Source organism: Panthera pardus, unplaced genomic scaffold (assembly GCF_024362965.1).
Source record: "Panthera pardus isolate Hobbes unplaced genomic scaffold, ASM2436296v1 HiC_scaffold_3, whole genome shotgun sequence".
Classification (NCBI taxonomy): domain Eukaryota; kingdom Metazoa; phylum Chordata; class Mammalia; order Carnivora; family Felidae; genus Panthera; species Panthera pardus.
Genome location: NW_026526876.1, coordinates 7,482,066 through 7,554,154, shown reverse-complemented (window position 1 = coordinate 7,554,154; position 72,089 = coordinate 7,482,066).

Genomic DNA, 72,089 nt, shown 5'->3' with positions numbered 1-72,089 from the left:
CTACAAATGAAGTGTGTGATCTTCTCATTAGTTTCTTTCTTTCTTTTAATCATCCTAAAAGGAGTCTCATAAGTCATGCTTAGGATTTACTGGGGATGCATGATAATGAAGGCAGTCTCCCGATTTAGGAACACTCCTGGGATTTCTCCCATCTCTTACTGCAGGGCACAGATGCTGTGCCCTAGATCAGATCAAGGCGGAGGCTTGGATACCGGGGGCTGCCCTGTTGATGACTTCCAGCGGGAAGGCTGGACCCAGTAATGTGCTCGGGGAAATTTCCTAAGTGTTCACAGAGAACGTCAGGACACTGGGTTTCTACTGACATTTTACTTGATTGTTACTGAATATGTTCTCAGAAAGCCAAAGCTCTCCATTAAAAAAAGAGAGGGAAGTCTTTTATTATGTTTTGAATGTTTGTTTTGAGAGAGGGCATGCGTGAGTGGGGCGGGGGGGGGGGGGGAGGGGTGCAGAGAGAGAGAGAGCGGGTGAGAGAGAAAGAATCCCAAGCAGGCTCCACACTGCCAGCACGGAGTCTGATGTAGGACTCGAACCCACGAGCCGTGAGATCATGATCAAGATCATGATCTTGAGCCAAGATCAAGAGTTGGACGCTCAACCGACTGAGCCACCCGGGCGCCCCTGGAAATCTTTTATTAACATGTCACAAGAGTTGTTGTTTCACGGAAGAGATTATTTTTAAAAAGATGATATAAAATCCTCAGGGGCCAGGTGCTGTTCTAGAGGTTGGAGAATGGAGAAGTAAACCACAAAGACAGCGTCTGCATTGTCCAGAGGCAGGACCGGGAGAAAATAAATAGCCAAATGATGACACGATGTTCAGTCAGCAAGTGATAAGACCGGGGATGGGAAATAAAGCAAAAATAAAACGCTTGTGTATGATGGGACACGGTGCCTATTCTTGAGGGAGAGTCAGGAAGAAAATCTCTTTGAGGAAATGGAGTTTGTTCAGAGACCTGAAGTGATGGGGGAGGTCATGCAGACGTTTAGGGAGACAGTGCACCGGGAAAGGAGCCGGCAAGTGCCAAGGAGCGACAAGGATGCCAGTGTGGCCACATGTCAAGAGCAGGAGTGACACAAGATAAGAGAAGTAGCCGACGCTGAGCTCCAGTGGGCCTTGGGGGCCACAGTCAGGACCCTGGGTAAAGGGAAGCCACAGGGGGACTGGGGACGGGACGAGGGCGGCACAGTGGCCAATGCCTTCAGAGGACCGCTCTGGCTTCCGTGTGTGAAGTGTTGACCGTGGGGAGAAGAGAGAACAGCGGTAGGGACACCGATGAAGAAGAGACCACAGGTCTGTGCGGGACACTCGTACGGCCGGGACTAAGGCGTCAGCGGCGTGGGGTGTGTGGGATGGCCGGGCTCAGAATCTATTTTGGAAGCAGATCATCAGGCCTTCCTGTTGAACGAGAGGAAAGTAGGAGGGAAAGGAATGAGCAAAAGAGAATTCAGGGTATGTGTCCTGAGCAAATGGGCGAATGATGTTCCCATTTATTGAGGGGAAGGCACAGCAGGATCGGCAAAAGTGGGGTGAGAATAAGGACTGTGCTGTGGATATTTTACGTCTCAGAAGCCTAGCAGGTACGAAAGTGGAAGTATCGACTGGGCAGTTGTATATTCAAATCTGGAACTTGGGGTCACGGTCAGGACTGGAGATTTTTTAAGGCAGGTAAATTCAGGGTGTGTATCAGAATTAATAAGATGGGTTTTAATTTTTTAAAACTGTCTAGGGTATGAGGATAGGGAAGAGAGGAGGGCTGACGTGTTAGAGTGGGTGGGAGAGGAGAATACCGCAGATGGGACTATGGATGAATGGCCAGCGTTCTAGGAAGAAATACGTGGCCACGTGGGGTTCTGAAAGCCACACAAGAAAACATTTTAAAAAGGAAGGAAGGAACGCCTGGGCGGTTCAGTTGGTTAAGCATCTGACTCTTGATTTCTGCTGGGGTAGCGATCTCGCGGTTCGTGAGATCGAGCCCCGCGTTGGGCTCTGTGATGACAGTGGGGAGCCTGCTTGGGATTCTCTCTCTCCCTTTCTGTCTGCCCCTCCCCCGCTCATTCTCTCTCTCTCTCTCTCTCTCTCTCTTTCTCAAGATAAATAAATACTTAAAAAAAAAAAGGAGGGAATCAAAAAGAATGTTGTTTTTTAAAGAACACATCCACCAAGATGGCTATTATTTTAAAAAACAGAGCGTAAGAAGTGTCGGTGAGGATGCAGAGAAATTGGAACCCTCGTGCATCGCTGATGGGAATATAAAATGGCACAGCCACTGTGGAAAAGAGGATCATGGTTCCTCAAAAAATTAAAAATGGAACTACCATAGGATCCAGCAATCCTGCTTTTGGGTATAAAAGACTCCAGCAAATATTTATAGACCTATGCTCATGGCTGCATTACTCATAACGGCCAAAAGGTGGAAGTAACTCAAATGTCCATCCTCCCATGAACGGATTAACCAAGCGTGGCTGGTATTCAGCCACAAAAAGGAAGAGAACTCGGGCACAGGCTACAATATGGATGAAACTTGAGGACATTATGCGGAGGGAAATAAATCAGTCACAAAAGGGCAAATACTCTATGGCTCCACTTAAATCAGGTTCCTAGAGTCGTCAAATCCATGAAAAGCAGATGGGTGGTTTTTAGGAGAAGGAGGGAAGGAGAAATGGGGGGCTATTTTGTAATAGGTATAGAGTTTCATTTTTGGAGGATGAAAATCATTCTGGGGACGGAGGGTGGTGATGTTTGCACAAAGTGAACACACTTAATGCCGCTGAACTGCACTAAAAAAATGAACAATGCTAAAACTGCGCTAAAAAACCTTTACACTCAAAAATTTTGCCAAAATTATCAATTTTCTTCTATGTATATTTTTGCACAGTAGTTGATCTTTTTTAAAAAAATGTATTTTTTAATATTTATTTATTTTTGAGAGAGAGAGAAGGAGAGAGAGAGAGAGAGCAACAAGGGAGGGGCAGAGAGAGAGGGAGACACAGAATCCGAAGCAGGCTCCAGGCTCCGAGCTGTCAGCACAGAGCCCAAAGTGGGGCTCGAACCCACGAACCGCGAGATCATGACCTGAGCTGAAGTCGGATGCTTAACCGACTGACTGGGCCACCCAGGTGCCCCAGTAATTGTTCATTTTTAAAGGATGATTTATTTTTCAACAAATATGCTGGAACAATGGGATATAAATTTTTTAAAGATAAAATTAAATTCTTATCTCGCACAATAAAAAACACCCAACTAAAAATGGATTATAATTCTAAATTTAAGAGCTGAAACTACAAAAGCTTTAGAAGAAAACATAGCAAAAAAAAAAAAAAAAGAAGAAGAAGAAGAAAACATAGCAGAAAATCTTATGACTTTGGGTTAGAGAGATTTCTTAAGACATCAAAAGCACATAATCCATTAGATCAAAAAATTAATAAATTGGACTTCATCAAACATTAAAATGTCTCTGAGATGACACTGCGTACAAAGTTTAAAAAAATCACAGAATGAGAGAAAATACTGGCAAAATACATATCTGAAAAAGGATTTCTATCCAGAACGTAAAGAACGCCTATACTTCAATAATCAAACAACCCAATTAAAAATGGGCAAAAGAATTAAATAGACAATGCATCAAAGAAGATACATGGATGGTTCATAAACTCATAAAAATATGCTCAACACGATTCATCACTGGGGGAAATGCAAGTTAAAACTAAAATGAGATACAATTAACATCTACAAGAATAGTCAAAATCCCAAAGACTGACCACGCTAAGTGTTGAAACCCTAATGCACTGCTAGTGGGATTGTGTAAGGGTATGACCACTTAGAAAACATTTCGGCAGTTTGTTAAAAAGTTAAATTGAAGGGTGCCTGGGTGGCTCAATGAGTTGAGCGTCCACCTCTTGATTTCAGCTCAGGTCACGATCTCACCATTCACGAGATCGAAACCCATGTCAGGCTCTGCACTGACAACGTGGACCCATGGGTTTTCTCTCCCTCTCTCTCTCTCTCTCTCTCTCTCTTTCAAAATAAATAAATAAGCTTTAAAAAAAAATACAACTAGGCAAAATCTAACACACACATAACCCTATTTTATGAATCCAAGCCACCAAAGGCACACTATTATTTTATGTGTCGCTTACAAAAAGAAAAATGGAGTCAGTTACAACTTGAAGACACTGTTGACTGTAAGATACATCCTGGTATCAGGAATGTCAAAATGTGAAACACAAATGTGTGCCTTCCAGTTGAGGACCGTTAAAACTAAAGAATAAGCATTAGAACACTAGGATACAGCGATCCTGTGTCAGGCTGCATCCAGACATGTTTCCATGGCATTTCCCCCAACCATGTAGAGGAGGTATCTCCCCATCTGACCTGTAGTTCTTCCAGGAAAATCCAGCCCCTTGGTCCCCTGTTTCCTATCCTGCAAGGATCTTTTCCCTGATGGACTCAGTGTCAACTGGTTGGTTTCAAGTACTTTGACCTTGTAAAGGAGTGTTTCTCAAACGATCGGGTTGAGTCAGGTGGGTTGCTTGTGAAAAACACAGATGCCCTGTGGCCATGGGGTCCAAGTTCATTAGAATTCCCGGAAATGGTGCCAGGAATCTGCATTTTAACAAGCCCATCCGGGAAACTCGAATACATACCAAGGTTTAAGGACATCTACCTTGAAAGAAAACCATTGCCTACTTCAACGAAAAGACTCTCTTCCATAAAAAGGAAATTAGAAATATCACAGATGTGTCACCAGTGTAGGCCATGCACCATACCCTGAAGGACAGGGATAACAAAATAAGGCAAAAACTGGTGAGACGCTCACCAGACCCATTTCTCCCCTCTGTCAACAAGTCACATTACATTACAAATTTTTTTTCTTTCCCCTCCTTTTCAAAAAAAGATTGCATTTTTATTTTATCAGTTGCCAGTTTCCCCAACACATTTGTTGAATAATCTACCCCTGGCTTACCGATCTGAAATGCCAAGTTCCTCCTGAAAAACATTTTCACACGTTCTTGGATCTGTGACGGAGGTTTGTGTTTTGTTTCTTTTTATTCTCTGTGAAGCACAGACTTAGAAACCTATCTTTAAAATCAAACCAATCAATTACATTATTCAGATCTCTAGCCTCCCTGTCTTGTGCCTTTTGATCTGTCAAAGGTTTAAAGAAGTGTCATAACTTCCTTGCTACCTTTCTAATTCTGTCAATTTCCCTGTGAACATCCAATGTTTCGCTTGTGTATGGTTTCATGCCATCTCATTGCCCAGATAAAAGTTTGTGTCAGTTACATATTTACTGTGAACTGTAACGTTTATCAAAACAAACTGAGGCGTCTGGTTTTCAAGTCATAGGGAAAAAAAGGTGGTTTGTTTTCTGTTTCTTCTCAAAACCATTGCAAAGAACAAGGAGAAACTTTGAAAGGTAAATTCTACCTTTGATGAAACCAGATTTCTACGGCCCCAAACAATATCACTTCTATGGAACAGGAGTGTGAATGAATGACTGCCAACTGACTTAGCAATGAGAGAAAGGTCCATGCCCCCTATAGCAGGGGGTTGCGGGGGAAACTGAGGAGAAGTACGTCAGTATTGCCCGGCTGAGTGCTGGACAACCTCAGGAACTGGAGACAGCAATTACCAAAGAAGCCAGAGGTGAGGTAAGGCTGACAATCAGGTGATTATTTCAAAGTTTCTGGGAGAAGCAATTACATCCAGCATCCCCCACCCTACCCAGCACCACCCTACACAGATAAGGTAAGGGCCAAGGGCACTTTGCCATGCTGATTATTCTAAATAAAAGTTACTTACGAGGCAGCCCATGCAGGAAGGACACTCAGACCCTCCTCTGTCCCTGTGAAAGCAGGAAATAAGTCTCCCATGTGAAAGGTGTCCTTACTGTACCAGGAAGTAAAGAGACAACCTTATCACCAGAGGTGAGGAAATGCAGAGACGAAAAGACTGTATAAATAATGCTTGTTACTTTTTAATCATTTACTCCACCCAGTCCAAATTCTGTTTAGAATTCCTCACTAAAATGGAGCACCTGGGCGGCTCAGTTGGTTAAGCATCCGACTCTTGGTTTTGGCTCAGGTCATGATCTCATGGTTCGTGGGATCGAGCCCCGCGCTGGGCTGAGTGTGGAGCCTACTTGGGATTCTCTCTCTCTCTCTCTCTCTCTTTCTCTCTCTCTCTCTCGCCCTCTGCCCCTCCTCCTTTCTCAAGCATGCATGCCCTCTCTCTCTCAAATGAAATTTTTAACTACTTAACCATAAATTAAAAAATAAATAAGTAAAAGTAAAAATGTGAAAACCATCATGAAACGTCCAGCAGAGAGTCTGGAAAAAAAAGTTGGAAAGTCTTCAAGAAATAACAACAAAATGATAAAGAGATAGACAAGAGGCCACAAACAGATAGAGGGGGATTAAGAGGTACAAACTTCCAGTTAGAGAGTCAATATGTCACGGGGATGAAAGGCACAGCAGAGAGGAATATAGTCGATAATCTTGTAATAGGGTCGCATGATGATGACACTTCTCTTTGGTAGACCAGAAGTACAGAATCACCGAGTCAATATGCTGTGCACCTGAAAGTAATTTAACATTTTATGTTAATTATACTTCAATTAAAAAAAAAAAAAAAAGAAGTAGACAAGGAGAAAGTTTCCAAGTCCTAATTATACTACAGTTCCCAAAACCAAAAATCAAGAAAATGTACGGGAAGATATTATCAAGCGAACAATAAAATTAACCTCCCCGGAAGTGAGGGATTAGAGATTCCAGATTACTTCTGGCCAGATGTTCAGCACAACGGGTGATAAAATCTGCTCGCCAATTCACACAGTGGTGAAATTTCAGAGCACCGGGATAAAGAGAGGATCCTAAAAACACCCAAGGTGGGATGGGAAACAGGTTGCCCGCAAAGGATGAGCAATGAGAATGGTGTTGGACTTTCGCAAAGCAGGAGCCAGACGGTAATGAGGCGAAGACCCCAGATCCGACAGAAATCTATTCCAACCCAGAACGCTGGACTGGCAAGATTTTCAATCAAGTGTTAGGATGGCAATGCAAAAGTCTAAAAACACAAACAAAAACAAAAACCAAATGGCTATCATACATTTTCATCCGCACCCCCCCCCCTTTTTTTTTCCTTCTGGAAGGTAATTAAGGATCTGTCCCAACACAATTATCTAGTAATTCAAGAAAATGAAAGAGAATTCAGGAGAGGGGGCAGAGTGGATGAAGGGAGTTCCGGACGGCAATAAAGGTAAGTCCCAGGTGGTCAGATGACTCAAGCCTAGAGCTACTGAAGCAGGATGGGTAGCCCGAGTGGGGATGTCTCCTCAAAGAGGTTTGCAATGACAGGTTATCCGACAGATGTAACATGGAAATGATGTTGAGAGATGTTTTTGCGGAGCTTAGTAATTATGGAAAAAGCCACAGGTTCAAGAAAAACAAACAAACAACTAAGCAAATGAAAAATAACGAGGCGAGTGTGACTCCAGGAAAAACAAATGACGCACCAGAAAGAAAATACTCGTATCACTGGTTGGAAAGGTAACACTGTTCGCATAGTGGTAATAATAACAACCCCTGTAACAGACGTGGTTGGTTCTTCGCCTATTTCTACAGCTTCTTGAGTTTCTTATATCGAAACCTCGATTGTGTTCTAAAAATTCTTGCAGGGGCACCTGGGTGGCTGAGGCAGTTAAGCGTCGGACTCTGTACTTGGGCTCAGGTCATGATCTCAAGGTTTGTGGGTTCGAGCCCCGCATCAGGCTCTGCTCTGACAGCTCAGAGCCTGGAGCCTGCTTCGGATTCTGTGTCTCCCTCTCTCTCTCTGACCCTCCCCTGCTGTCCTCTGTCTCTCTTAGTCTCTGAAAAATAAATAAATGTTGGGATTCCTGGGTGGCTCAGTCGGTTGAGCGTCCAACTTCGGCTCAAGTCATGATCTCACGGTCCATGAGTTCGAGCCCCATGTTAGGCTCCGTGCTGACAGCTCAGAGCCTGGAGCCGGCTTTGGATCCGGCTTTGGATTCTGTGTCTCCCTTTCTCTCTGCCCCTCCCCTGCTCATGCTCTGTCTCTCAAAAATAAATTAATGTTGGGAAAAAAATAAATTAAAATAAATAAATAAATAAATGTTTGAAAAGTTTAATTAAAAATAAATAAAATAAAAATAAATACATATTTTTTTAAACCATCAAAAATAAATAAACTGATCAAATGAGGTCAGTTTGTGTCCACGAATTTTAACATTGAACTACAACTAAGAAACAGCTAAAAGAGTTGAATAACGTTGCCTTTAGAATATTGGATAAGAGGGAAGGAGTAAGGAACTGACACATTTGTTTTATCTTTTGAGAATTAAAAAAAAAAAAGTTAGACTACGCACATCCCTAACCTTTTTCATTAAAAAATTAAAGCTACTTTAAAAGTAAGGCAAAAAATCTTTGTCTCATATAATGTCTTTGACCTTGGATTTTTGTATTCTGCTAATATGATAACCTCCATGTTCCTCATTTTGCCTTTTATAAAATATTACAGTCATGGGGGACGCCTGGATGGCTCAGTCGGTTAAGTGTCCAACTCCTGGTTTCGGCTCAGGTCATGATCTCACGGTTAGTCATGAGATCGCACCCCACATCGGGCTCTGGGCTGATGGTGCTGAAGCCTGCTTGGGATTCTCTCTCCCTCGCTCTCTGCCCCTCCCCTGCTCACGCTCTCAAAATAAATCAACACACATTAAAAACAATAAAAAGTAAGAATAAAATATTACAGCCGTATCTTTTGCCCACGCTCTTATCTTAGCCCGTTCAGATTGTCTTATTTTAGGTTTGTAAAATGTAAACAGTATATACTCAGGTTTGAGGTTCCGGCCCCATCTGTCTGTCTCTTGGTAAAGAACCTTGTTCCATTTGCTTTAATTGAAAAGACCCCTATGGTTGGTCTTTCTTCTGCCATCTTTTCCTATGCTTTCCACCGTTTTGGGTTTCTTTGCATTCAGGCTCGATGAATGGATTTAGCATTTTGAGAGACATATTCCATTTTAGCTCTCCTGATTGTTATCTGTAAGGTTTTTCAAACCTGCTTGTCAAAAGGCGTTTTCTTAAGCGGTTCTTCCTTAATCATCTGAATCAGGACTGAAACATTAACTTAGCCAATTTTTATGTTTAAGACAGATCATCAATTTTTTTTTTTTTTTTTGCTGCTCCCTTTCTCTTTATCTCTTCTTTTCTTCCCCCTTATGATCCACATTTGCCTTCTTTTTACAACTTGTTTTTGAAATGTTACATTCTTTCAACTCAGCTGTACTCATACTCATGTAACCAACTGTGTTCCATAGACTGTCCGAGACAATAGATTGGAGAGAGGAACACCGTCTTTGACCTCCAGGCACTAGGGAAGCAGTTACAGTCCAGAGTAAGTGGTAAGAGGTGCACCTGTGTTACCAGAGGACCCAGTAGAGGCGTGAAATCTGGACTGGATTCTCCGGGAGGACTTCCTGGTGGTGATGCTTGAGTTAAATTTGAAAACATGATGTTGAGGACTCAGCCCAAAGAGTGGGGAGATCTCTTTCCAGGGCAGACAGAAGGAACAGCCTGTGCAGGAAGATGCTTTGGTTTGGTTTTGCTTAAAGTTTATTTATTTATTTTGAGAGAGAGAGAGAGAGAGAGAGAGAGAGAGAGAGAGAGAGAGAGAATTTCAGCACTGTCAGAGCACAGAGCCCATCTTGGGATTCCATCTCACGAACCACGAGATCATGATCGGAGCTGAAATCAAGAGTCAGACACTCAACCGACTGAGCCACCCAGGTGCCCCAGTGCCTTGGGTTTTGGGTGACTGCAAACAGCTCAGTGTTGCCAGAACATGGTGGCTGGTGTGGAAGCAAAGGTTCAGAGAGGTGCCGCAAGATATCTAGGTCAGAGGCAGCCTTGAAGGTCACTTTCAAAAGGGTGCGACTGAGGCATCTTAGGCAGGATGCAAACAGTTCGGGAGGGAGGGTAGGATTGAGGAGGGAAGGTGGCCCTTTTAGGAGGTTGTTCACAACAGAGGTGATGAACAAACACACAGAGAAAGAAATGGAACAGGGGAAAGAAAGACGGTCGGGAGACCCCAAGACGACCATGTCCTCAGAGGGAAAGCAAGGAGGCCATCTCTCCCAAACTCTCGGCTCCCACTTTTCTCCAAGCTTCACACAACCCTCCCTTGGAAACAGAATAAAAGACTTCCCAGTTTATTCCATGAAGAAACATCGCCTCCAAGGCCTCGCTGGCCCCCCTGCCATGGTTTTGAACGAGCTATCTTTTGAGAAGTAGAGAATCCAGGCAGAGGGTGAAACAAGGTAGAAGCAGCTTCAAGCCCAATTTAATGAGACCTGTAAGGTTACCCAGAGGCTGGGTCAGCCCTCTTTCCCCTGAAATTCTCACTCGTGCCACCCTTCATGTCCCCCACCCCCAACACCACCACCCCCAGAACAGAGAGAATGTAGGAGTCCGTTCCAGGTATGGATCTATGAATTCAACTCCAAAGTCCATTGCTAAAACTGCCGAGTTATAAATTAATACCCTGCCTCTCACTAAAGTATAATGGACACCCAGTGCTACATTAGTTTTGGCAACTCAGGGCATTAAACAAGGCTCACCAGGATGAGCGAAGTCACCACGTGTCACCACGGAATAGTTATTCCGCTATTTTGGACGGAAGTTCCTCACGCCGTACTTTTCATAGGCCTTTTGTCTTCTACACAGAGATACCGTAACAAGGGTTGGCCATGCTATACACATCACGAGCCAGAACTGTGACTTCGTGCGTCCCAGGGTTTTAGGAGCAGAGTGGTGGCTTTGGGGATGGTGGTCGAACAGTCAACGAGCTGACAGCATGAATCCTGCAGTTGAGTTTTGGAAGTTTCTATTGACGTCTTCAAGCTCACGGATTCTTTCCTCAGCTGTGTCCCGTTCATCAATGAGTCCGTCCAAGGCCGCCTTCCTTCCTCTCCGACCTGTGGGCTGTCCTTGTTTTGTTTTGTCTGCCTTTCAGTGTCTCTCTCAGTGTCGTGTTTTGCCGCACATCAGACATGACGATGGGTGAAAGGGACCTGGTACTGGTTCCTGAAGAGTTTTCTTCTCCTGAGTCAGCCCCACTGAGTTGTGATTCTCTGCATGCCTGTCTGCCTCATCCATTCTGGGGGCAACTGTTTGCTCTTTGATATCAATATTCTGATGGAGCTAAGAAAGACAGTTGATTTTTGGCTTGTCCATCTTTTCTCTTGTTGTGTGGACGGGAGAGATGACTTCTAAGATCCTTACGTGTTGGCCAGGAAGCCCAAAGACGTCCCTAGTTTTGGATTTTATTCATTAGGAGTTTGCAAGCAACATTAAGGAAGTTGGTTTTAGAATTTTGGAATGAGACTCCTTAACCGCTCGCTCTGATTGCCTGCCTGGTGAATGACAGGAAAGAACTAGGCTTTTGTCTTCAAATAAGGATGTATTCATTCACCCAGTCCTGTTCTTACAGACCTATAGAGCTTTAAATTTTTTTTTTTTTACATTTTATTTATTTTTGAGAGAGAGAGAGAGGGAGAGAGGGAGCACAAGTGGGGGAGGGGCCGAGAGAGAGGGAGACACAGAATCTGAAGCAGGCTCTGGGCTCTGAGCTGTCAGCACAGAGCCCGACAAGGGGCTCAAACCCACGAACCATGAGATCATGACCTGAGCTGAAGTCAGATGCTTAACCGACTGAGCCACCCAGGTGCCCCTAGACCTATAGAACTTTAAAGAACACTCCCTCTCCTTATACAGATAAGCCCATGGAAATTTTCTCAGGATCACACAGCCAGTGACAGATATGGGACTTGGGTCCAGTTCACGGTTCCCTCCACGGCCCCTTATGTCTCCCTGGTCTACGCTGCTGAAGACAGCGGGCGTCTGTTAACCCTCCTCCACAGAGATGATAACCCCGACAGCAAAGAACCTGGAGCAGGGGCATGGCGTGGCCTCTCTGGGGGAGGCGGGAGTATGGAGGAGATACCAGGATGATTCAGAGCCAGGAAGAAGCGTCCTGAGTGGAGGAAGATGGGTGCTGAAAAGTAAAAGGCACTTGGTGACGACAGCAATGTGACAGTCGCCTTACTCCATACCCCCTGGAGCTCAGCACCCTGCCCACATCCGGACATTGTCTGCACGCTGATGCCCTCTAGTGGTTTACAGGAAGAGATCCTTTCCCCAAACCCGCAAAGGGAAACTTCACAAGGTTGAGCCCCTGGGAGGGAAAGAAAATATCCTTCCTCCACCCGTCTCTTGGGTGCAGAGATTTGTCTCACCAGGTTTTTTTTTTCTCTCCAGATATACCCTTTAACTTCTTCTTATTAGACAATCCAAAGACATTTAGAAACATGAGTGGAGAGCTTCCCCCCATACATATATATCCCCATATATACATAATATATGTATATATATATGTATATGTATATGTATATATATACATATGTATATGTATATGTATATGTAATATATGTATATATATACATATGTATATGTAATATATGTATATATACATATATATGTATTACAATATATATTTTGTATTTATAATACAAATACAAAATTAAGCACAGAGCCTTGGAACAGTCCCGCTCATCAGCCTCATAGTGAATAATCTTCGCATGTACCCATCTGGTTGCGCACACACCCAGAGGAAATGAAGATATAAAGCAGAGCTATTTCTGTGTTTTGCTATTACCCTTGAAATCCTATATATACTGAAAATGGCCTGTCTCAGCAAAGCACCTTGGAAGGCTGTGCATTTCTTCTTGGACTGTCACCATTGTTTAAAATGTATCTGGAATGTTCCTTGGGATTGCCTTCAGATTAGGTGGCATATTCCTTGGAATACCTTTAAGGATAACACCTGTTATCATTGACGTGCATTTTTTTTTTCTTTTTTGGCAATAGCCAAATCCACACGGAGACAACCCTATAAATACTAAGATGCATAGTCCAGCTGGCCCCACACTGTTTTTGGTCAAGAGTGAAGAATCTTTTCGCTCTGTGTCTCTATTTCTCAAAATTAAATAAACATTAAAAAAATTATGAAAAAAATTTGGGGCACCTGGGTGGCTCAATCGGTTAAGCATCCCACTTCGGCTCAGGTCATGATCTCGCGGTTCGTGAGTTCCAGCCCCGCGTCAGGCTCTGTGCTGACAGCTTGGAGCCTGGAACCTGCTTCGGATTCTGTGGTCTCCCTCTCTCTCTGCCCCTCTCCCGCTTGCACTCTGTCTCTCTGTCTCTCAAAACTAAATAAACATTAAAAAAAAAAAAAGAATTATGAAACAAAGAGTAAAGAGTCTTAAACATTTATCAAACTGCTTTTTCCTTTCCTTGCTTCAACCCTACTCTGTGAAGAAATTACTCTGAAAAGAACGCCACCATCCAAGTGAAGGGAAGAAACATAAGACGAGGTGCGTGTAGGTGGTGGCCAGGAGAAGGTGCCTCACACCCTCTGGGTACATGAAGGACCACTGACCAGGGGCCCAGATCCCTTCTGTCAGGCCAGGCCTCCCACAGGCTGCTCCCAGCTCAGACATGGCTACAGCGGGGACAGGCGGAAAGACCCCTTCCTTGCAGGGACTCCTCTGAATGGCCGACCTGGGCACAAGTAGATTTCGCCGCCACTTTTTTAGACTACGTGGCGGTCTGGGATATTTCCACCAAACCTTCTCTTCTTGGGTCCTTTGTTGAGGATCGAACCTGCACCACAGTCTGAGCGTTCTTCCAGCTTCCCTGGGCCCCTCCCTATTTTTTCCCCCATAGGCATTTTTCCCGAAAAATGCAGTGAATCCCGTCTTAGTTTCCACGGTGACCACTCTGGAGCACAGGATCGTCCTCGTTGTCTCTAACATCCACATAACGACAATCACGTCTCCGGCCCCATTTGACTTCTGACGGCTGACAGCTTTTAAGCTTCACCCCTTCCGTCGACCTCTTGTACCCCACATCTGGGGAAAATGATGAGAAAGCCTTTGTGCTCCTTCTTTGGAGCCAGGAGGGGCCTCCGACTCCCCGGGGCCTGACCCTTGTGGGAACTGTCACCATGGCTTCATCACCTAACTGCCATGGAAACCCAGGCCAGCCTCCCTCCCTCTATCTGCCAAGTCCTTTTGGACCTGCTTGACAGGCTTGTCCTGCTCTCCCTGGAGCCTTCAATATGTAAGTACTAAGCCTATCATGCCTTCCTGGTGAGTATAAGGCATCATCGGTTTTGACATCCGAACCAAAGGGGATGCAGAGGGGGCCCATCCATCTCTGAAGGTGATCACAACCGTAACCACGTGTTGTCGGTTGCCAAATACTAGAATCGGCTACCTAGGTCCCTGACAAAGAACGAGTGTTGCTAAGCACCCCACATCCTGACTTGAGAGGGTCACCTGCTGCACGGCGAGCCCCTGCCTTCCACGCACGTTCAGCGATGTCCCCAAAGTCAACACCATCCACCACTCCCTACGCACAACCACACAGACTGAAAGGAAGTCTCTTAAGAGACAGAGGAGGTGGCATTTTGATCCTGAAAAGTGGATCTTGCTTTTTCTCCCCAAAGTTGAGAGTCCTCCAGGGAATCCATCATCAAGTGGAAAATGCCAGAAGCTCCTGTCGCTCCACGAGGTCGGGAACCTGGGCACCTGGTCTGAACGTGTATGAGCTAATGGGTCGGCCAAGCGCCTTCTGCTGGGGCAAGTCAGAGGTGACAGGAGAAGGAGGGTGTGGCTGAGCTGGGGGAGGTGGTACTTGTCACCATGTCGCATGGCCAAAGATGCACACGCTTCCTGAGAAGGCGTGAGAGTAGGCAGGATGCTACTTCGGCCGACAGGGCTGCTAGTGTGGTGGGGAGACCTGTGAACAAGACGTTCTGGGAAGACAGCCGGGAGTGGACACCGCGGGGGGCAGCGGAAGAGGAGGAAGACACGGCAGACTGAGACACAAATCCAGGGTGATGTGTATGTAGCGGGCTCTCTGAAACACCCACAAATATCCTCTGAGAAATAACCAGCATTCTTCGGGAAATGTGGCACACACAGAGAACCAATGGCCACTAGGTGTTAGAGAAGAAACAGCAGCCAACAGAAAGAAGAACTTTCGCACCTGGCAGCCAATAAGGAGACAGACATCACCCACTCCCGCCCTTGGCCCCCATCATCGGGTGCGGTGTGAACAGCCCTCTGTGTTCCAAGCCACCAGCTGCCAGTTGGGCGAGGGGGGACTGAAACGATTATGGAACTGGTGATTTAAAATTTAATGTTTATTTACTTTTTGAGAGACAGAGAGAGAGAGAGAGCTCATGGTGGAGGGGCAGAGAGAGAGGGAGACACAGAATCCGAAGCAGGCTCCAGGCTCTGAGCTGTCAGCACAGAGCCCGACGCGGGCCTCGAACTCACGAGCTCTGAGATCAAGACCTGAGCCAAAGTCAGGCGCCCCGAGGAACTGGCAATTTAAAATAACACCGAATGGAAGAGAAAGGAAGCAAGACCGATCTCATAACCAAAAGTGACCAAAGAATTTTGGAATTTACCTGTGATGTCCTCAAGGGGATCCTCTGTCCAGGGGGGATGGGAAAGCCGGTTATCACCCGAGTCAGAGCAGGAGCTAGAGAAAAGAAAAGGACTCTGTTTCTATTCCAGTGACTTGATATCCTTCTCTAAACACGGCTACATATAACTTTTAAAAATACCAACATCTTTAAAGGAAATAATTAAACACTACCTACAATTGGATGCCCGCCCTCCGTGCACCCGATTTATGGCTTTCACATACTAGGCAATGTTAATTTCAGCTACAGGTTATGGCTGTATTTCCGACCTTCTGGGATTTGCTCACATTGTTCTCTCCACCTTGGATATCCGTCCTCAAGCTCCAAGTCCTATCTTTCCTTTTAAAATCTCACGATGCTAGGAAAAACACAACCATCCTTTCTTCTGTCTTCTCGGAGTCTGGGGAAGAGAATGGCCCTTGGCTAAGGATTTAATCTAGCATTTTCAAGAAGTAATTACAGAGCCTCTGTTAGGTCTTTGTGTAAGCAGGAGAGCGGTTCTTAAGAGGCATAAAACTGGAAAATGGGCCCATTTCGTATTTCCAACAGGCCCTAGGGGTCCCAGTTTGAAAGGGCGGAGGCATCCTCACTGTTCAAAGGTAAATTATATGCGGTGTTAATTACGCATACAGAGGAGGCTTTGAGAACTGTGGGGATGTTAGAAAGGCATTTCTCTTCCACCTTATGGGTTTAGACTGTAATATCTCTGATAATTAACACTTGTCTTCAGGAAGTGTGCTATGTGTGCGTGCGGGAGGAGGAATTGGAAAGGAGGAATTGGAAAGAAACCCCATAGCTCTCCAACCGGCAATCAATAGACCGAGAAGGATTGTCTGCATTTGCCATGGGACGGAGCCCCCTTGGGGGCTGGAACCGGAGGGTCCACGTCGACCTTGGATGGCTCTGTTGGACTTGGGATGCCAAAGGCATCATCCCACATGGGAAGAGTCAGAGCTGGGAGCGTGTATTTCTGTTGGCCGGGAGGGAGGTGGTTTCTAGGTGGTCAGTCCCTGCAGGAAGACAGATAGGAGCTAAGACCCCCAAATGGGAGAGCACAGCCAGGAGCTAGGGGAGCCCATGAGGCCACCCCTGTGTGGGTTTAACACTATGAGTGCCTTTCCCCATACCGGGGCGAAAGTCCTATTAGAGGTTTAGAGATCTGTGCCCCTCCATCACTGTCCTCCCGTTGCTACAATCCTGCATGAAGGTTGATATGTGACTGATACGGCACACAGCTGAGATGCGCATTAGACACGGCTGTGGCGTGAAGGACAGAGGAACAGCCCCATGAAGGGAAGCGGGCTGGCCCCAGGGGCCGGTGGCCTTCCACGTGTGGCCTTGCGGCGGGAGAAGCATCGCGGCAGGAGCTGCTTCCTGGCCGAGCGCTCAGGGAACAGAGATGGGGCTGGGAGCCGTGGGAAGGAGAGCAGGGTGGTGTAGCCGCGCAGGCCGGCCGCCGAAACCCTCGTCGCTTCTCGCGCATAAGAGCGGCGAGCGACCTTTCCAAGTGGGAAGAGGCTGACATGTCAGCTCCTCTATTCACTCTTCAGGGCTGTCTTCTCAAATGCCACATCCTTCACCAAGCCTCCCCTGAGCTCATCCAAGCTGGCAAGATTCCCCCATGCCTCCAAATGCCGAGAGACCTTGATGTGGGCCCGTCTTGTGGCATTTACCAACTTCTGCTTTATTTTTTTTAATGTTTATTTATTTTGGGGGGAGAGGGACAGAGAGCGTGAGTGGGGGAGGGGCAGAGAAGGAGAGAGAGAGAGAGAGAGAGAGAGAGAGAGAGAGAGAGAGAGAATCCCAAGCAGGCTCCGTACTGTCAGCACAGAGCCCGATGCGGGGCTTGATCCCAGGAACCGTGAGATCGTGACCTGAGCCGAAATCAAGACTCAGACGCTTAACCTCCTGAGCCACCCAGGCGACCCACCAATTTCTGCTTTAAGTGAGAATCATTTGTAAGGTAACTTTTTGCCCAGACACCTTTGGCCTGCCCTCACCTCCTACATGCCCGCTGCACATCCCCCTGCCTGACACACCCCCTTCCTAAATAAACGAAGAACATACCAAAATATGTTTGAATTATGCTTCTATCTGAGCCAGGACTAAAACAGCGTCTTGAGAATTACAGGCGCCTGCCCGCCCAATAAACATTTGTTCAATATGCCTACCTCTCTGTCTCTCAACCTCAGCACTATTGACACTTTGGAATGGATAACTCTGTTGTGGGGGCTGTTCTGCTCACCGAGCATGCTCGATAGCATTTCTGGCCTCTGATTCCTAGCTGCCGATAGCACCCAGCTCTAGCTGTGGTAACCAAAAGCGTCTGCAGCCGCTTCCAGATGTCTTCAGGGAGCAAAATACCTCTCCGTTGGGGTCCACTGCCCTAGATGTTCGGTCCTCTTATCATTTCAGCATTCGTGCTACAAAAAACATTAATGGTTCATAATACGCATGTATGTATATATACACACGCATGAATGCACACATCGGGATCCATAAACATGAACTACTCAGAGTCGCAAAGCGCGACATAAATAAATCACGTGTGAAAAATGCATGTGAAAGGAATTTCCCAAGCTAGGAAACCAAAGACATCTCTTCCGATTTTTAAAAAGCAAAGTCTTTATTATCAAGTGAGAAAAAAATCAGCCAGAAATTGGAGATAACATTCAATGAGGTTTATTTGACCTTTGCAGAAATTCATGCGCTTAGATCTTCAAAAGATCACAGGCGTACTTATAAACACAGGAGGAGATAAACACCGTACATGGAATAGAAAATGACCAAAGGCAACAAGGTGTTTCCAGCTACAACGGTGAGAACGCAGGGGTCTAATGATCCCCCGCCCCCCACACCCAGGTAGTCATTGAAATGACCACTGTTCTGCAAGCAGAAAAGCAGATCAGGATGTCGTTCATTTTCCTGCCTGCAAGGAAAGTGTATTATGGGTCTCAAACGTCTAAGGATGGAGGAAACTTTCCCAGGGTTCCGGTGCATGGAACTCAGGCACAATCACTGGAAACTGTCTTAAGACTCAAATAAGACTCAAAAGTTTGTCTTAAGACTCAAATAAGCAGCTTAAAATGGGGTCTCCCTTCAAACAGAGCCGAGCATAAAGGAAGAGCCAACACATAACCCCGTTGATGTCAGCCATGATGGGAGCCAATGAAAGAAGGGTCTGGAATCGATAAGAAGAAGCCTAAGACAATTCATAAATCCAGGGAAGTTCTAGAAGCAAGTACAAGAATCTGGGTTGGCTTCTTCCCCTAGCAGGTGACAGGAGTGTGTTGGATTTAAAGGGACAGTGCTGTAAAAGCAACCACAGTAACAGCAGGCACCTTAATTGAATTTTCACCAGATACACCCAAGTGAGACTTTGATTTGAAAGGGAGTCAGGAGGCAGGTGTGGATCATCCATTTTACCCAGAAAAGTAATGGCAGTAGCTTTCTAGACACGGATGAGGTAATGGGTTCTGCTCCCTATTTCATACCCATAGTTGTTTCTGGAAATTTAGCCTAAAATGTGTTCTACCAGCCCTTCCAAATATTTCCAAAGTGAATTAATACAATTTAATAAACTCCTTACTGCTTAAAGTAGCTACAGAAGATAGTATGGTCTATAGCTACTAACACAGAAATCCTTGGATTTTTTTTTTTAATGTTTACTTATTTTTGAGAGAGAGACAGAGCATGAGCAGAGGAGGGGCAGAGAGAGAGGGACACACAGAATTGGAAGCAGGCTCCAGGCTCTGAGCCATCAGCACGGAGCCTGACAAGGGGCTCGAACTCACCAAACGTGAGATCATGACCTGCGCCAAAGTCGAACACTTAACCGACTGAGTCACCCAGGCGCCCCAGAAATCCTTGGATTTTAATTCAAGTTCTGTGTGTTTGTGCGTGTGTGTGTGTCTCCTGAAATAACACACGCCACACGAACACGAATTTGGAAAAAAACATTTTGTTATTTGGGCCAATCCGGCCAGCCCCCATTTGGAAACAGCGATGGCTAACTTTATTATCTTTTATTGCAGAATGTATACAGAAGGAGGTGAAAGCCTTAAAATAATTTGGGACAGTCTCACTTCAGTGCACAATCAGTATTGTGCAGTATATGACAATACAGTATTGTGGCAATACAGAGTGACTGAAACAAATATTGATTTCCATTTACCTCCATTTTATGCAAGTGAATTTTTAGTTATCACTGGCTGCTTTATGCTAGGGATGTGCACACATAGTATATTTATATACATACACACATATGTTATATACACACACATATACATATTCGCTAAGTGTATAGTTGAGTCTGAGGACGACAAAAAGTGTATTACAAAAGCTTCATCTCAAAAATCAACCTCCCACGGGGCGCCTGGGTGGCTCAGTCGGTTGGGCGTCCGACTTCAGCTCAGGTCATGATCTCACAGTTGGTGGGTTCGAGCCCCGCGTCAGACTCTGTGCGGACAGCTCAGAGCCTGGAGCCTGCTTAGGATTCTGTGTCTCCTTCTCTCTCTGCCCCTCCCCAACTTGTGCTCTATCTCAACAATAAATAAACATTTAAAAAAATTTTTTTAATACAACAATCCCAGGAATCAGAGAGACCCAGAATTAGACGAGTCCTTGCAGGGGATGAAGTCCATCTTCAAAGCATGCGTATATCTGATGATTCCCTATCATTAATGCTACCAAGGACCCATCAGATGCGAATGTAAATTACTCCCACAAGGAATTTTTCCAGTACGACATCTAGTACCCAATAAAACCAGCACAAGAAAAGAAGTGAATAAAACTCAGCAAAAACAACAAAGACTAAAATAGACTTATGTGGTTCCATATTTTTGTTATGAGACACAGACTTTAAACATGTTTCTTGGGGTGCCTGGGTGGCTCAGTCAGTTGAGCATCTGACTTTGGCTCAGGTCATGATCTCACTGCTCGTGAGTTCTAGCCCCACATCTGGCTCTGTGCTGACAGTTCAGAGGCCGGAGCCTACTTCAGATTCTGTGTCTCCCTCTCTCTCTGCCCCTCCTCTGCTCATCCTCTGTCTCTCTCTCTCTCTCTCTACATCAAATATAAAATAGAAACCAAACAAAAATAATAAACATGTTTCTTACATCCATGACAATAAAAGACACAAATTGAGAATTCTGACAAAGAATTCAAAATTATGAAGTGAAGGAACTAAGGTAAAATTCTAGAATGAATAAAAAGTGACATTAAGAATTGAACAGATGAACAGTAGATTGATTCATCTATGGGTAAGTAAATATAAGTTGCATAACGCAATATAACATAAAATATATGCAAAATTAGGTATAAAATACATATGAAATTAAAACACAGAAATTGCTTGTAAGATGAAAAGGGGATAAATTAAATCTAAGGTGCTTACATTTCCTTTGGACAAATAAAAGGTACTAATTAATATTAGACTTTGAATATTCAAAATATTGAATGTTGAATAGACACTAAATGAATAATCAAAGCTTGATTGATAATAATCCAAGCTTGATAATCTAAAAATAGAATAATAAGGAAAAATCTAAAAAAAAAGCAAAGAAAGAAGAGAAAAGGAATACAGTAGAGGTGGGACAAATTAAAAACAAATAGATGATTTAGGGGCACCTGGCTGGCTCACTTGGTTGAGCTTATGACTCTTGACCTCAGGGTTGTAAGTTCAAGCCTCATGCTGGGTATAGAGATTACTTAAAAATAAAATGTTTTTTAAAAAAAGAAAAGAAAACCAAACAGATGGTTTAAATATTGAAACAAATATATATTAGTGATCACAATAAATGCCACTAGACTAAACACTCCAGTTAAAATATAACAGTTGTCAGACTGGGCCAAAAGGATTCAAAAGATATTCTCCTTAAGAGATGTATTTTATTTTATTTAAAAAATTGTTTTCATGGTTACTTATTTATGTATTTTGAGAGTGGGAGGAAGGGCAGAGGGAGAGAAAGAGAATCCCAAGCAGGCTCTGTGCTGTCAGTGGGGAGCCTGACGTGGGGCTCGATCTCACAAACCATGAGATCATGACCTGAGCTGAAATCAGGAATCAGACGCTTAACTGACAAAGCCACCCAGGCGCCCCAAGATGTATTTTAAATGTAAGGATATAGAAAAGTTAAATATAAAAAAGGTAAGGGGCACTTGGATGGCTCGGTCAGTTAAGCGTCCAACTCTTTTTTTTTTTTTTTTTTTTTTTTTTTGTAAGTGTAGTTATTTTGAGAGAGAAAGAGTACGAGCAGTAGAGAGGGAGAGAGAAAGACAGTCCCATGCAGGCTCTACACTGTCAGCTCAAAGCCTGACTTGGGGTCTAAACTCACTAACTGCGAGATCATGACCTGAGCCAAAGTCAAGAGCCAGACGCCTAACCAATTGAGCCACCCAGGGGCCCCAAGTGTCCAACTCTTGACTGCAGCTCAGGTCATGAACTCATGGTTTGTGAGTTCAAGCCCCTCATTGGGGTCTGCACTCACAGCAGGGAGCCTACTTGGGATTCTCTCCCTCTCTCTCACTCTCTCCCTCATTGCCCCTCTCCCCGCCATATAGGTATGTGCCCTCTCTCTCTCTCTCTCTCTAACAAACTTTTAAAAAGGAGGAAAAGAGATAATATATGCTATCAACTAAATGCTTGGGTCCCCCCATCCTCCCAGCCGCCACCAAATTCATCTGTGCAAACCTAATCCCCAATGTGATGGTATTTGAAGGTGGGGCCCTTGGGAGGTGCTTAGGTCATGAGGGTGGGGACTTCATGAATGGGATTTGTGCTCTGATAACAGATCCCAGAAAGCTCCCTTACCCCTTCTGCTACGTGAGGACACAGCAGGGGGGTGAGGACACAGCAGGAGGGTGAGGACACAGCAGGAGGGTGGCCGTGAACTAGGAAGCAGGACTTCCCTGCACACCACACAGAATCTGCTAGTCCTTTGATCTAGGACTCCCCAGCTTTCAGGAGAGTGAGAAATGAATTTCTCAACAGATACATTTCTGTTGTTTATAAGCCACCAGTCTCTGGTAGTTTGATATTATAATAACCCGAACGGACTGAGATATTATGCAAAACCAAATTTTTAACAAACCTGGCATAACTTAATAGCAGACAAAACAGACTTAGGGCAAAATGTATTATGAAGATAAAAGGGAATACTTTATAGCGACAGAAAAGGTTCGATTCACCAAGTGGATATAACAATTGTAAATTTGTATTCACTTAATCACAGAGCCTCAAAATACATACTGATAAATTGATAAAACCAAAGGTAAATAGACAAATCCATGATCAGAGTGGAAAATTGTAACACCTCTCTCAATATGTGTTAGAAAAGCAGGTCAACAGGCACCTGGGTGGCTCAGTTGGTTGAGGTCTGACTTCGGCTCTGGTCATGATCCCACGGTTCGTGGGTTTGAGCCCCGCGTCGGGTTCTGTGCTGACAGCTCAGAGCCTGGAGCCTGCTTTGTATTCTGCGTCTCCCTCTCTCTCTGCCCCTCCCCTGCTCACTCGCGCTCTCTCTCTCTCTCTCAAAAATAAATAAGCATTAAAAAAAAAGAAAAGGTCAAAAATCAATAAAGTTACAGATGATTACAATTATGCAATTAGAAAACATGACCTCATAGAGATATAGATAATATTCCTCTCAATAACTGAGGACTATACTCTCTCTCTCTCTGTCTCTCAAAAATGAATAAATGTTAAAAATATTTATATCAAATGTCTAGAAAAAGTAAATCCACACAAGCAAAAAGTAGGTCAATGTTTGCCAGGGGGTTGAGAGGTTGGGGGAATGGGAAGTGACTGCTTAATGGGGACGGAGTTTCCTTTAGAGATAATGAAAATATTCTGGAACTAATAGTGATAGTCACACAACATCGTGAATGCACTGAGTATCACTACTGATCAATTTTATGCTATGTGGTCCCTCTCCCCACACAAACTAGTGGGAGATACATATTTTTTTGGCTTTTTAAAAAAGTTATTTATTTATTTTCAAAGAGAGAGAGAGAGAGACAGGCAGAGAGAGAAAAAGAGAGAATCCCAAGCAGGCAGGCTCCATGATGTCAGCCCAGAACCCAATGTGGAGTTCAAACTCACGAACCACAAGATCATGACCTGAGCCAAAGTCGGATGCTTAACTGACTAAGCCTCCCAGGTGCCCCTGGGAATATACATATTTTAAGAAATTTGAAATAAAGTAGGTTAAAAGCATAGCCAGTGTAATCTCAACAAAATAGAAGAAAGAAAAAAATAAATATAAAAACAGACATCGGTGAAATGGAAAAGAGTCTACAAAGGAGGATCAATAAAGCTACAAACCTGAGGCAGAGGAGGAAGACTAATAAAATTGATATGTGCTTAGTAAGACTGATCGGGGGGAAAGAAAGAAGGCAAAAGTATGTAATGAGAGGCATGAACTAGGACACATCACCAGAGATCATGCAGACATCAGAAAGGAAGTAAGAGAAAAGTTTGAACATCCTTATGCCAACACATTTGCAATTTTAGATGAAATGGATCCACAATCACTTCATCTGTCAAAAGTGACATAAAAGGAAACAGAAAACCCAAATAGCCTGACAACTCTTCAGAAAAATGAAACCACAAGTTAAGCCATTCCCACAAATACAGTTCCAGGAGCAAATAGCTTCAGTGACAAAGGGACAGTTTTACACGGGGATTAAAACAGAGCCTACTCCCCAGTTTGTTTTATGGGGTCAGATTTCTCAACACAAATACCTGACAAGGTCAATCTGAGAAAATACTCGTTTGTGTGCAGGGAAGCAAAACCCCTAAAAAAAAAAAAATGTCAGCAAGCTGAATCCAGCGATGTAGAGAAGGAATGATCTATTCATTATAATTAAGTGGAGTTTATTCCAGGAATGCATGGTTTAATTAAATATTCGAAAGTCAATGTAATATAGCACATCAACAGAATAAAGGAGAAAAACAACAGATGCAGGAAAGTCGTTGACAAATTTAAACATCTGTTCATTTAAAAAAAAGGCTTAGCAAGCTAGGAATGGGAAAAGGCTTGCTTAAGCCGATAAAGAGTGCACACACACACACACACACACACACACCCCTATAGCAAATTTGATCCTTAATGAATTAGTGAGAGTTTCCCTCTGCGATTAGAAATAAGACTTGGTATAAAATGAAAAAATGTTAGCATCTATGCATCTTACATTAGCATCAAAAGCATCAGATATCAAATACCAAGGAATCGATCTAACAAAAGTTGTGTAAGACCTCACTGTACAAAATGTAAATGGAAAGAGGCACCTGGGTGGCTCAGTCAGTTAAGCATCCGGATCTTGGTATCAGCTCAGATCATGAGATCAAGCCCCAGGTTGGGCTCCATGCTGAGTGAGGATGGGATTCTCTCTCTCTCTCTCTCTCTCTCTCTCTCTGTCCCTCCCTCCCTCTCTCTCTCTTAAAAGAAATAAATAAACGTAAAAAAAAACAATTGGGGCGCCTGGGTGGCACAGTTGGTTAAGTGTCCGACTTCAGCTCAGGTCATGATCTCACAGTCTGTGAGTTCGAGCCCCACGTCGGGCTCTGTGCTGACAGCTCAGGGCCTGGAGCATGTTTCAGATTCTGTGTCTCCTGTCTCTTCCTCTCCTCCGCTCATGCTCTGGCTCATTCTGTCTTTCAAAAATAAATAAATGTAAATACAAAACAATTTTTTTAAAAACAAAAAACCACAATCGTTTCAATACAAACAATAAAATTGTTAGGGGCTGGAGAGTAAAAGTAAAAAGTTGTCTTACTTACAGCAGTTTTGATAATAAAGGTACTTCCAACAGTTAAACATCTATTTTCATCGCAAACTAAAAAGAACAAATTTGTGGATAACAATGAACCAGATGTAGGAAAGCCCTCTGAGTTTGCATCTCAGTCCACAAGCCCAAGGTTCTCTCCTGAGCTCTGGTACTTTTGCCTTCGATCTTTGCAATTTTGCACACGGGACAGTTCAACCCCCTTTCCCAAGGGGTGGGCTGCACTCTCAGGCTGAGCACCCCCTCTCCCACCCCAAGGAAGGCGCAGGGGAGTGGTCTGTCGAGGCAGGATTCACGAGCTCACTCCAGCAACTAGAAGCTGCTTTCGTGGGCTTACTTTCTAGAAGGGAAACACAGGAGAATGTCAGATGGTGAAAAATGCTATGGAGGAGAAGGAAGTCCTAAGAAGTTACCCAACAGGGGAGGGGTCTCTACAGCCCCGGCAGCCAGTGGGCAGCCTGCACGGCAGAGGGGAGGCACACTTTGGGGGATCCCTGGGCTTCGTTCAAGTTGCCAGGTGGGCACTGACCTTAACAAGAAGCTCAGGGCCGAGGAACTTAAGAGGGCTACCCGTGATCACACCGGGGTCCACGGGCACCGACAGTGGGGCTCTGGGGAAGGGCCTAGGGAACACGCAGAGAGCAGGAGTCAGCAACACGGGGTACCGGTCCACACGGATGCAACCTGGGACGCCTGGGGACCGAAGCAAGGATTTGAGGAAGCCCCGATGATGATTCCCTTCAAGTTGCTACCAGATAACGCGAGCCGGGAAAACTACCCCAACCTCAGGGCTTGAGATCTCTCAGAATTTCCATTTCCTTCCGCCCCTCGGGAGACCTTGCCAAGGCTGCTCTGTTTTCTGTAAGAAAACAGGAGGGTGAGTGCCTCACAGCCTACCCCGGCCAATAATTCATTTGGAGACGAGCTGTTCATCTCTGTGATCTGGATTCCAGTGGGGCGCCCCTGTGTGCACCTGCTCAAAGGTGGGGTGCTCTTGCAGGCTGCCATCGACCGTGGCAAGGGATGCCAGGTGAGGGAGCCCCTCCACATCCGTGTTAACCAGTTTGGGGCCAACCAAAGGAAAAGGATGGGACTCCTCTCTCCTCCGTGTTTCCGGAAAAGCTGGAGGCTGGGTACGGGTTGTCGGGCAGAGGACGGGACTGTAGGTGCAAAACTCACCGGAGCAAAGATGCTGGACTCTGGTGACATTCCTCCCAGCCTCCCAAACGCCCTGCCACCAAGAGATTGTTTTTCTGGCCAGAGATGTGCATCTCCTTTCCCAACCCCGGCTGCTTTAAAAAATGTTATCGTTACTAGCACAACAAGATCCAAAAGGCAAATAAGAACTGGAAAGAAAATTCACCCCGGGATGGCACATCCTTTGTTTTCATTTTCTAGCTTCCTACCCACCCCATCCCTCTCCCCTCCCGCCCCCCGACCTCATCCGTAAGCATGGAGTGTCCCCAGTCATAATCATGGCAGGCAGAGTTTTTATTCGGCCATCTTTCACTTAATAGCTGATCATTGTTTTCCAAGTTATTGCAGTTTTTTTCTCATTATAATTTTAATGACCATAGCATATGGCACGGAGCTGATGCTCTAGAATCCACCTGACGACTCCTTAATGAAAGTGAGTCATCCTTCCCAGGTGCATCGCCAGAACCACATCTTTGCAAAGCCTTCCAGGGGCAGCCCAGACTCAGAGAATGTGCCCTCCTCGGAACTCATGAGCATTTTCTCTGGTTCTCAGCCTCCTGGTATGTGCCCCCTTGTATTAAATTTTTTTTTTTTTTTAACATTTCTGTGTGTAGACATGTTGTCTCTCTCTCTCTCTGGATTCTGATGGCCTTGAAAACCAAACTAAGTCATTTACACCTCCGTATCCCCCACACGTCCCCCTTCTCTCTGCCCCTTCCCCGCTCACACTCTGTCTATCTCTGTCTCTCAAAATTTAACATTTTTAAAAAAATTAAAAAGAGAAGCCTATTTAAACTAAAAACAAATTTTTTAATGTTTATTTATTTTCGAGAGCGAGAAAGAGAGTGTGAGCAGGGGAGGGGCAGAGAGAGAGGGAGACACAGAGTCCAAAGCAGGCTCCAGGCTCCTAGCTGTCAGCACAGAGCCCGACGCGGGGCTCGAACTCACAAACTGCGAGATCATGACCTGACCGGAAGTGAGATGCTTAGCCGACTGAGCCACCCAGGCGCCCCTGAAGCTTATTTAAAATTAAACATATGCCTAAAAACAATTAAAGGTACACCTAACTTAGGATCCAGGAATCCCACTCCTAGGTATGATGAACCCTTGAGGAATAAAACATATGTTCACAAAAAGCACCTGTACAAGAATGTTCCTATCAGCCTCATTCAGAATAACCCCCAAACTGGAAGACAAGACATATTTCCACTGACAGGAGAATGGCTGAACGATTTCTAGAAGTTCATATAATTCTACTCAGCAGGACAAAGGAGCGAGCTATGGGTTCACAGCACACCTCGGGTGGATCTCAAGGACACCACGCTGAGCGCAGGAAGACGGACACGGGCGAGGCCAGGAACAGCCCAGACTAACCCACGGTGATAGAAATGTTGCCACTCCGCGCACTGATAAGCGCTGGGCCCCAAACATGAGCTTGCCAAGCACATGAGTGCAAGCAGCTGCCATTCAGACCCTTTTAACTGGATTAGGACCCTCTTCCTTGGACCCTCGGGAAATGTCCCAATGTATCAACTGTAGGGAGCTATCCCAGCAAGAGTTCACTGACAGAGCAACCATGACTCTAGGTATTGCTGATGCCCTAGGCACCCAGGCAGCTAGAGCGGGGAGTGAAAGGCACCATAAAGACCCTGAGATGGCAAGTCGCTGCTGGATTCTCCCCTCTGTTCCCCTGTGGGGATGTGGCAGGTGTGGGGGGGGCACACGCACGCAGCACAGGGCAGAGCGTGGGCCACTGAGCCCACATGCCCGTCAGGGGACCCCAGGGCTTTGAGGGTAGGGGAAGAAGGGGATGTGGCTCTCCTCTTGGCCGACTTAATGCCCCACCCTGGTCCTGCCCTTCTTCGGCCAGGGTGTCTCCTTGCCGGGGTCGAGCCTGGGATCCGGGAACCCATCCCCAGCAGCCTTTTCCGGAGTGTGGGCTGTCCGTCAGTCGGGAAGGAGCAGGTCCCATCGCCTGAATTGAGACCACTGGGATGAAAAGGACTGGTTTAGAGATTTTGCCTGGAGCTGGATGTAAGCTTTTCCAGTCCTGGGAAGTGGGCAGACAAGGAGGCTGAACAATACTTTTTTCCTTCGTGCTTCGCCTGACGGAAACACTTTTGTTGCCGTTTTTTGTTTTTTTAATTTGAGAGAGAGAGAGAGAGCCAGGGAGAGGGGCGGGGGGGGGGGGGAGAGAGAGAGAGAGAGAGAGAGAGAGAGAGAGAATCTTAAGCAGGCTTCACGCCCAGAATGGAGCCCAGTGCAGGGCTTGATCCCTTGATCCTGGGATCGTGACCTGAGCCGAAATCAAGAGTCAGATGCTCAATGGACTGAGCCACCCAGGCGCCCCGGAATTCTGTTTGATGAGCCCTGGGTTTTAGAGACAAGCAAGATTATCTAATGAAGGACGTCTGAAATTCAAGTAGCTTTGCAGTGAGCCAGCCGAGGCCCAGGGCTTCCCCTCCGTCCACAGGGAGAATTTGCACACGATCCCAGCTTCCTCCCAAGGGTCCAGGTGCTACCCAGCTGGCATTTCCCAGCTCCTCTGCCAACGGTTGGCCCAGCTAAGCCCAGATTCGGTTCCCAAGTCCGTAATGTTTATTTGCTGCCTGCAAAATCACTCCCAAGCTTGCCCTGAAAAATGAAAGGGCAGAAATGAGCTGAGATCCCTTTCCTCATACCTGACCCTGTGCTGCATCTGGTGGGTCTCTACAGGACTCTGTCCTGCTCCGTAAGATGACAGGAGAATGCACAACCTATGGGAGCTGCTGACACTTTGCCCTTGAATCTCAGCACATATCAAGTGATATTTGCTGTTCACCACAAACCCACTGCAAATAGTTCTCCCACCAAGACCCCAAAGTGGGGAGTCTCTCAACCACAGAAAGAGGTCCAGACAATGGGTAACCAAAGTGAATGACAGCCATTCGTTAAATTTCTAACGATCAGGGGCACCTGGGTGGCTCAGTCGGTTAAGCGTCGACTCTGGATTTCGACTCACATCATGATCTCACCGTTCGTGGGTTTGAGCCCTGAGTCGGGCTCTGTGCTGCCAGCTCAGAGCCTGGAGCCTGCTTCGGATTCTGTGTCTCCCCCTTTCTCTCTCTCTGCCCCTCCCCTGCTTGCACTCTGTCTCTCCCTCTCAAACATAAATAATAAACATTAAAAAATGTTTTAATAAAAAAATAAATAAAAGAGGAGATAGTGAACATATGACTCTGGCTTCCGAAGGACCTCCTCAAACGAGTCAACATCTCCGACCAGCTTCCCTGTTGAGGTTGGTCCTGGCATCTGAGAATTGTGATTTACTAATCTAAACAGTCCAGCAGAATTTGGCTGCTCCCATCAATGGCATCAAGACAGGAATAAATACAGTAGTTAAAAAACCAAACAAACAAAAAAAACCAGGGATTGGACCAAAAGACAAAACTATCCAGGAAACAACTCAGTTTAGGTCTCAAACGCTGATGTCACTAATGGTAGAACATGTAATCTTACTGATTCAAGGTAATGCACTCACTCTGTTAAAATTTAATCTCATTTAGGTAAATTCTGTTATGCTTAGCGTTTTCCCTCGTCTTTCCAGACCTGAGACAGTGACTTCAGGGCCTGGGAATCGGGGGAGATAGGGGGACGTACCCCCCTGCATAAGCAGCGGCCGCGGAGGGGCGGCTGCAGCCGTATCTGCTGTTTCCAAGCCTGGGGCATCTGCCCTTGACCGTCCAGGACCCACTGCTGGAGCTGCTGTGTGGCCCTCACTCCATCCCACGGCTCTTTCAACCAGGCAGATCTCCCCACATCAAGCATGACTGAACCTCCTGCCTTCTCCCCCCAACCCCCTAAATGCCCCTGCTCTTTTCAGGGAAGGATTCAGCTCCTTTTCAAATTCCTCTTTTTAATCTATTGTTTATGGATAAACTTTGCCTTCTCTCTAGGCCTCACCTCTTGATCTTTTAACCAAGCTTCCTAGAATTCAAAACATCTGTTTTTGGGTGTTTTTTTTTTTTGTTTTTTTTTTTTTAAGGTAGCTTGTTCTCAGAATAAAGATCTATGGCATTCAAATTCTTATACTTCCTATGGATTTACCCCCCCCCCCCCACCAATTAATTAAAAGTATAAAAGCCTTAGGGGCGCCTGGGTGGCGCAGTCGGTTAAGCGTCCGACTTCAGCCAGGTCACGATCTCGCGGTCCGTGAGTTCGAGCCCGGCGTCAGGCTCTGGGCTGATGGCTCGGAGCCTGGAGCCTGTTTCGGATTCTGTGTCTCCCTCTCTCTCTGCCCCTCCCCCGTTCATGCTCTGTCTCTCTCTGTCCCAAAAATAAAAAAAAAATAAAAAAAAAAAAGTTGAAAAAAAAAAATTAAAAAAAAAAGTATAAAAGCCTTGAAACTCTACCACTGGGACCCGATGGGAAGTGTATATGAAAAGCCTCTTCTTCAGTGATGAAGGGAAAGGTAGAAGGCAAAAGAAATCAAACAAAACCACACACATTAGTATCAAAATATTACTAGGGGGCCGGGTGGCTCAGTCGGTTAAGCGTCCGACTTCGGCTCAGGTCATGATCTCGCGGTTCCTGGGTTCGAGCCCCGCGTCGGGCTCTGAGCGGACAGCTCGGAGCCTGAAGCCTGCTTCCGATTCTGTGTCTCCCTCTCTGTCTACCCTTCCTCTGCTCATGCTCTGTCTCTCTGTCTCTCTCAAAAATAGCTAAACATTAAAAAAAATTTTTTTTTAAATAATGAATTAACATTTAAAAAGTTGCAAAAAATATATCAAAATATTACTCACTGCAAACCAGATTACCTCTGCTCACACCTTCTGCTGATAGCCCAGAGCTGGTCGGAGGCATGGCCCAGAGCCTGCCCACCCCCACCCCCGGCATCCCCACATACTTTGTGGGTGCCCCACCTCAAGGAGCCAGGGACCAGAGGAGAGTCAGAGTTTCTCAGGTGGAGTGTGGAATGCACATGAGTAGGGGAGGGGGTGGGGAGGAGCCTGCCATGTCCCTTTCTGAGCTGGGAGCATGGGCTAGGGATAATACCGATGAGGGGAATACAAAAGTCCCCGTTATCAAGGTAGGATCAGAAGACAGGAACAAAGGGATATGACATATTCCAAAACTTAGAGGCTACTCTGCTGTGCTTGGCTAAAAGCAGACCCATTCCCTTCTGCATCTGGCACGAGCTTGGGGCATAGAGCGTGCCAGACTGAAAACAGATTATCGGATGAGGGGTTTTCTTGGGACTCTGATGTCTTCTTCATTTGAACTTCTCCGCCCAACTTCCCCTTGTTGAATGGAAGAGAGTTTGCTGCACACAGTGCTTTAGTCCGGCTTCCCCAGAGAACCAGAATCGAAATCAACAGGATATGTAGATATAACAAATCTTCATAAATAATTCTTTATTTTATATAGATATAGGTATAGATAGATATGGATATATCTATAGATATGTAGATAGATATGTATCTGATTTGTCTGTATAAAATAAGGAATTATTTATGAAGTTTTTTTATATCCAGGGGCACCTGGGTGGCTCGCTCAGTTGGTTAAGTTTCCGACTTTGGCTCAGGCCATGATCTCACGGCTCATGAGTTCAAGCCCCGCATCGGGCTCTGTGCCGACATGTCAGAGCCTGGATCTTGCTTCGGATTCTGTGTCTCCCCCTCTCTCTGCCCCTTCCCAGCTCATGCTCTGTTTCTCTCTCTCTCTCAAAAATAAACATTAAAAAGAAAAGATTTATTATATCAGGGCACCTAGGCAGCTCAGTTGGTGAAGTGTCCAACTTCAGCTCAGGTCATGATCTCGTGCTTGTGGGTTCAAGCCCCACGTCGGGATCTTTGCTGACAGCTCAGAGCCTGGAGCCTACTTTGGATTCTGTGCCTCCCTCTCTTTCTGCCCCTCCCTGGCTAGTGCTCTGTCTCTGTCTCTCTCTCTCTCAAAAATAAACATTAAAAAAATTTTTTTAAGATTTATTATATCTATATATCCTGTTGATTTTGATTCTGTTCTATATAAAATAAGAAATTATGTATTAAGATATTTTATGAGCGATTATAATCATCACTCACACAGTTATGGAAGCCAAGTCCAAAATCGGCTGAGTCAGTGTGCCAGTTCAAGTCCAAAGGCTATCAAGCTCCTGCAGAACCAGGAAGATCAGAGGTCCCCGCTCAAAGGTGTCAGGGAAGAGAATTCTCCCATACTTGCAAGCAGGTGGGACATTGTGTCCTATTCAGGCCTTCAACTGATTGGACGAGGCCCACCCACACCAAGGAGAGCAATCTGCTTTACTCAGCGTACTGATTTAAATGCTCTTCTCATCCCAAAACATCCTCCCAGAAACTTCCAGAATAATACCTGGGCAGCATCACCGGTCCTTTCTCCCCACTAATGCTGTCCGCCCATCACCCGCAGCCCCCTGTGATTCTCCACTACCTCTAACCTTCAGGCTGACGCTTTGTCTCTAAGTCGGGGAAATGGCTGCGTGTGCACAGGCATGGTGCCATTCTGTGCCTCTCTCTGCCAGCTTCCCTAGTGCCCAGAGAGCCGCCCGTCTGCCTCAGGCCCACGCTTCCCTCCATCTCCCTTCCATGGCAAAGTCTTCCGGAAACAAGCACACACGCTGCCCAGCCTGACCGGGAAGGCCCCCCGGGGAAGGAGAATCTCCGGGCCCAGGTTTGAAGGCCAAGGTCCTGACTCCGGGTCCAGTGTCCATTCTGCCACGTGGCCTCCAAGGTTTGAATCCAGCACCGTTCCCCGGGCCCCAGCCGTCCGCTGGCCCCACTGCCAGGGGCCCGGCAGGAGCTGCTGAGCTCACAGCCCCGGAACAAGGAACTGGTGGTTATGCTGAGAGCGATGACCAGAGCTCAGAAACATTAGCGCTGATAAAATTAGATTTGACCTGGGAGATCGTTCCAAACACCAACTCGAGCGCCTTTGATGTTCTGAACCCCATCAAACTGCACACAGTTCTCTCTCCCTGGCTGTAAAGTCAGTCTCTTCATCAGAGAAATCAAAGAGGCCTGTTTTTGTTGTTGTCGTCAGAATCTTTAAAGCTCTTTCCCCGGAGGTGCTGCACCAGGCTGGCGGCTGAGGCTTCCGCTGGTTGAGGACAGCACCGCAGCCCTCGAGGCTGGGAGCTTAGCCGACTTCCCACTCTGAACGGTGCCGCCCAGAGCCAGAGAACGTTAAATGATAGCTGCTTCTTAGAGATGGAGCGACTGAGGGCCAGAGAGGTCCCCAGACCTGCCCGGGAACCCTAAGCTTTTAGTTCAGCCTCGGGTGCCTTTTCTTATTGCAAGAGGTGAGGGAAGCAGGCAAGGGAGGTCGGGCAGGAGGAGGGCAGGAAGGCAGTGAGCAGGAGCAAGGAGAAAGTTCCCTGAGAACCGGGACTCATCTGTCCTGTTTACTGCCTCAGCCACCCCCCCCCCCACCCCCGTGGTGGTTCTGTGTTTGACGTATAATAGATGCTCAGTAAACATTTGGGGAAGAGGGATGAGAGGAGGAAGAGAAGGAAGGAAGGGAGGGAGGGAGAGAGGGAGGGAGGAAAGGAGGGAGAGAAAGAAGGAAGGAAGGAGAGGAGGGAGGGAGGGAGGGAAGGAGGGAGGGAAGGAAGGGAGGAAGGAAGGGAGGGAGGGAGGAAGGAAGGAAGGAAGGGAGGGAGGGAGGAAGGGAGGGAGGGAGGAAAGGAGGGAAAGAAGGAAGGAAGGAAAGAAGGAAGGAAAGGAGGGAAGGAGGAAGGAAGGGAAGGAGTAAAGGAGGGAAAGAAGGAAGGAAGGAAAGAAGGAAGGAAGGAGGAGAGAGGGAGGGAGGGAGGGAAGGAAGGAAGGGAGGAAAGGAGGGAGGGAGGAAGGGAGGGAAAGAAGAAAGGAAGGAAAAAAGGAAGGGAGGAAAAAAGGAAGGGAGGAAAAAAGGATGGAAGGAAAAAAGGAAGGAAGGAAAAAAGGATGGAAGGAAGGGAGGGAGGGAGTGAGGAAGGAAGGGAGGGAGGGAGGAAGGAAGGAAGGAGGAGAGAGGGAGGGAAGGAAGGAAGGAAGGAAGGAAGGAAGGAAGGAAGGAAGAGAGGGAGGGATGGAGGGAAGGAAGGAAAGAAGGAAGGGAGGGAGGGAGTGAGGAAGGGAGGGAGGGGGGGAGGGAGGAAGGGAGGGAGGGAGGGAGTGAGGAAGGAAGGGAGGGAGGGAGGGAAGGAGGAAGGGAGGAGGAGAGAGGGAGGGAGGGAAGGAGGGAAGGAAGGAAGGAAGGAAGGAAGGAAGGAAGGAAGGAAGGAAGGGAGGAGGAGAGAGGGAGGGAGGGAAGGAAGGAAGGAGGACAGAGGGAGGGAGGGAAGGAAGGAAGAGAGGTAGGGATGGAGGGAAGGAAGGAAGGAAAGAAGGAAGGGAGGGAGGGAGTGAGGGAGGGAGGGAGGGAGGAAGGGAGGGAGGGAGTGAGGAAGGGAGGGAGGGAGGGAGGGAGGGAGTGAGGAAGGGAGGGAGGGAGGGAGGAAGGGAGGGAAGAAAGGAAGGAAGGAAGGGAGGAAGGGAGGGAGGGAGGGAGTGAGGAAGGAAGGGAGGGAGGGAGGGAAGGAGGAAGGGAGGAGGAGAGAGGGAGGGAGGGAAGGAAGGAAGGAAGGGAGGAGGAGAGAGGGAGGGAGGGAAGGAAGGAAGGAGGACAGAGGGAGGGAGGGAAGGAAGGAAGGAAGGAAGAGAGGTAGGGATGGAGGGAAGGAAGGAAGGAAAGAAGGAAGGGAGGGAGGGAGTGAGGGAGGGAGGGAGGGAGGAAGGGAGGGAGGGAGTGAGGAAGGGAGGGAGGGAGGGAGGGAGTGAGGAAGGGAGGGAGGGAGGGAGGGAGGAAGGGAGGGAAGAAAGAAAGGAAGGAAGGAAGGAAGGAAGGAAGGAAGGGAGGAAGGAAGGAAGAGAGGGAGGGATGGAGGGAAGGAAGGAAGGAAGGAAAGAAGGATGGGAGGGAGGGAGTGAGGAAGGAAGGGAGGGAGGAAGGGAGGGAGGGAGTGAGGAAGGGAGGGAGGGAGGAAGGGAGGGAGGGAGGAAGGGAGGGAGGGTGGGAGGGAGGGAAGGAGGAAGGCAGAAGGACAGAGGGAGGGAGGGAGGGAAGGAAGGAAGGAAGGAAGGAAGGAAGGAAGGAAGGAAGGAAGGAAGGAAAGGAGGGAGGGAGGGCAAGAAACGAGATGTGACGTGAGGGCGACCTTGCTCTGAGGTCATGGGTTTTTACCATCACTTCCTGACGCTTCTGCTGTTTTCTTCGCACTTCTGTGTTCTACGAGGGTTGAGGGGTTCGGTTGACTGGTTTTTGTTTTCGTTTGGGGGCTTTTGTTCTGTCTTGCTCTGTCCAAGTTAAAGAGACTGGGGTTGCCAGGGCTCCGGCTTCTGGATGAATGGAGTCTGCTGATGGCCACGGCGTCATTCTCATCGAGTGTTCCCCGAGCTCTCGCCTAATGAGAACTAGGGTCAGAACCGGACCACAGAAGTGTGACCGTCACAGTCCACAGGGGTCCACGTCAACGCTCCTCCCTGTTGCTTTCCGGGACTCTTCGGGCCCCCGAGGGAGATCTTCCCCGGGGTATCAGATTGTCCCCTCTGGATCCAGATCGTCCATGAGCGAATTAGACCGAAAGACCCAAGCCGGTATCATTCATTCACTCATTCCCGTGCTCATGCGTCTGTTCATGCACTCAGTCGTCCAAAGAGTATTTATTTGTGCCACACGCTTGGCTAGGCAGCTCCAAAATGAATGGGACTCAGTCCCTGACCTCCAGGACTCGCCACGAACACAGGAAACAAGCATGTCTACCCCTAACGTCTCCTTCTTCTTGCTCTGGAATAAATGGAGCAGGGGCCCCCCGTCCGCCCGGGTCATGACTCATCTCCAGCATCCTGCACAGCGCCTAGCAGAGAGGACACGCTCAGAAAACATTTTCCGAATGAAGAAATGAGCAAAAGCCCAGGAGAGAGGAAGTGTGCATAAAGAAAGGAGATGTGGGGAAATCGTAAGGAAATAGTAAGATTTATCTGTGATCCTTGGGAACACTGTCCGTATTTTTAGCCTCCTACTCAACATAGCGACAGTCGTTAGAAACAAAGGACAGGAAGGAGCAGGGATGGTGTCTGGAAGGTAAGAATGGGGGGAGGGGATTGAAAGCTTCAGAGGGGGGCAGAGAATCCTTGCAATATACCCCCAGTTGTGACATACAAATGATTGCCTCTCTTGGGGCACCAGGGTGGCTCAGTTGGTTAAGTGCCTGACTTCGGCTCAGGTCATGATCTCACAGTTCATGAGTTCGGGCCCCGCGTCGGGCTCTGTGCTGACAGCTCAGGAGCCTGGAGCCTGCTGCGGATTCTGTCTCTGTCTCTCTCTGCCCCGCGCCCATTCTCTCTCTCTCAAATATAAATAAATATAAAACGAGGAGGAAGATAATGGGTGTCACTTCGTGGAGGTCCTTCCCATAAAGCGGTAATCACTGAACAGCAGGAAAATAACTCCCTAAGAGGCCTCCGTGCTGTCACTAGCTCAAGAGTCCTCTACAGCTGACCAAGTCAAGATGGCCCCAGCAGATGGTGTTAACGAGCCTGCAATGACTCAAGCTCTATCTGCGGTCTGCTGTCTGCCAGAAGCTCCCTCTTGGCCACAGGTCACCGATCTCTCCCCAGCGAAGGGCTGTGGTGTTCAACCGGACTATGTCACCTCGTCTGGTAGGCTTTCCAAGATGGCAATGGTTCCAACACAGGGAGGGCCGCTTCTGACCAGGGCTGTGTGGGCACAGCCCAGACTCGCTGTTCTCCCAAAGGGAAGAGCCCAGACTTGCACTTTGAGATTCTGAGTCCCAGGGGAGTCTCCCAACTGCTCACAGCACTCCTTTCCTGGCCTCGGAAAGGAAGTCACAAGACCTAAAGGTTGACCGTTCTCTTGGCTTTCTGGCAAGTAGACCCTCACAGCTCCAACTGGGCTGGCCGGGGTTTCAAAAGTTGTAGTGCATATCCACGAGTTTCAACCCCTCCACATACGTGCTAACCCGGGAACCGAACACACGTATCATCACAACCTGTCAACACACCTAGGTGTTTGGGGAAGGATTTCTAAAATTTGGTTTCTTCGTTTTAAAAAAGTAGTTGTGTTTCCTAACATGGAGGCCTCCGTGCTTAAAACCAAAGATGCAAAGACATCTATAGCTTTTAGCCTTGGGCAGAGTTGATTTAGGACTTAAGTGTCAGAAACGTGATTGGTACTGAGGTGTGGTCTCTCGGCCAGGTAGGGCATCATCAGGTTTCAAAGAAACTCTATGAAGTTGAACATAGATGTATTCCATCCAGGGTTTTCTAAACACACAATTCCTCTGCGTCAGGGGATGTGGGGTTACAAAGAAGGAAAAGAAGATGGGGTGAGCATTGTATTCCTGGGATGGGTAGGGGGTGGACTTGAGATTGGTCCAATTCAGCCCCACTTTAACTAAGAACCTAGGACTTTGCTTCTAAACCATCATTGTTTCTTTATTTGTCTAAACCACCATCATCTCCATCTCGAAGAGGATCCAAGAGTCCCCGGACATTCGAGTAGGAAAGTCCACATGGCAAGGTGCAAGAGGGCTGCCCGGAGTATCGAAACGCGGCTGGACATCCCTTGTAATCAACAGGCAATGTTCTGGCAGCTATCTGCGAGAATTACTCACTGGATGGCAAAGAGATGGAAATTCTCACAGCTTCTTGGCATACGGCATGTTCAGTTCTCACTTGAATGGGAAGGGAAGAACTTCAGGTGGTGAATCAGCTCTCACATGCCACCCTGGTGCCGGGGACAGATGGCAGTCCCTTGGGCACAGGAGGGCTAGCCCCTTCTTAGCGGCTCAGCTCCTATCTGTTTGGTCTGAGTCCCTGGTATCTCTATCTGGTCTGGAAGTAGGGAAAACTGTTGTGTCCATCCTTCTCTCTTTTTTTAAGTTTATTTTTATTTTGAGAGAGAGAAAGAGAATCCCGAGCAGGCTCCACTCTGTCAGCGTGGAGCCTGACACGGGGCTTGAACTCACGAACCGTGAGATCATGCTCTGAGCTAAAACCAAGAGTGAGACGCTTAACCAACTGGGCCACTCAGCTCTGCATATTCTTCTAAATCTATTGGTCTTATATCCTGAATCCTGGCTTTAGAAATCCAAAAGACAAGGGGCGCCTGGGTGGTCCAGTCGGTTAAGCATCCAACTCTTGGTTTCGGCTCAAGTCATGATCTCACGGTTCGTGAGATCGAGCCCCAAGGCGGGCTGTGCACTGAGAGTGTGGAGCCTGCTTGGGATTCTCTGTCTCCCTCTCTCTGCTCCTCCCCTGCTCATGCGCTCTCTCTCTCTCTCTCTCTCTCTCTCTCTCTATCAAAAATAAAGATTAAAAAAAAAGAAAGAAATCCAAAAGTCAAAAATTTGGTTCCGTTGTTCCGTTTCTGCTTTGACAACCCTTCCGTAAGGTACAGGGTACCTCCGTTCCAGTCATCTGGGCTGGAAGGAAATGCTTCTGTGTGTGTCTGTAATGGTCTTCCTAACATTTCCCCTCCTAATTAGGTACAAATACTGCCAGTTACGGGCACAGATTGTCAACTTCAGGCCTCCCCCACAGGGCACAGCCTCGTAAGCTTAAAGAATGGAGAGCTGCTCTGTGTTCCTCCCATGTTTTCCATCCCTGTGCAATGGAGTAGGAATTCGCTCCTCTATGGACACATGAACAGGAGGCATGGGTACCATCCCTCACGTTTGGCAACGGAGGACAGTGGGTATGTTAGAGGTACCATGGGGTTTACTGGGAAATCAAGAAGGGCACCAACCCAAAGTAGACCAGATCTCCTATTTTCATTCCATTGATCTAAGTTCTGCCACCATCTCAAACCCCCCTTGTTCCAAATGGAAGGAAACCAACCTGACCCAAACCAAAACAGGAGTTTAACTAGACAGACTATCATGCTGTGTGCTGTTAAAGATTTCTCTGGAGTAGACTAAGAAACACACGTGCTGATGGGGCTCACGGGGGAATTGTTCAACCACAACTCAAAGGCCTCCTAATCAATTAATCAACTGATCGACTCGAATGCCTTTAATAGAGTACCTACTATCTGTCAGGTGGGCGTGGTGTTTAAGTGCCCTCGGCTGTGCGCGAATCCAGAGATGAGCCTTTGGAAAGCGACATCGGGGTTGGAAGAACATGCAACAGTCAGCAGAAAAGACAGCCACCCGTGCAGTGTGGTGTTAGGGTAACATCACTGCGTCTACTAAATACCTCCTGTGAGTCAGACGCTGTGTGGCCTGCTGTACACGCATCACCTAATTTAATCAGAGAGTAGGAATTATTCTCAATTGGCAAATGATAAGACTGGAGTTGAAGAGGTTAAGGATTTTTTTTTTCAAGGTTAAATAGTAAGTAAGAGGAGAAGCCACTCAAAACCAAGTCCCCGGGGACCTTCAGGTGTTAGCCCATTGAAGCATGCGGATGGCTGTACATCAAGAACGAGAATTCTCTCCGTTTTAGAAACAGAAAACTAAAGCACAGAATTCAGGCGACGAGCCCACGATCAGACACCGCTCCGCTGGGCAGCTGGCATTTGAACCCCACCAGCAGGCCCGGATTTGAATAGTCCCCATTTTTTAGCGCATGGGGTAGTGTGTCTGTCCATTTTATCACGCGCTAAGGCCATAAATTTAGACAACACTGACTACCAGTAAGTGGTACTTGCAAAGTCCTTCCTTGGGGCGTGATTAACGCCTTATCTATCATTCAATCTCCTAGATCCACTCCAGACCCTGGCAACTGTAGTCGGTGTGCCCTAATCATGGTGATGCACCGTGATTGGTTGGTGCCCATGACAAGCAATATGGTGGAATATAAGAATCAGTCGAATCAAGACTAGAAGATGGGTTCTTAACCACAACAAAAGCCCTGGACAAGTCATCCACATTTGCTGTATGTCACCTTCCTCATCTGTAACACTGTTACGTTTGCCTCCTCCCGCTTGACTTACTTGTGGTTTAGGGAACCAAATAAAAGTCTTTCCGAAGGGCAGAGAACTAGGTAGACACTTTTGCCTAAAATACAGTGTCTAGGGCAAAAGATTTAAGCTATCAGTTCAGTAAAAGAATATCCAAAAACAAAAACAAAACCCCCCAAAACAAACAAAAAAAACCCACATCTTTTTAGGTTTCTTGATTTCATTATGAGGGAAATGCAAATGGAAGCCACTCTGAGACACTACCACACATCCTACAGAATTGCTAACATGAAAAAAAAAAAAAGAAAATACCAAGTCTCAGTGAGGGTGGGCAGATAATGGAATTTTCACACACTGTTAGTAGGCATGTGAAACAGTTCAACCACGTTGGAAATTCTTTGGCATTATCTCCATCTGCATATCCTATGACTGAGTAATTCTACGCTTTTGCATGTGGTAGGGTCCCCTCCCTAAGGAATAAAAAAAAAAAATACCCTCAAGGCAACCTGGCTATCCATGTACTAACAACATCCTTCACGACCTTGTAACATGAGACCACTTAATCAGACTGCATGTTTGTGTGTTACCATATATGGGAGAGAGAGAGAAGTAGAACATGTGTAAAAAAAACGACACCATGTGGTGTTCGGGGCTCAGTTCTTTGGGTACAAACCCAACTGAGCGGTGCCGGCATGGATAAAGCTGCCTCTTGGGAAGAAAAGCTTCAGTGTCACGACTCTCTGTGCGAGAATCCTGCTACAATGCATACACACGTTCATGAAAAGACACATAGTAGAATGTTCAGAGCAGCTCCATTCATAAGAGCCAGTATCAGGAAATGCACCAGATGCCCAGAAGCCACCAAATGGGTAAGCAGTGGAGTATCACACAGCGGAGACAATAAACAGTCGTAACAATGTAGATGTATCTTGCAAACTTAATGCTGAATGAAAACCAGACGGAAATAAAAAAAGAAGATACAATATGCAATTTTATTTCTATAAAAGTCAAAAGCAGATGTAGGGCCAAGGGCAGGCTGTCCCCAGATGTGCCACTTTGGCATATTCATTATTTAAGTTACTTTCTTTTTTTAAATGTTTTTATTTTGGGGAGAGAGAGAGAGCAGGGAAGGTGCAGAGAGAAGGGGACACAGGATCCAAAGCAGGCTCTGTGCTGACAACAGAGAGCCCCAAAGTGGGGCTCGAACTCACAAACCGTGTGATCACGACCTGAGCCGAAGTCGGATGCTTAACCGACTGTGCCATCCAGGCGTCCCTAAAATGTTACTTGAGAAACAGCCAGTGCTGGGACACTTGAACCCTCCTCTGTCCTCTGAAAGCAGGCAATAAATCTCCCATGTGGAAAGCACCCTACAGGAGGTAAAGAGAGGCGGGAACTTTAATGTTTATTTATTTTTGAAAGACAGAGTGCCAGCAGGGGAGGGGCAGAGAGAGGGCAAGACACAGAGCCCGAAGTGGGTCTCAAACTCATGAACCGTGAGATCATGACCTGAGCCAAAGTCGGATGCTGAACAACTGAGCCACCCAGGCGCCCCAAGTGGTAGGACCTTTAAAGCCTGGAAAGCTATAGAAACAAACCTTGTTACTTTCCTTCTCCTTTACTGCCTCAGCCCCAATTCCGCTTAGAATTCCTTACTAATTAAAGTCCCAAAGCACCTGTTTTCTTTATCTTGTCAACTTCCTCACAAATGCAATGTCTCTTTGTCCAAAACGTATAAAACGCTGCCAGCCTTGGTCATTCCTTTTCAAGACTGGGACTCTGTGTGCACACACATAATGAAGATTTGGCTTTCCTCCTGTTAGCCCGTTTCATGTAAATTTAATTCTTCATCCAGCTGGACGATCTTGAAGGTAGGACTCCAAAAAAATAAAAAAATAAAAAATAAAACCAAAAAAACCAAAACTAAACTAAAACCCCCAAATTCTCCATAAAGCAATATGCTGGGTTTTTTTTTTTTTTTTAATTTTTAACGTTTATTTATTTTTTGAGAGACAGAGCATGAACTGGGGAGGGGATGTGGTGGGGGGGAGTCACAGATTCCAAAGCAGGCTCCAGGCTCTGAGCCATCAGCACAGAGCCCGATGCAGGGCTTGAACTCATGAACCACGAAATCATGACCTGAGCTGAAGTTGGACACTCAACCGACTGGGCCACCCAGGCACCCCGATATGCTAGTATTTTTATTGCCCAGTGGAAGTGTGCCGACTGGAAAATCTCTGTTTACTTAAAACTTCTCTTGAGGCTGGTATCTCTAATAGATAGAGTGCTCCTGCACTGTAAGTAAGAAAACAAGAAAACAGACTGCAAGACAGTGGCAGAGGATAAAGACTCACAACTGACAGAATAAGTGGAAACGGCCATAAACATGAAAGGATACACAGCCTCACCAGTCATGAAATAAATGCAAACTAAACACTGACATTCTTTGGTTATTGGATTTTCAAATATTAAAGATACTGAAAACATCCAATGTTGGGGCACCTGGCTCAGTCACTTAAGCATCCGACTCTGGATTTTGCTCAGGTCATGATCTCAGGGGTCGTGGGTTCAAGCCCCGCCTCTGGCTCTGCATAGTCAGAGTGGAGCCTGCTTGGGATTCTCTCTCCCTCTCTCTGCCTCTCTCTGTCTCTCTCAAAATAAATAAATAAGCTTAAAAAAAAAAAAAAAGGAAAAGAAACTATCCAATATTGTCCAAACAGGCAATTTTGTACATTGTTGGTAAGAATGGGACTGGAGTATTCCTCTTGAAGAAAACAGATGTTAAGATTTAAAATATACATTTTTCAACATTTAAAACAGATGAGGGGGCACCTGGGTGGTTCAGTCAGCTAAGCGTCTAACTTTGGCTCAGGTCATGATCTCGCTGTTTGTGAGTTCGAGCCCCGCGTTGCGCTCTGTGCTAACAGCCTGGAGCCTGCTTCAGATTCGGTGTCTCCTTCTCTCTCTGTTCCTCCCTCTCCCCTTGCACACACACACTCTCTCTCTCTCTCTCAAAAATAAATAAAGATTAAAGAAGAATTTTAAAAAACATGAGCTTTTAACCCTATAGTTCCTATAAAAATACTCAGCAAAGTGTGAAAAGACACAGGTTTGTATATAATAGAAAAATGGAAAGAAACATAAACACAAAGCAATTGGAAACATTTAAAAATAAATAACACTGTTGCCATATCATGTTGCTAAATGCAACAAGGATATGGGAGAATGTACAGATGCTATTATATATACATATATGTATAGTTTTTAGATACAGGTTTTAGATTTTTACAGTGTGTATAAACTGGTACAATCAGGAAAGGCAATGAAGAATTTCTAATACTCCAGGAATAGACCCCAAATGCTAAAAACATTATGTCTAAGTGATGGGAATCTGGAAGTTTAAAATTTTTTTCTTCATCGTGTACTGTCCAAAATTGTCTGCAATGAGTATCTACCCCTTTTCAAATCAGAAAAAAACAGGCGGAATTTAAAATAAAAAGTATATACAATTTAAACTACAGCATATGATAAAAACCATGTCTAAAATATGGACAGCTTAAAGCTTCAAAGGATAAACACCCCAAAGTTAATGGCGTTTAAATGGATGGCAGGATGAGAGGTTTTTCCTCCCTTCTGCTCATTTGCAATCAACAGCTGAGTGATGTGTCGATCATTGGTTGGAATGACAGTGAGTTTATCATTATTGTAATTGATGCGCTCATTAGTACCTGAGTTCTCCCTCCTCTGGTTTCCTACGTGCTTGTTATTTCCACACAGCGATATTAATTACGGGGATATAACACTAAGATGAATGGTTAGGAGGGATTCCAAAGGGATCATGGAGACACATGCTAACAGAATAAAAAAGGGGTCTTCGGAGTTCATTCTGTCCTGCCTCGCGGCTTAAGACGAGCAGATTTCTGGACCATTCAGCACATAAGGCGATCAGTGCTGCTCCTAAAGATGCCCACGGAAATGCCCAGTTTGTGCCCTGACATTCCAACAGCCGCCTGCCAATAATTCACTCTCGCAAACCAACCGGTCAAGTAACCCACCCCGTGGTGCTTTCTTCTCCTTCATAAACAAAACTGACCAATGGTCGTGGGTGAGTGTTTTTGTCCGGAACAAAATCTAAAATTTCAGAGTTTACCTTTGGAAGGAAATACCTAAATGTCGGGGGGGGGGGGTGCAGCTGGTGAATGGCCCCAGTGCTGAGGCCCCTCATCTTTCCAGGAACCCCTGATTCATTAGATATTAATGAATGAATTCTAATTCATTAGAATTATCCCACTGTCACCAATCCTGCCATGCTGCTTCCTAAGAATACATGGGTCCCTTTATAACGGCCTGGGCAGAAATAGATGCCTTTGCTTTCGTCCCTTGCACAGAATTTTCCAGAAGACTTTTCAAAACACTAATATAGCCGTATAAGTGAAGATAAGAGCACAGGCCACAAGGATATACCGACATGTCAACCACGGTTACAGGCACAAAGTTGGACGACACGTTATTATCGACTATTACTTTCTCTCCCTGTTTTTATTTTTCATTTATTTTTAATTTCTTAAAGGTTTCATTTATTTACTCTTTAAGTTTTTAATGTTTATATATTTTTGAGAGAGAGAGCGTGTGCAAGCATGTGAGCTGGGGAGGGGCAGAGAGAGAGAGGGAGACACAGCACAGAGCCTGATGTGGGGCTCGAACTCACAAACCGTGAGATCGTGACCTGAGCCAAAGTCGGATGCTTAACCAAATGAGCCACCCAGGCGCCCCTATTTATCTATTTTGAGAGAGAGAGAGAGAGAGAGAGAGAGGGAGAGAGAGAGAGAGAGAACCCCAAACAGGCTCCACACCATCAGGGCAGAGCCAGACTCGGGGCTCGAACTCACGAACCACGAGATCATGACCTGAGCCGAAACCAAGAATTGGAGGCTTAACTGACTGAGCCACCCAGGCACCCTTTCTCTACGTTTTTAAAAATAAGGCATATACATTTTTCCTGTGCAGCGAGCCTTTTGCTACGTGTGTACAATTCTCTCGTCTCAGGAACATTTTCTTCTACTATATCCTTGATGATCCATTTTAATTAAAGTGTATCATTCTGCACATCGAGAACAATATCTGTCTGCTGATTTTACATTCTCTGCTCTCATCTATTCTTTTTTGCTAATTGGAATGTTTCCCCATTGTCCTCTATATCTTTGGGGAACTTTTCCAATGTGTTCTCTGTGTCACTTATATGATTTTTTTTTTCCTGCAGGATCAGTGCTATTTTTTCCCCCCAACTGCTGTGGAAATATTAGCTTTATTGCTACAGTCTTTCGTCTCGTTTTTATCTTACCCTGCCGTCTCTTTATTTAGTTCATTCTCTGTTTAAATTTTTTTTTCAATGTGCATTTATTTTTGACAGAAAGACAGAGCACGAGCAGGGGAGGGGCAGAGAGAGAGGGAGACACAGAATCCGAAGCAGGCTCCAGGCTCTGAGCTGTCAGCACAGAGCCCGATGCGGGGCTCGAGCCCGTGGACTGTGAGATCATGACCTGAGCCAAAGCTGGACACTCAACTGACTGAGCCACCCAGGCACCCAGCTCAATCTCTCTTTAAAGATATTTTTATTATGTGTCAGAGAATCACTACTCCTTGTTCTCTCTCGAAAATGCTAGGTCACTTCCTAATACTCTGTGCTTTCTTCTCAAACATAGACTTTTCAGATACAGGTTCTTCCTCATCTTTGGCTTGATATACCTCCCTCAGGTTCACGTTCTCACAGATGCGTACTTGAAGACCCCTCAGTGCCTTGGTGCTGCATTCTGTCCACTGGGAGGATGACCCAATCCCTGCTCAGATCTGTGGCTCCAGAATGAGTGAACAGGTGCAGTTCCCCATCCCACCCTCTCTTGGATACAATGAGCCAGTGGGGAGCAGAGTGGGTTGTTTGAAGCTGACAAAGGACATGGACGAGGGCTCTGGGCCTTGAGCCCTGGGTGATGAGAAGTGTCCAGAGAGTGGAATGGGGGTGCATTTGACCCAAATGTGACCTTTGCAAATTCAGCTCTGGGCTAGCATTAGCCGTTCCCCTTCCTTCGAGATCCCAGAATCTCCCATAAACGTGAGGCAGGATGGGACCCCTGGGTGGCTCAGTCCGTTGAGCATCCAACTTCGGTTCAGGTCATGTTCTCACGGTTCGTGGGTTCGAGCCCCGCGTCGGGCTGTGTGCTGACAGCCCAGAGCCTGCTTCAGATTCTGTGTCTCCCTCCTCCGCATGTGCTCTGTCCCTCTCCCTCTTTCAAAAGTAAACATTAAAAAAATAAATTAAAAATAAAACGTACGCAGTTGCATTTTTGTTATTTAACAAAGTTTAAGAGGTTTGTTTATTGTGTCCGTATTCAGACACAACAATGCTCTGAGGGCACTGGGCCGTTATTAGGCAACATTTCCCAGACTTCACAGACACCAGTAAACATTCTGAGGGAGTCTCTTATTGGACGAGCATTTCCTGGAAGACACTTTGAGAAACAGTGTTTCTCAGGCCAGTTACAGGCGAGATACAATGTGTCAACACCAGCAGCCGCCCTAGAAGAACCTAGAAGTGTCTGAGGAGTGGCTAAGCCAGGACCAGCTGTGCATGGCAAACACCACGTGGGGCTGGAGTGTTCCCTGCCGTCCATGGCGGTGGATAAGGATTAAGGGAAGGAACGCATCCAAAGCCAAAACTCAATAGCGGGGAAACTCGCCCAGATGCAAGGCCCCAAGTCTGTCTTCCTTTCCACGCCAATCTGCCAGCACGAATCTGGCCAAGAAGCAAAGTGTATTTACCGTTCTGTCTGAGGAAGTCACAGCACAACGATGTTCTCTTGATCTGATACGGCTCATAGTTTCTCACAAAATTCAGAGTATTCGACTTGAAAGGAATAAGGAATTGACCGACGTCAATACCTTTGATCTCAGGGCGCCTGTGTGGCTCAGTCGGTTAAGCGGCCGATGCTTGATTTTGGCTCAGGTCATGATCTCACGGTTCGTGAGTTCTAGCCCCAAGCCGGGCTCTGCGCCAATGGTAAAAATCTTGCTTGGGATTCTCTTTCTCCCTCCCTTCCCCGCCCCCCCCCCCCGGCTTGTTTTCTCTCTCTCTCTCTCTCAAAATAAATAAAAACTTAAAAAAATTGAAATATCTTTGACCTACAAATGGGGAAACAGCCTAAAGGGCAAAGCAGGTTGTTATAGGTCATCCCAAAAGGGCAGTGCTGAGTCTAGGACCCTCATGCCCAGTGCCCTTTCCATGAAACCATGATGCCTAGCATTTAACTAAAAAATACAAGTGTGGAAATTTAAGGCCAAATAGCTAAATAAGAGTACTTTATTCTAAGTGTGTGACTCAGCATTCTAAACACAAAATTTAAGCTTTTTTCATCTTCCAACTTGGGCAGAAAAAAAATAAATTATTAGTTTGTTCATTCATTCATTCATTCATTCATTCACTCATTCATCTACTGGGCATCTACAACCTACCAGGAACTGTATGTAGAGGCTTGGAGTATAATGGTGAAACAATGTGACACCATCCCAAGCTTGCGTTTCGATGGAGGAGACAGACGTTATGAAAATAATGACGGAAACAAATACCAGGGTTGGGGTGCCTGGGTGGTTCAGTCAGTTAAGAGTCCGACTTCGGCTCAGGCCACAATGGCACAGTTTGTGGGTTCGAGCCCCGCATCGGGCTCTGTGCTGATGGCTCAGAGCCTGGAGCCTGCTTCGGATTCCGTGTCTCCCCCTCTCTCTGCCCCTCCCCCGCTCACACTCTGTTTCTATCAAAAATACGTAAACATCAAAAAAAAAATTTTTTTTAAAGAAACAAATATCAGGTTGTTTCTGACAAGACTCATAGACAGCTGAAGAGTAATAATAAGATAAGCAAAATTAATACTTAACCATAAACACAAAGAATCAAGCGGTCGGTCTAAAAACAGGAAATATTTTTTTGACCCCCAAATCCCATTGGCTGGAAAGCTAGAGGAAGAAATCCAAACACAGACATCGATCGCCATCCTCCTTCCTTTGAAAAGAGCTCTGGGGTAGACCCAACCCACAGCTATGGCTCCAGATTAACCTTCTATTTGGTAAACCGGCCGTTGGGGGCGGGAGGAGGGATCTCTCTTCCTTTAGCAACACAACTTTGTAGGGGAGCAACAAAAAACATTTATCATCGTGAACCTGAGTTGGATCATACCACCGAGCCAGTGGGCATGGTTACAAACACTCTCGAGAAGTATTGCCCAACGGTCTACACCATGCCCACAGATTACACACCATAGTGAGCCATGTGTGGGGAGGAGAACTCCGGGCAAGAGAACAGAAGCCCTTGCTCGGCAGGGCTGGGAAATGGAGTTCATGCCATACCTAACAGAAGGTCTTTCTCGTCCAAGTCAAAGTGATGGCAGGGCTGCTGGAGGGCGCTCTCGGGATTTCACCACACTGCCAAATACAGAACCAACGGGGCCAGGCAGCTTATCCCCAAGGGCTCCCCGACTCTGCCCCGAGTGACACTGGCCAAACCCTTGGACCACGGAGAGTCCCGGTGCTTTCTTTTTTAAAAGTCCCATGAAAGGGGCGCCTGGGTGGCTCAGTTGGTTGAGTGACGGACTCTTAATCTCAGCTCAGGTCTTGATCTCAGGGTTGTGAGTTCAAGCCCTGCGTTGGGCTCTGTGTTGGGCTCTACGCTGGGTGTGAAATCCACTAACTAGCTAAAAAAACACACAAACAAACAAACAAACAAATAAATAAATATAAGAAAATAAAGGTCCCATTTGAAAACTAAAGGAGAGTGTGAATTTTAAGCCTGGCTCATAGTAGGAGTTCAATACATATGAATCCTTCCTTTCTACCTGCTTTCTGCTTCCTAAGTTAGGTTCCTTCCTACGTTTGTCACTAAGCACCAGACCCTAAGTTATCTGGGTCTCTGGTGTCATCATCTGTGAAATGAAAGAGGAGGGCGGGAAGTGATGGCTGGGGGTTCCTTGTAATTCAACCTGTTTCGGATCCTATCATCGTAACAGGTGCACCTCTCGGAGAAGGAACAGGAAACGCTGGGATCTCTGTCACCTGGGCCCCTAGGGGTGAGTTCTAGGAGGCTCCCGGGCATCAGCCACGACCTCCGCAAAGGCAGGAAAAATAAACGAGGAGGAAATTGCCAACAATCCCCACACAGCTGGAGGTGCTCCACCGGAAATCAGCATTTCATCAGTAGCTTCATTTACAGCAGAAAAGTTGCTATTTGCAATAACGTCGGGACCTGCCGGCTGGATTCAGTGGCTCCCCGGCGACGTGAGCCATCACCAAACTACCAATTTTCACTTCGCAAGTCAGAATGACCCCTCCGGGGTGCCCTGTGCCGGAGGGGAGAAGGGGTGGGTGTCTGCTGGGACAAGTTTGGGCACAGAGCGCACAGGGGCATCGGAGTTCCTGCTGCTTGCAACCTCTTCCCAACACAAACACGTAGCGTTTCTCCTTCTGGAAGCCTCTCAGGAGCCCACCCATCGTTGCTAGAGTCAGAAAGAGGAGAGGAAGGCGGGCGAGGAAAAAAAAAAAAAAAAGAAAAAACAGGAAGACGCGACTGTTGGAGCACAGAACATCAGGTGGTCCCAGGAGTCCCGGTGTTGTGCCGAGATCCGTCACGAGCCAGCTGTGTGGACCTAGCAGTCGCTTCCTCCCTCTGGGGATCCAGCATTCACAAGTGTTCAAGGGTCAAGGTCGGACGGAGTGGCCTTGACCCGGCTTGCGTCTCTAACGTTCTGGTTCTGTTATTCTCCGCCGGGAAGGGTGGAGAAAAGGAGGAGGTGGCAAGCAGGGGGGATGGGGGCGAGGAAACAGGACGCAGACTGCCACAGGAAAGAGGGGAACGACACAGACTGGCAGAAGAGTATCCCTCCCAGAGCTTGAAGGGATCTCAGCAGCGACCCTGATGACAATCAGGATCATGAGCGACCGAGGTTCAAGGGCAGCACCCTGCAGATCAATCAGGATGGCTCCCACTCAATGCCCCACTCTCCAGGACCCAGGAGACCCCCCACCCTGTGAGTTCCGAGTTCTGGGGAACCCAAGGGGAGGACGGGAGGCACTCGGGCTGTGAGTCTGGCCATCTGGCATTGAGGTGCCCAGGGCAGTGCAAGGGACCCCCGTGCCCCCATCAAGGTTGTCCTGAAGAGGTAGGTCCTGAGCATTGACCCCCATGGGCTCTGAGGATGCACCCCCCAGCACCGGCACCCCTAGTCACTCTGTACCATCGAGGGACTGACTCCCAGCTACTTCTGTAAGCCTGGAGGGCCATGGGCTAAAGCCTTCACAGGGGCCAAGGGCAGGCCACCCCAAGATGCACCACCTTGGCATGAAAATTATTTTGAGTTAAAAAGCAGGGGCACCTGGGTGGCTCAGTTAGTTAAGCGTCCACCTCTTAGACGCTTTGGGCTCAGATCATGATCTCATGGTTCGTGAGATCGAGACCCACATCGGGCTCTGTGCCAACAGTGCGGAGCCTGTTTGGGATTCTCTCTCCCCCTCTCTCTGCTCCTCCCCTGCTCACGCTCTTGCTCTCAAAAATAAAATAAACAAACAATTAAAAAAAAAAAAGCAACCAAATCCCTGAAGATTCAGGAAAACCTCTTTACTTCCCCCATAACTACCTAAAAGAATTTAGATAGAAGACCAGCTTCAGGAGGGGAGCTATCCTGATAGAGAGCTAGTGTAGGGATAGGAAGGAGGTAAGGTAGGAAGGGAGGAGTCTGGCCTGTTGGTTTCTATGCCCCATTTTTTCTCAGTGGCTCAGCAAACATTTACTTACCAAACATTTAACTCTTTTCATCTCCTGTGAATTGCACTCCTTCCCTGAGAAGTCCCAGACGCCCACCCCGCTCTCCTTAGATCAGAATGACGGACATACTTCATTCTGCCCGACTCGACTCTCTTTGGAATCTCCACATCTGTTTGGATCCCATATACGTACAGAATTAAATCTCATTGCCTCCTGTCACCCTGTGTCATGTGACTTTGATTCTTACTCCAGCGAGAAGGACTTAAAGGGTAGAGGAAATGCTTTCTCCCCCTTCACCTTCTTGTCCACTTGTGACTTTCCTGGCTACCCTGTTCTGTTATTCTCACCTGCCTTTGTTTTAAGCTCTTCTAACAGCTACTGTTATTAGCTCAGTGCCTGCCTCTCCTGGCCCCCAGCACGTGTGCTGGTTTCTGACTCTCTCTCCACGTCCTTTTTTCTTTAAAATGGACCTGGCTCGCCTTTTTTGCCAAAAGTTAGAACTCTTTGGGTCTAACTTGGACAACCAGCTTCATCACTTCCTTGTACCTGGCACGGGACACCCCACCCGTAGCAGACGATGAGGAATCCACTCCAGTCATCCCTTAAGGACTTATCTGCTATATTCACATTATGTTTACGAGATCGAGAATGGTGGGGGTAGAGGAGGGATGAGGTAATTGTGAGGGAGGAAAAATAATTCTCCCTCTATTTCTTCTAGTTCTTGGCTGAGATCCCCCCCCATTAATAAAAGACAAATTAACAGGAGAAAAACAAACAGAAGTTTAATAACATGTAAAGCTCCTGTATGCATGGGAAAGATCTGGAAAAACCGAGTAGCTCCTGGAAATGGCCCAAGCCAATCTTTAAATATCAGCTAAAGACAAAAAATATCCAATGGTAGGGAGCCAACTATGAGAAGCTATCAGGAAAAGCCCCATAAACAAGGGAAAGGCTGTTGTGCAGATGTAAGTCTTTGCCTACTGCATTGGTAAGAGTTTCTAGAGACTTAGTCATCCTTCTATTTCTGGAACAGAAAGGGAGACACCATTACAGATGGAAATTTCCCTTATAAACGTAGAAGTCTCTTACAAGGGCAACTTCTACTTGGTTTTCAAGAGCTCTTCCTGTGTTTGCTGTTTCGTAAAAGTGACAAAAGTTGCTTTTATACTTTTTTAAGATTTTATTGTTTTTTAAGTCATCTCTACATCCAGCGTGGGGCTCGAACTTACAACTCTGAGATCAAGAGTCCCATGTGCCACCAACTGAGCCAGACAGGCCCTCCGGCGATAATACTTTTATACCTAAAATAATATTTATGCCAAAGAGACATATTTTGGGGCCCCTGGGTGGCTCAGTCGGTTAAGTGCCTGCCTTCTGCTCAGGTCATGATCTCAGTTTGTGGGTTCGAGCCTCGCGTCCGGCTCTGTGCTGACAGCTCAGAGCCTGGAGCCTGCTTCAGATTCTGTGTCTCCCTGTCTTTCTCTGCCCCTCCCCTGCTCACTCGTGTATGTGTGTGTGTGTGTGTGTGTGTGTGAGTGTGTGTGTGTATATACACTCTGTCAAAAATAAATAAACATTAAAAAAATTTTTAAAAAAGAGACATATTATAGGGTGGCAATTCTGCTCCCTTTAATCAATTCAAAGACAATTTCTAGCAGTGCCTGGCCGGCTCAGTCGGTAAAGCGTGTGATTCTTGATCTCGGGGTTGGAAATTGCAACTTCATGTTTGGTGTAGAGATTATATTATTTAAAAATAAAATCTTAGGGGCGCCTGGGTGGCTCAGTCGGTTAAGCGGCCGACTTCGGCTCAGGTCATGGTCTCGTGGTCCGTGAGTTCGAGCCCTGTGTCGGGCTCTGTGCTGACAGCTCAGAGCCCGGAGCCTGTTTTGGATTCTGTGTCTCCCTCTCTCTGACCCTCCCCTGTTCATGCTCTGTCTCTCTCTGTCTCAAAAATAAATAAATGTTCAAAAAAAAAAAATTAAAAAAAAATAAATAAAAATAAAATCTTAAAAAAAAGAAAGACAATTTCTTTTCTTATATATTTATATATAATCTATTGTCAAATTGGTTTCCATACAACACCCAGTGCTCATCCCGACAGGTGCCCTCCTCAATGCCCATCACCCATTTTCCCCCCTCCCCACCTCCCATCAACCCTAAGTTTGTTCTCAGTTTTTAAGAGTCTCTTATGGTTTGCCTCCTTCCCTCTCTGTAACTTTTTTTTCTCCCTCTTCCCCTCCCCCCTGGTCTTCTGTTGAGTTTCTCAGAATCCACATAAGAGTGAAAACATATGGTATCTGTCTTTCTCTGCCTGACTTACTTCACTTAGCATAACACTCTCCAGTTCTATCCACGTTGCTACAAAAGGCCATATTTCATTCTTTCTCATTGCCAAGTAGTATACCATTGTGTATATAAGCCACAATTTCTTTAGCCATTTGTCAGTTGATGGACATTTAGGCTCTTTCCATCATCTGGCTATTGTTGAAAGTGCTGCTATAAACATTGGGGTACAAGTGCCCCTATGCATCAGCACTCCTGTATCCCTAGGGTAAATTCCTAGCAGTGCTATTGCTGGGTCATAGGGTAGATCTAGGTTTAATTTTTTGAGGACCCTCCACACTGTTTTCCAGAGCAGCCGCACCAGTTAGCATTCCCACCAACAGTGCAAGAGGGTTCCCCTTTCTCCACATCCTCGCCAGCATCTAGAGTCTCCCGATTTGTTCATTTTGGCCACTCTGACTGGCGTGAGGTGATATCTGAGTGTGGTTTTGATTTGTATTTCCCTGATGAGGAGCGACGTTGAGCATCTTTTCATGTGCCTGTTGGCCATCTGGATGAAGAAAGACAATTTCTGGAAAGAAATCAGGTCCAAATCTTTTCAGAGAGTTAACCGCACTTAAGTTTTTTGTTTTTACTTGCTGCAAACTATTGAAAGGCCTGTAAGTAATTCGGGATTGAGTCTTAACCTGTTGCAAGAAAAACCCAAATCTGAAACAAGAGAATCCTAGACGCCGAAAGAGATGGGGTCATATTAGTTTGTGTTGTCTGGATGATCTGAGGGACAACGGGATAGGAGGGAGTGGATATGAATCAGAGAACATTTATGAGCCAGAAAAACCAACGTGAACCCAAAAACTATGGTGAGGACTGGGTTGGCGACCTCTAAGAAGATGCCGGCTGGAAGGATTTTTAAGTCATCCCCAGCGATTACAGAAAGCACAAGTACACCCCCAAGAAAATCTGTGATATTGGAAAAGGATTTACAGTAAATCCATAATCGTGGACGAGGAGCACAAGAGAAATTGCATTAGGCAGAAATCGAGGACAGTTGCGTTCCTAAGAGCCTAATACTTGGTTTCCATATAGCAACATTTCTCCAATTCTACCTCAAAATTTACATGTGAATACAGTCATTTTTTTTCATCTTTATATGTTGTTACATTGATAGCTCGTTTTTATAGACTTGGGAGCCCCAGCATTTTGGCTGAGAGTATCTCTACGTTTTCCATACTTGGGGGAAGCACAACAGTGAACCTTCAATCGCACGGTGGTGGCCACCAGGGACATGGACCAAGGAGGCCCTAAGTAGGATTCTTAAGACGGCGAGATTGCAGAGCTCAGCATCAGAAGCATCTGAAACGCTTGTTAAAAGATATGCTTTCCCGGGACCCGATAAAGGAGTTCAAACCTTGGACTGAGGGGCGCCTGGGTGGCTCAGTTGGTTAAGCATCCGACTTCGGCTCAGGTCATGATCTCGCGGTTCGTGAGTTCGAGTCCTGCATCAGGCTCTGTGCTGATGGCTCAGAGCCTGGAGCCTGTTTCAGATTCCGTGTCTCCCTTTCTCTCTGACCCTCCCCCGTTCATGCTCTGTCTCTCTCTGTCTCAAAAATAAACAAACGTTAAAAAAAATTAAAAAACAAAAACAAAAACAAAAAACCTTGGACTGAGACCTGGAAATCAGAATCACCTGGAGAAAAGACCCAAGAATCAGGTTTAGAGTAAGGGTCTGTGCCAAAGTCTACTTTCCAAAGCAGCTGAAACCAAATCTCTACCATCCCACATCCTTTTCTGCAATATAATCCTGCCTCCAGACTGTCGAGAGGTGAGCTGTTTTACCACCGCTTCCCCACCCCCACCCCCCCACCCCCCTTCAGTCTGGATGAGCTAATGACTTCTTTGACCAGTGGAATACCGTGGAAATAACACTGTGTGACTTTGAGGCTTGGTCATAAAAAGTGATGCCGTTACCAGCTTGTTCTCTGGAGCACTCACGTTTGGAGTCCTGAGCCACTGTTTAAGACCAACCATGCTGAGGCTGCCATGTTTTTTGGAAGCCCGCTGCCTGAAGGGACCCAGTCTCCAATTCGTCCCAGCTCAGATCTTGCAGGGAAGAGAAACCTCCCCAATCCAACGCTTTCCAGAGGGCAGATGATTAATACTGGGGTTGTAATTGACATTAGAGTTAGTTTCAATGTCAAGACTGATCATTATTTATTTACTCAGCCATTCAATAAAAATGGTTATGGATTCCCGCCATTGCCAGATTGTTCTAAAATCCAGAGAAACAGGAAAGGCCAAGAAAGACCCCCCCACCCCCCAGTGTCCTGGAGCACGCATTCTAAGGGTGGCAATGACATACATATACTAACAACTTAGGGAAGGTGTTAAATGTTGTGAAGACGGTCAGGTGATGGGACAGGCAGGCGCGAATTTAGATTGCGTGGTGGTCCCTGAGAGTCTCCGACAGAAGTGGAGTGAGCTGAGACCTGGTACTAGTTTCCCGGGGCTGACAAAATAAAGTGCCACAGGCGCAGAAATTTACTGTCTCACAGTTCCGGAGGTCAAATGTGAAGATCATAAAGGGCCTCTAGAGAGAATCTACGCCTCTCTCGCGCCTTCTGGCGGTTTTCTGCCAATCCCTGGTCTTCCTCGTTTGAAGAGGCATCGCCTCCATCCCTGACTTGACTGCCTTTTTATAAGCACACCAGTCTTACAGGATTTAGGGGTCCACAGCACTCCAGTCTGACCACAACCGAACTCAACTACACGCGCCATGACCCGATTTCCAAGTAAGGTCACATTCTGAACCCCTGGAGGGTTGGGGCTTCAACATATAAAAGGCGGGAGAGCACACGGTCCAACTTGAGGCAGGACCCGCGGGCTGAGGACCCTGCTGGTTCCGTTATCCAGAGCTGGGCATCCCGGGCAGAGAGGAAAGCAAGAGTAGAAACAAGCTTGGTGTTCAAGAACTGGGCTAGCAACCATCCACGGCTGGCGTGTAGAGAGGAAGGGGGAGCGAAGTATTAGCTTCACCCTGGCCATTCCAATTCAGACACAGGGCTCCCAAGCTGGCTGTCCTCTCCATCCCCACCACCCTTCAGAATACCCAAAGAATCCTGCTCTAAGACAGAAATCTGATCCAATCTTACTAATTCTTTCAAAAAACAACAGCCAAAAAAGAGGCTCCCTCCATCACCTCTCCATGATTTGCAAGAGAAAGAACAAAACTCCAGGGCCGCTCCGAAGGTGATACAACATTTCCAGCCTTTTCCGTAAGCTGGACTCACCTCCCAGCCCCAGGACCCACCGTGCAGGTTCAGGACTCTATTGTTTCATACTTTCCCCAATTTTCCGGCTCTTTTCTTGATGAACCTCACAAACCTTAGGAGTTATCTTGGTATCATCTTTGCCTCTCTGGTCCTCGGTTTCTCTGTCTGCAAAATGAGACATTGGGACCAGGTAAAACACGAGCCCCATCTTCCACGTTAGAGTCAGAGTTCATATAATAACCGTATCGCCATCAGCATCAACGTCAGTCTCGCTCTTTGCTTGGTTTCGGGGACGCGGGTGTGGGGATATTTCTCTGTTGCTCTAGCTTTTGTTGGTGTTTTTGTTTTATGGTTTAGCTCTTTTGACACTGACATTCGCTTTTGCATCTTTAAGTCTTGTGCGTTAGGAGAAGAGTGTGGTTTTCTAGGTAAGGGTTTGTACAATTTTTTTTTTTTCTTTCCTTGTTTTACTTATCCGCTCCCGGGCCCCTGCTAAATCAAGACAGCTTTTCTGAAAATTGACCACACAAGAGGCTGTACGGAACTTCTCCCAGACCCCCTCCCGATTAATCCTCTTTCTCATTAGCATGTTTATCGGAAGCCGGGAGACATTCTCGGGCAGCTAATGTTTAACACCTGCAAGTTTTGAGAGTTGGTAGCAAAACCACATCCATAAAAGAATCGCTTGCTTTCTCAGAGATGTTAAATTTGAACCCTTTAAAGGTTGGACTTTTGTTACGATTCCTATTTCTGTTTTTACATCAAGTCATATGTTAATTAATGCTCTCCTCCTTTCAAATGTAAAGAGAGGCGGAAAAAAAAATCTGAATGAAACCATTTCAGTGCATGAATGGCCACAGTCAAGAAAGCCTTCTGCATTTCAGAGGCGGGGTGGTTTTCCTCCGGCACAAGCCTCAGCCCTGGCCTGGAGGAGGAGGTGGGCCCCCGCCAGGGAGGGGGTGTAGACAGGGAGCCGGGTGAGGTCTCCTGGTTTGAAGGCTCACAGAAACTGGGAGGCTCTGCTGTGCAGTACTGGGTGAGCTGGAAGTGTGGCAAGAAAGGACCGGCAGGAAAATCGTCAGAGGCTCAAAGCACAGTGTCTGTGTGTGCGTGTGGCGGGTGGGGGGGGGGGGGGTTACCGCCTCCTTCTCATGGGGGCTGGGGCGCAATCCCACCTCTCTCCAAAAAGCAGGCAAAAAGCCAAGTGAGAGGTGGGGAAGAGGGCTCTAAGAGCATCCCAGGGAGGGTACCACACTGCGATGGGACAGGGCAGGGGAGAATCTGACCAAGTCCTTCGGAGTGATACAGGCATGGTGGCCGAAGCCCCTGTATTCTGGAAGTTTCTAAAGACAGGAAGCTTGCAGAAGTCCTCAGCAGGTGGGCAGTGAGGAGCCTCACAGAGGACCCAAGGGCTGCCCCTGCACCTCTAAGAGCCAGAAGAGGCGCTTAGCCACCCCAGAGCATCCCTGGAGGACCGTCTAAGTTAAGAGAGGAGGCGGATGTCTGGCGACCAAGCCTGACCACATCGGGCAGGGGCGAGGCAGAGGGCGTGGACCCCCAGCAGGTCCAAAGGGAGACAGGAGGATGTCAGTGACAACAGAGGATAGCAGGACGTTGCACATTATCCTAGGAACACCAGGCACCCATCTACACTGGCGGCACTGTATTTCTAGGGACCGACAGGGACGCAACGAGCTGGCTGGACCCCGAGGCCAGGATATGTGCCACCAAGCAGACAGGTAGGGAGGGTCGTCTCCAGTGTCTCTCATTTCTCAGTGCCCTCCTGGGGGGAATGCGAGGTGGAAATGTGCTGGGGAGAAAAGAACCCAGATGGAGACTCTGCCCTCCCCGCCGCCGCCCCTCTCCGCACAGCAGGGAGGAACGAAGGACTAAGGTGCCCCTCCCACCACACCTCTGCAAAGGCCAGAGGCTGATTGAGAGGAGAGAAGTTATAGTAGGGTGTTTGATTAAAACCTTGAACCAGGCTGGACTTTCAGTAACCGAAAGCAACCAGTTACACAGTTGGCCCTGGGGATGGGAGGCCGAGTCAACCGAACGTGGTTGGAAGCTCCAATGGAAAGAATAAACCTGACTGATGTTCAGAGCTCACCACAGTCTGCTTGCTAAGCAAGACGTTCTTCTGGGTTCTTCAGGTCACAGTGAGGAATAAATGTGATACTTAATTAATTTTTTTTTAATTTGAGAGAGAGAGAGAGAGAGAGAGAGAGAGAGAATCCCAAGCATGTTCCACGGTCAGCACAGGGCCTGATTCAGGGCTCGATCTCATGACCCTGGGATCAGGCCCTGAGCTGAAATCAAGAGGTGGACGCTCAACTGACTGAGCTGCCCAGGCGTCCCCAAATGTGATCATTATTAAAGGCACGCATGCACGCCCACACACACACACACACACACACACACACACGCGCACGCTTAGCAAAATCAAACTTCCTAAAAAGTCTCCTTTGTCTGACTTTTCTTTCCCTGCAGTTTCACACATGTGACAGCTTTTCCAAAACATGTCCCCTGCTTTCTACACGCAGCCCCTTCCCTGCTGCAGCCCCCCCCCCCCCCCCCGGAACATTAACATGTCCCAACCCTCCTGACCCACACACACCAGACAATAAGCAGAACCCTTCAGCTCAAGCTGAATTTCCAGGAACAGCCTTGTGGGAAATGCAGAGAAGGTCACTGTCTCAGTCTGTTTGGGGCTGCTGTAACAAAAGTACCAGAGACTTACACAACAAACTTTTTCTTTGCCCCACAGTCCTGGAGGCTAGGAAGTCCAAAATCAAGGTGCTGGCAGATTCCGTGTCTGGGGAGAACCTGCTTCCTGGTTCTTAGAGAGCTGTCTTCTCACTATGCCTCCCGTGGTGGTAAGTCAGGAGACAGCTCTCTGGGGTCTCTTTTATAAGGACACTAATCCCGTCATGGGGCTCTACCCTCAGGACCTCATCACCTCCCAAAGCCACTACCTCCTAATCCATCACGTTAGGGGTTAGGATTTCAGTGTCTGAATATGAGGGGAGGGGACACAAACATTCAATCCATAATAGTCACCCTTTATCTGGTTTCCTTCCTTCCTTCCTTCTTCCTTCCTTTCTCCTTTCTTTCGTGACTTGCCTATTCATGATATTTACTCATAAAATATATATATATTTGTATTTTATTACTCATAATATACATATATATAGAAATTTATTTATTCCTTTAGAGAGAGAGAATGAGGGCATGAGTGGGGGAAAAGCAGAGAGATAGAGGGAGAGAGAGAATCTTAAGCAGACCCCACGATCATTGCAGAGCCCAACTGGGGGCTCAAACCCACAATCCTGGGATCATGTCCTGAGGCGAAATCAAGAGTCAGATGCTCATCTTGTATTTCATATAGTTTACTGGGTAAGTGAAGAATGTGCCATTTGCTAACGTCCCGTGAAAATAACGATCTGGGGGAAACCCGTACAGAAATGCAGTTAAACGAATATTCCTCAGGGACAGTGGTACGTTTGCCCATGTGATGGAAGGCTGGCCCCACCCTCCACATACACACCGGAACAGCATAAGACGCAACACCAGAAAGGAAAGGCAGGGGGGCGGGTGGGAATGACAGGATTTTACCCCCAACATGAAAGCTTTAGAGGCAAGTCCTCGATATTTCTATGAATTTGAAGGGTTGCTATTTTATTTTCACGTTTAAAGATTTTATTTTTAAGTCATCTCAACACCCAGTGTGGGGCTCAGACTCACAACCTTGAGATCAAGAGTCACATGCTCCTAAGCCAGTGGGGCGTCCTGGCCTATTGATTATTTTAAATCAAAGTTACTTAACAGGCAGCTTGTGCAGGAAGGATACTCCTCGGTCCCCTGAAAGCACCTGTATTATAGACACCCTTCCTGTACCAGGAGGTAAGAGACATCCTTATCACGAGAGGTGGGAACTTTACAGCCGAAAATGCTATATAAACAACCCTCCTTTCTTTTTATTCGTTTACTCCCCCGGCTCACATTCTGTTTACAATTCCTCCCCAACTGGGGCTGCCAAAGTTAACTTTCCTTTGTCCTTTCAATTCCTCACTGATTTCTTGTCTCTGTCTACAGAGTACAAAAACTGACCACCTTGGTCGTTTCTCTGGGTCTCAGTGTTAATAGTGGGCATCTGTGGGCTCGTAATAAAACTTTGTTGTTGTTTTTTTCTCCTGTTAACCCATCTCATGTAATTTATTAAAAAAAATATATTTTTTAAGTAATCTCTACACCCAATGTGGAGCTTGAACTCATGACCCCGAGATTAAGAGTCACATGGGGCCCCTGGGTGGCTCAGTTGGTTAAGCGGTTTTAGCTCAGGTCATGATCTCACAGTTTTGTGGGTTCAAACCCCACACTGGGCTCTTCACTGCAGCACAGAGCCTGCTTGGGATTCTCTCTCTGTCCCTCTCTCTGTGTCCCTCCCCACCCCGAGCTTTTCCCGTCTCTCTCAAAATAAATAAGTAAACTTAAAAAAAAAACCAAGAGTCCCATGCTCTACTGATAGAGCCAGCCAGGTACCTTCCTCCCCTTCCCTTGTCGCATCTAAATTTAATTCCTAGTCCAGCTGGAAGACCTTGACGGGTAGAGGGAGAATTTTCCCTTCCCTGCACAAATGAACTCTTATTTGAGATTTTAGGGGCTTACTTGGCTTCTTTTTTTATTTGGAAGCCATGAATCCTGCGGTCTCTAAGTCCACGGGCTGACTTTTTGCAGGAAGGGGATGGGGACTTGGGAGAAAAATCCCCAAGAGTAAAAATGAAAGAATTGGAACACTTCGACGGGCCACCCCGAAATATACAGGGTTTCTGGAAAGGTTACGAATTCGGTGCCTCTTAGAGCTGATAGAATTTGAGCACTTGTGGGTCCATTTATCTCTAAGCGCCAATGGTCACACAGGCGGCAAAGCAGCGATGGACGGGCACAGACATTGGGCCCTAACTTGTTCTCTCCTCCAGAGCATCCAGCTGTGGCCCAAACCCTGAACATCCCATGCAGCAAACCCAACACCTCGCAATTCACCACACCCAGTCTCCTTAGAAATCCATGCACCGTCACCATCACCGCCGTTGTTGTCATTATTATTATTATTATTTGGACAAGCTTCTTGGACGGCTGCCCCTTTAGCGACTCATCAGACTATTTCTCCAAGTCACATGCATGCCTCTTCCTAAGAGCATTCCGATAAAAACAATATCCTCCACTTTGATTTATTTTCAGTAACATTTTAATGGCCCTATTAGGCTGGCATCCCATACAAATGTGCCCTTGGCCTGCCTCTTACTCTGGCTCTGTTCTAGTCTGACTTTCAGAAGAGAAGAAATCATAAGAGATGAGTCAGAGAAGGCTTAAGAAGGATCAGACATAGCTCCATCTAAAAACCAATCGAGCTCAGGAGTTGGCATTGCTAAAACCTTTTAAGATTCCTTCTGTCCGGGCTGGCTCGCCATGTTTTCCCACCAAAAAAACCTCTGTTTCCTGGAGCATTTATCTTCACATTTTAATGGGTTTAAGAATCACACTGTGAATCAGCTGACAAGTCAGATCACCAGAAATTCTGATTTGTTGGCTTTGGCATGAGGTCTAGAGAAATAGCAGTTCTAATAAGGACCTCAGCCTGGTCAATTTTGGTGCAGGCATCGTATTGATTTCAAAGCAAGACATAATAGGCACACATTATACAAAATCAGCCTTATGCGACCTGGAAAGCTAGAGGTTATTTATTTAAGATGCGATAAAAAAAAAAAAAAAAAAAAAAAAGATACGCGTACCTGCATCCTTTTCCAAATGGAGTGCAGAGGCAAGAACCCCAAAGGTAGGAATGAATGGTATTACCAAAGATGAGGGGAAACTTAACCCATCACTGGTGGTTACAGATAGCAAGATGAGTGATTTGGGGGCAGCTGATTATGCTTTAAAATAATCCTTAGAGGGGTGCCTGGGTGGCTCAGTTGGTTAAGCGTCCGACTTCGGCTCAGGTCATGATCTCTCGGTTTGTGAGTTCGAGCCCCACGTCGGCGGGCTCTGTGCTGACAACTCAGAGCCTGGAGCCTGCTTCAGATTCTGTGTCCCCCTCCCTCTCTGACTCTCCCCTGCTTGTGCTCTGTCTCTATCTGTCTTTCAAAAATGAATACACATTAAAAAGACAATAATAGTGATCAAGAAAATGCTCCTATAGGAGGCACCCAAGAGCCATGAGCGGAGAAGGAACACTTCAGGAAGAAGATTCATAGATTCATCCGTTCAGCCCAGAGAACCAGTGAGCCACCAAATGGATTGCATCCTTAGGAACAACATCGGATCAAACGAAAGAGGCTAAAATTTATGTCAGGCAGGTTTTATCTCTATTTCCAAGTCTGATCAATGGGTAATAGCTCCCTGGAGCACTTCATCAAGAGAGAATGTGAAGTCATTTCTAGGCTCAGCGGAAAAAACAAAAAACAAAAAAGAGCATTGATTGATTAGTGATGTCTGCCACCAGCAAGGAGAAGGAGAATAGGAGGCATCCTTGCAATTTCTGCTTAGGCAGTGATTGGCAAGTTTATCCAAGCTCTGTGCTAGCAGAAGGACTCAGTCATTCCTGAGAAGTGCCATCTCTTTCCTGCTCTTTCCAGTCAGGGAAAGGGTTGCCATGTGAGCAATAAAAACAACAAAAACACAAAAACACCTTATGTGATTATGTTTCTCCTGCTAAAGACGGTCGTTGTACTAGCACATCAAACACTTACCTGGTAGACGTCCAGACCTGTTGTCCTTGCCCGTTCACCAGCACAGACTCTCTTATCCAGGTCTTCCAGACTCCTTGCTTTGCCTCATTTTCCAAGAGAGAAGAGAAGCCAGTAAGTAGCTCTTTCCTGTTCCGTTCAAGGTCTTAATTGCCAAACGCTTCCCCTCCTACCCTAGCGATCTCAACATTTCAAACGCACAAAAACGAGCAGTATTTCATAAAATGGCTGGTATGCCTGCCTTCAAAGAGCAAACTCGTTTTAAGTACCTACTTAACAACAACAACAAAAAGTCGGTGTGCTTATATATAACTGAGAAGCTAATTGCCAATCAACCATATCAGAGTTGCTTATGTGAGCGCCTGTCAACACTTTGGTTAACTAATTCGAGTCGGTGCATGCAGACAAAAGAAAGAAAACCACAGCGTAAAGTACTTCAGAAGAAATTTAGATTGGCGGTCTTCTAGAATTCAGAGTTTTCTCCAGTTCAGATTCACCTTCCTCGACTATAGTAAATACCTTTTGGTTGTTGTGTCTGTCCCAATAACCCCTCCGAGCTACTACTTTCTTCCTAAGGGCTCCACAGTTTGGTTGGGGACAACCATTGTTCCAGGGAAGCTGACTTCCAGATCACATAAGGCTGATTTCAACCCAGTGCTAGAGATAAGAGCGAGTGACCAGTCAGGGCACTCGTCCTGCCCGGCCACATTGACAGGCTCAGTGTGGCCATGTGATCTCAACCAATCCGATTGGATTGATACTTAAGACTCTTGCTGGGAAGAAAGATGGAGGCTCTTTCTTGCTAGAGCTGCATAGACCTTAAAACTTCCTCAAACCGTCTTAGACTAAAGAAGACAGCCAGCCTTAGCAGAAAATAACTTTGAAGAAAACATTGTTGAAACAGGGATGAAAAAAAAAACCCCTTGAGCTGCTCTCTTGTGGATTTTTCAGACAAATGAATCAGTCTGTTTTCTGTATTGTAAACCCACTTTTAATCACCTTCCTTCTCTGTCCCTGGTAACGGTAGCTGATACACCTAGTTAATCTGAGTCAGGAGAATCCATTTCATCAGTGCTATCTTTGTTTCCTGTGACTCAACTTTTTCCCTTTCTCGTTTTCTTTCATGAATGAGATTTGGGAAGCGGGGTAATAAACAGCTGATAATGATTGGGATGAAAATCTCTGGCATGTTCCAGGGAATGCTTTGGAAAAGAATATGCATCTTCTGAATCAATACCATTTACATGATGCTAACAGGAAGGGAAGGAGAACTAGGCTGGTTTTGTTGTAGATTGAAATGCCTGTGTACTACGGGGAGGAATTAATTATGCAAAATAGTAAACTATGCGCAGACAAATGCTAATTTGTCAACCTGTGAACTGAGCTTCCTAAATCTTAGCTGGCCATAAATCGAGTCATTTTCAAATATATTAGGCAGATGAGCTGCACCGCTAGGGTGATATATGTATTTAATCCCGAGGCCCATGCACGTACTATCTTTCATAGGATATGAACACCCCCCACCTCCAGGGCCAGATTTTATTACGTCTTCCGTGAATACATCTGTGAACACTGCACCTTCTTGTTTCTGCCACTAACTACAGCTGAGCTGCTCAAAGAAGAAAAGAAGGTAGTGAAACAGAAGCTCGGATTTACGCGTGTGAGGGGTGTGCAAAGGAGAGTCTCTACCTGGCAACACAGGCAGAGGGAGCGGTGACCTTCGATCTAATGCATCCTTGGGAATTTCTCTCGCCCATCAGAGCAGAAAACATAACAGGCTCTCTGAAGACCATTCAGGAAGGCGTAATCACAGAAGCTTCTCCTGGGCGAGTAGCTTCAGAGCTTTGCCGAAACAGGAGACAGTTAAGAGAGGAACAGGTGGCGTGGGCAGCGGTAACCTGTTGGTTTGGGTTGGCCCTTGCCGAGGTTAGCGGTGTCTTCATGCTGTGGGGCAGACTTCCACGCCGGGTGCGGGTTTGGCCCGAGGCACCTTGCATCCAGCCACGGAGAGAGTTACAGCCAGCTGCCCCCCCCCCCACCCCGCCTCGGGGTTGGGCTAGTCTTGAAGGAAGGACAAAGCAGCCCTGAAAGTTGAAAAGTGCTTTGCTTTCGGGCTGCCCCTGGCTGGGAAAGGAGAAATTAACAGGAAATGTCTCCTAAACTTGGTGGGAGGAGGTCATCGAGAGGGCGTGACTGCTGGTGAACCCCAGAGCTGGACACAAGCGATCTGAGACTCCTCACCCCATCCTCCGTCCTTGGAATGCACATTCCACCCCGCTAGGAGCCACTTGAAGGGCACGCCCTTGAGAGAGCAGCGGGCTGTTGAGACCATCTGGGCCGTGTAAGTGATCAAAGCTTGGTAAACCCTCTACAGAAACTCACAGGCTATCCAGGGGTAATGCAGGAAATCTACTCATCCTGCAGCTGCCCAGTTAGCAATCTGGAGTGGTCTGTCTCTTTCTTTGGTCTCTGTTTGCCCTCTGGGGCTGGGGCCGGTTTCAGATTTCACCTGGGGGGGACTCGGGGAAAGTCCACCAAATGCACTTAACCAAATGCACTTACTGAAATTATTCCAGGTAGGATTAATTTCAGCATTAAGCTATAACAGGAGATTAAAAATAACAAGGCAGGGAGGGCACTACCTCTTTTTTTGTTTCCTCGCCAACGTGGTTCTGGGGAGGTCTGGGAAGGGAAGCCCTCGTCGTCATTGGACGTTGGGTGTCCTAATTGTGTTGCTTTAGGTGAAAAGACCTTTCCGCTCTTCTAAGTGCAGCTTGTTCTCATGCCACCGTCCCCAACTATCACCAGATTATCACGGAGATAATTTTCTCTCAGTATACAAACCACTCACTTCCTTATACTTTTTTGTGGTTGAATGGCACTCCACTGTATGAATGCACCATTATTTGTTTGTTAAACTATTCCGCAGGGGTAGGGCACGTAGGCTGTTCCCAATATATTGCTGTTCAAACAAGTGCTCCTATAAATAGCCTTGTCTGTGTATCATTTTGCATGTGGGCGAGTATTCAAGTGAAATAAATTCCTAGAAGTGTAATCGCTGAGTCAAAGGGAATGCACAACTGTAATTGTGAGAGATTTCTAAAAAAAAAAAAAAGGCATGACTGTGGCTTTAATTTTCATTTCTATTATAATTGAGCTTCCTATCTTTCTAGGTATTGGAGGGACACTGTATCCTTTCCTATGGATAGTCTGCTCCCATCTTTTTGCTTATTTTTCTATCGGGTTATTGGTCTTTTTCTTATTGAGTTGGAGAAGTGTTTTATGAATTGGGAAAATTAGCTAATCGTCTGTGATAGAATTACAAATGTTTTCCTAGTTGCTGTTTGCTTTCTATTTTGCTGAATGAGTATTTCCCACATGCAGACCTTTTATTGTTATTGGTGTTGTTAAGTTGAATTTATTAATATTTCTTTGTGTGAAATTTGGGCATAAAGTTATACTTTATGGCAGCATAATCCCATCTACCCTTCATCCAGTTCTTCCCAGTGGTAACATGCTGCAACACTATGGGACAGTATGACAAACAGGAAATTGACATTGCTGTAATCTATCAATCTTATTCAGATCTTATCCATTTTACACGTACTCAGTTGTGTGAGTATATGCGTGTGTGCGTGTGTGTTTTTAGCTTTCCACATTTTGATCATATGCTTGGGTTTATGTATCCACCACGACAGCAGATACAGGACGTTTCCCTTGGCCACAAAGATCTCTCATGCTGCCCTTTTATAACTACCCTCCTCTCACTCACCTTCACCCTGCCACAGAGCCCTGGCAACCATTGATCCGGTCTCCCTCCCTATAATTTTGTTATTTCAAGAATGTTCTATCGGTGGAATCATGCAGTGGTAAACTTTTGGACACTGGCTCCTCCTCCCCCCCCCCCCCACCAGTGTAATTCCCTTGAGATGCACCCCCCACTTCTTGCATATCGGTAATCAGGATCCTTTTTATTGCTGCCAGTATTTTGTGATATGGATGTACCATCACATAACTATTTCTCGTTCAAGGGCATTTGGTGTTTTCAAATTTGGGGCTATTACACGTAAAGGCACTATGGACATTCATGGACAGGTGTTTGCGTGAACATATGTCCTCATTTCTCTGGGATAAGTGCCAAGGAGTGCATCTGCTGGGTCATTTGTAATCACATGTTTACTTTTGTAAGCAACGGCTCAACTTTTTCAGATCGGATGTACTGAAAATACGTTACATTCCATTAGTACCAGCAGCGCTCAAGGGATCAAGGTTCCCTGCATCCTCCTCAGCACGTGGTGTTGTCGCTATTTATCTTAACCATTCTGATGTGAATTTAGTGGTACCTTATTGTGCTTTTGATTTGTCTCCCTAATGGCTAATGATGCTGAGCATCTTTTCATGTGCTCATTCACCTTCTGTATATCCTCCTTGGTGACATGCCTGTTTATGGGGTTTGCCCATTTTCTAGTTGGAGGGTTTTTTTGTTTGTTTTGTTTTTGTTTTGTTTTTGTTTCTGTTTTTGTTTTGCTTTTTGCTTTTGATTTTTGAGTCTCTTTGTATATTCTAGATAACCACTCCTTTGTTAGACGTGTGATTTGCAAATATTTTCTTCCAGTCTATAGCTTATTATTAACTTAGAATTTAACTTAGCTTATTATTAACTTAGAATTTAACTTAGAATTAACTTAGAATTAACTTAGAAGTTAATTTTAATGAGACCCATTGGATCAGGTTGGTTTTGGTTTTTTGTTTAGGTTAGAAAAAAGATCGTGAAATGTGACATGTGTACCCCCCAAGTGTGATGGTTGAAAAATGAACGTGCTTAACGCATTCTGTAGAAGTGAGACGTATAGAGGCCAGGACCAGAATTTTCTTCTCACTTGACAGATTAAGGGTCCTGTACCTCGCCTTCACTTCCTACTCAAGAACCTTCCCAGTATCCCACAATGAATGGATTTCTGTGTCTATTTAGGCAGAATGATATAATCTGGCACAATATAAGTCTTTTGGTCATGTTTAACTCGTAGGAGTCAAAACTGAGAGCTTCCCAATTCTCCAAGCTTCCTTTGAGCTCACACATCACTTTCAACCTGCTTTTCTTTGTAATATCAATGCTTTTCCATTAAAATTGTTTACGCAGACACCCGGGTGGCTCAGTCAGTTGACCATCTGACTCTTGATTTCAGTTCAGGTCATGATTTCACGGTTCATGGGTTCGGAGCCCCGCATCAGGCTCTGTGCTGACAGTGTGGAGCCTGCTTGGGATTCCCTCTCTCTCCCTCTCCCTCTGCCCCTTCCCTCCTCATGCACTCTCTCCCTGTCAAGTAAATAAATAAACTTAAAAAATTAAAATTATTTATGATGTGTTGTGATAAGTATGGACTCTAAAGGTACCCACCTGACCCACCCCAGCTTCCGCAGCCACGGATGCAGGAAGGGACCATGTTCTGAGATGCACGAACTGAGCCCATGAAATTCTAAAAGTTGAGATGAAAGCCTTACCGAGGTAGTCACAAGAAATGGCATCTTATACTGGGAGAAGGGCCTTCATCAAAGGGATCATACCATGTGGCATCAGGATGGTCTTGGGTCATCCAAGCTGACTAGCACCCCTCGGCCTGGGCTCTGAGCCCACCCACGGTTCTCCAGGAAAAGTGGGAGCCTGTGACTTTGGTCGGTTGTGCCCTCTGTTCCCAGACTGGCCTGTGTTAGTTCATGCTATGCCTCGTGGTCTGGGGAGGTTCTGGAGGAGTCCACCTCTCTGAGTGGAGGTGTGTGTCTCATCCATCGCGCCCTGTGATTATCAAGTTAGCTCAGGCCCAAGCATCCCGCCTAGTTGGCACATCCTCAGAGGAAGGCTTGCTTGGGAGGGCGGTAGCTCTCCCCGGGGAGCCGTCTCCTACTTGTTTGCACTCCGTTATCAGGAGCCTTGCCCGGTCCCACAATGCCCAGGGGAGAGCTGGAGGGCCCCGGCTGCTGGCAGAGCTGGGTCACCCCGAACTACAACCCTCTCCCCCCCACTGCTGGGGAAGAGGCCCCAAAAGACTGAGTGAGCTCTTCAAGATGGCTGTCCCTGGGAAGACGCAAGGAGAACGCTTGGAGAAAGAGCCAGAAGGATCTGTACTTCTTGTTCCTGGGAGAGGACACGGGTGAGGGGAGAAGCGGATGTGTCCGGCTGCAAAACTGCAGTGACGTGTCGCCTGAAAACACGGGGGTCAGTGATGACCCCCTGCCCCCTGAAGCGTAGGGCCCAAGCACTCGGAGGCACTCGTAGGTGCTCCAAGGAGCCCATCGCGTGTTCCCGGGTCTGAGCCTGTCACCAGACGTCTTACAGGTGGTTGCTGCCAGTGCCCGTGGCTGAAATGCTGGGGTCTTTCCTTTCTTGGCTGGGCCCAGGTCCAGGGCCCTTCACTGCCGCCCTGACCTCCCCTCTGCTCCTGAGGTTGCTGCGTTGCTTCCTGGTCGTTGCCACAACCTCCACCTGGCCCCTGGCCGAGCACACCCGCCTCTCAGGCTCTGCCCTGTAGGCACCTCAGCCCTCCTCCCACACTTGACTCAGTGTCCGTGCACCACGGGGAGTGAGGGCGTTTCCAGGGAGCCCACTTGCAGCCCAGTCAGTGCCCCCACCTTCCTAGCCATGCGGGGTTGTCCCATGTGCCTTGGTTCTAGATGTTGTAACTATATAGATAGAGAGATTCTAGATGGGGAAATAGCGTGGCATGTTTCACAGTCCACTCTTCCCCCCGCTCTCTGTTTCCTTTTCATTTTATTTCTACAGTTAATTAAATTAATTAAGTAATCTCAACTCCCAAAGTGGGGCTCGAACTCACAAACCACGAGATCAAGAGTCACATGCTCTTCAGACTGAGCTGACCAGACGGCCCCCCTCCGTTTCCTCTTTTTTTTTTTTTTTTTTTAATGTTTATTTTTGAGACAGAGAGAGACAGAGCATGAACGGGGGAGGGCCAGAGAGAGGGGGAGACACAGAATCCGAAGCAGGCTCCAGGCTCTGAGCTGTCAGCCCAGAGCCCGACGCAGGGCTTGAACTCACGGACCGCGAGATCGTGACCTGAGCTGAAGTCGGATGCTTAACCGACTGAGCCACCCAGGCGCCCCTCCGTTTCCTCTTTCTCTCTGCCTTCCACTCCCTCTTCCACAGTCTCTAAGGTCGTGAAGAGTGAGGTTTTCTTGAACTTGTCCTAGAGCGACTCAGACCTCCTGCACCTAAAGCTCCAGGAGCTTGTTGCTTGTTGGCTGGTGTTGCTGGATGTGCTAAGTGGGGGGCACGGGGGCTCCCAACACCAGCGCTTTCCATTCTCTCTTGACCGTGGAGGGTCCAAGGCTTCCTGTTTGCGTCCCTTCCCAGAGAGCCAGTCCTCTCCCTTCCCCGGGCGGGGGTGGGGGGGGTGGGGGGGGTGGGGGGTGGGGATAAATGCCCTGAGTCAATTGGGGAGCAGATCATAAGCATTTGGAAGGTTTACAAAAGAGATGAGCATATTAACGTTTAAAAAATCTTGTCCCCGGGGCACCTGGGCAGCTCAGTCGGTTAAGCGACAGACTCTTGATTTCGGCTCTGGTCATTTATCTCACAGTTTCATGGGTTTGAGCCCCATGTAGGGCTGTGTGCTGACAGTGTGGAGCCTGCTCAGAATTCTCTCTCCCTCTCTCTGCTCCTCCCCTGCTCATGCTATCTCTCCCAAAAATAAATACATAAACTTAAAAAAAAAAAAAATCTTGTCCCTATTACACAGAAAAAGGAGAGCTCCTTTCCATCAACACACTCGCGCGCGCGCGCGCGCACACACACACACACACACACACACACACACACACTCCTCTCCCTATTCTGTCCTACTGGAGTCTCTGAAACTCTGTGAAACCAGGGCAAAACTTCTCGAATAGGACATACAAAGGAAAACCTCAAGTCTTTGGGGCAGGGAGGGGCACTTCTATGCTTCTGGCAATGCTCTGTTTCTCGATCTGGGTATTGTTTAATAAAAAGCATAAAGGGATAGCCATGGCTGGAAATCTTCAGTCACACCAAACCTCTCCTTTGGGAACATACGGTCTCTTGCCTGTGACCATGACCTGCTCAAAAGACGATGGCTTTGCCAACACGCCTCTGCTTTTTTCCGGTCCCACCTGGGCCTGAGAACCATGGGCCTCCATCTCCAGTCTCCACCCCGGCTTGGATCCCTTCTCCAATGCTGCGTCCGCTCCTCTACTGCTTCTCTTGGTCATATTTGTTCCTCACGCATTTCCCCGGCTGGTCCCCTTGACCTGGTCCGGCCTGAATTAATCGATGAGGACATCTGTGTGCTTTCCTCAGCTCCAGGCTCTGTCTTCAATTCTGATTATTCCATTTTGACAGGAGCCATCTTGGCTAATCCACATTCCAAGCATTGCCTGCAATTTTGTCACCAACCCAGGCTAAGTGACAGGTGGGAGAGAATGAAGGCAGAAGGGGAAGATGAGGC